This window comes from Bufo gargarizans, chromosome 6, assembly GCF_014858855.1.
Source record: "Bufo gargarizans isolate SCDJY-AF-19 chromosome 6, ASM1485885v1, whole genome shotgun sequence".
Lineage (NCBI taxonomy): Eukaryota > Metazoa > Chordata > Amphibia > Anura > Bufonidae > Bufo > Bufo gargarizans.
Genome location: NC_058085.1, coordinates 90,639,744 through 90,700,691, shown reverse-complemented (window position 1 = coordinate 90,700,691; position 60,948 = coordinate 90,639,744). Strand labels below are relative to the sequence as shown.

The window sequence follows — 60,948 nt, the reverse complement described above, 5'->3', positions numbered from 1 at the left end:
GTATGGGGTGACCAGGATTACTCTGGCTCTGTCCCTGATGATCTTTTGGAGAACCCTTGGGATTAATGGGAATGGAGGGAAGGCATATGCAAGGTCCCAGTCCCAGTGCAGGGAGAAGGCGTCGATCGCTAGGGGCCTGTCCCTTGGGTTTAGGGAGCAAAAGGTTGATACCTTTGCGTTTATCCTTGTAGCGAATAGGTCTATTACTGGAAGGCCCCATCTCTGGACAATCAGATTGAAGATCTCGATGTTTAAGGACCATTCTCCCTGGTCTATGGTAGTCCTGCTGAGGAAGTCTGCCGCACAGTTTAGGCTTCCTTTTAAATGAACTGCCGATATTGATCTTACATTTTTTTCTCCCCAGAGGAAGATTTTCCTGGATAGACCTTCCAGCTTCTGAGACCGTGTGCCCCCCTGATGCTTGAGGTAGGACACGGTCGTTACATTGTCTGAATAGACCTTTATATGTTGGTTCTTTAGTTTTGGAGCGGCTGTTCGTATTGTCTCCCAAACTGCCCTGAGCTCCCTGTAGTTGGAGGACCGAGCTGCAATCTTCGGAGGCCAGTCTCCCTGGTAAAGAGCGGAGTAAATTTTTGCACCCCATCCTTTTATGCTGGCATCGGTCTGAATATGTACTGCTGGGGTCTTGAACCAGACCATGCCCTTTTTTAAATTTTTTGTTTGAAGCCACCACCGGACTGAAGATTTTACGTGGCCCGGGATCAGGATCTTTCTGTCCAACGAGGTCAGATTTTTGTCCCATTTTCTTAAAAGCCAGGACTGAAGGGCTCTGTAATGGGCCTGGCACCACGGGACTGCTACAATGCAGGCTGTCATCTGACCTAAAAGGCTCATCGTTTCTCTGAACGAGAAGGAGCGACGTCTCAGGAAGACCCTGACTGATGACTGTAGGTTCTGGATTCTTTCTGCTGGAAGGAAGGTTGTTTGCTTTTCCGAATCCAGTAAAACCCCAGGAATTTTACCCTGGTATTCGGAACTAGGGAGGACTTCTTTAGGTTTATCTCCCAACCTAGATATGTCTGAAGGGAACAGAAGATTTCTCGATCTGCTATAGACTGAACTACCGTGTTTGAAATAAGTACAAAGTCGTCTAGATAAGGGACGACCGTCACCCCGAGGTCTCAGGGAGGCGACCATCTCTACCACCAGCTTCGTGAAAATCCTTGGGGCTGAGGCCAGCCCGAAGGGGAGAGCCACGAACTGGAAGTGGTGAACAGACCCCCTGTGATCCTTTACTGCAAAACGCAGGAACTTCTGAGACTGGGAGTGAATGGGAACATGATAGTATGCGTCCTTCAGGTCGATTGTACAGAGGGACGCGTCTTTTTGAATTAAGGGGATGGTAGAATTTAAAGATTCCATCTTGAACCTTTTGTAGATCACAAATTTGTTTAGCCTCTTTAGATTTATAATCATGCGGAAGGCGCCCCCCGGCTTTTTTACCAAGAAAAGGCTGGAGTAGAACCCCCGCCCCCGTTGAAGCTCGGAAACTGGAATTACTACTCCTAGGTCTAGAAGATTCTGGACCTCCTTCCAGATCTGGCTGTACTGAAAAGGAGAAGGGTGGTGAGAAATCAGAAATACATTCGGAGGGGGGAAGATAGTTCTATTCTGTATCCAAACCTGACAAGATTTTGCACCCAGAGGCTCGGAGAAGTCTGCTGCCACTGAGCAAAATGTTGGGATAGTCTTCCCCCTATCCTGGCATCACTGTTTCTCACCGCCCTTGTTTTGGGGATTAAGCAGGTACCCTCTACCTCTCCCCCCTTTGGGGTAACTCCAACGTTTGGTTTTACCTTTACCACGAAAGGAACTACTTTGGGTATATTGACCACGAAAGGAGGGTTTCTTTTTAGGGGTCCTATCCTCAGGGAACCCCTTCTTTTTATCAGTAGCCTTCTCGAGGATCGTGTCCAGTACAGGGCCGAACACGTATTCACCCGAGAAGGCTATGGAACACAATTTCATCTTGGAAGAGATATCTCCCGACCAAGATTTTATCCAAAGTGCCCTCCGGGCCGCATTGGACAAGGCTGCATCCTTGGCTGAAAATCTAATTGTCTCTGCAGAGGCGTCCGCAAGGAAACCTGTGGCAGATTTTAGCAAGGGAATGGAATCTAGTATTTGTTCCCTAGGCGTTTTGCTGCTTAGATGACCCTCTAACTCATTCAGCCATAGGTACATAGACCTAGCAACTGAAGTAGCGGCTATGTTTGTCTTGACACTAAACATAGCTGCCTCCCAGGACCTTTTTAATAAGCTGTCAGCCTTTCTTTCCATAGTGTCCTTTAGCTGACAGTCCTCAAATGGAAGTGAGGTTCTCTTATTGACCTTGGCCACCTGGACGTCAATTCTAGGGACCTCGTCAAAAATTTTAGAGTCTGATGGGTCAAATGCAAGGCGGCTTCTGAATTCCTTGGATATACCCAGCTTCTTTTCTGGATGGGCCCATTCATCCATCACCATCTCCTTAATGTTTTCGTTTATGGGGAATACCCTGGAGCGTTTGACCCTCAATCCCCCAAACATTTCTTCCTGAACCGTATGGGGTTGCTGAATGTCTTCTACCGCCATGGTAACCCTGACAGCTTTTAGAAGGTCACTCATTTCACAAATTTTCTGGAATCCTCAACGATCTCGCCCTCAGATAGCTGGTCGTCATTCTCTTTTTTAGAGGATGAGGCATCGTCCTCTAAATCTTCGGAGTCAGAGGGGATGTCTGCCGCCCTGGGTCTTTTAGGTGGGCGGATCTCCCTGGTATCCTTATGGAGGGAGGCCAGTGAAGACTTAACCTCCTCCTGGATCATGGATCTAAACTCTTGCATAATTGAGGGCTGTTCATCTCTCACTATTTTAGCGATACAATCCTTGCACAGTTTTTTTGTGTAATCCTCAGGAAGCCTGACGGAGCACTGGATGCATCTGGCGGTCTTCTTTACTTTTTTAAAAGTAAGTTTGGCCTAAGTGAGAGAGGCAGCCCATTAAATTTAGGTTAATGTGGTATAGGAGCAAAGACTAGATGCAGTATACCAGCAGACACCACCAGGGGGAGGGGATAGTGGATACCCTCTAAGGCGCACTCCCCCCCCCCTTTCTGCCAACTATTAAGCTGCCATCTTGCCCAGGTGGGCTACTCACGCAAAGGCGCTCGGGAGCGGTCTGCTCCTTCTGCTGTGGCTCTTTCTCCTGGTCAGACATCTTCCGGTAGGAGAGCGATGCAGAGAGCGCAGCGGGAAAGTGCTTGCTAGCATCTTTTATAAAAATCCATCCACTTCCGGGTTTCGGCCTGCGGCCCGGAAGTGACATCAGACGCGCGACAGCACAGAGCATCTTTCCGGTCGGTTACTTACAGAGAGGTAGGCGACCCGCGGCAGCTCAGGGCAGGCTTCCCACAACAGGGAGCGTGACCCTGGCGTCCCCTGTCAGCTTGAGAACGAGTCCGCCGGAGAGCAGGGGACGCATCTCTGGGTGAAAAGGACCCGCAAGGGAGGCAAGGAGCACCACCGATGCGGTCACCCAGGTATTTCAAAATAATAAAAACGAGGTCCACTTCACCTCCCTGAAAGCCAGAGAGGACTTTTACTCTGTCCTGGCCACTATAGGGGCAGGAACACACTGGTGAATGGTGGTGGGAGGGGTCCTTTTAAACCTCTCTCTGTCCCTGCCCCTACAGAGGTCAGGGGTCAATCTCTCTGGGCCATCATGGTGGTGAAGTGGAAAATAATAATCTTGATCTAGGAGGAGGAGTTCCATATGGAGTAGAAGGTTGAGGAGGCGGTGTAGGTGGAAGCAGCGGTGGAGGAAACAGCCAACACTGGTTTTTGGTTTTGTTTTATTAATTTTTTTTGTTCAAATTTGGGTAGACCCCAAAACATTGGGAAATATAAAAAATACAACAATGAGAAAGTGTGCTGGGGTATAACAATGGCTGGGTAAGGCCGGTATACATGTCTATTCTGCACAAGATATACAGTCCCTGTGAAGTGCCGCTAAAATATATTTCTAATCAAGATTTTGTTACGAAACTGACAAAAAGTATTCTAATATTCACAGCTTGGTAAAGCCAATTGAGTCAATTTTTGCCAAGACATAAGTGTTGTCGCCTTGTCATATGAGCTTCACCTGTGACTAATAATGGATCAATTAGGTCTCAGGTGTGTATAAAAAGAAACCCAGTACACTAGACCTTTACATCAACTGCAACTAGACCTCTGCAAACATGCCTAAGACTCACCCGGAGACTAAAGTGTTGATTATCAAGAGGCTGAAGACCAGATCCACTGCTGATGTGGCAGACACCTTCAATGTGTCTAAGCGTCAAGTTCAGAGGATAAAAAAAAAGATTTGAAGAGACTGGAGAAGTTTTGGACAAGGCCAGGTCAGGCCGACCCCGCAAGACAACTGCTCGAAAGGACCGTTTGTTGGCTCGAAAATCCAAGGCCAGACCATTTTCCACTGCAGCAGAGCTCCACGAGACCTGGTCACCTGAAGTCCCTGTGTCAACCAGAACAGTTTGTTGGATTCTGTCTCTAAATGGCCTCCATGGTCGAATCAGTGCCCATACGCCAGCACAAAACAACAGACAATTGAAAAACCGTGTGGCATTTGCCAAGGGCCACAGCCTGCTAAAAGGATGGACGCTGGAAAAGTGGCAGAAGGTGGATTTTTCTGATGTAATTCAACAGAAGATTCACCACAGTTGCCGACTGGAACCCGCATGGAACCGTGATTTACCCAGAAAACAGTGAAGTTTGGTGGAGGCAAAATCATGGTCTGGGGTTACATCCAGTATGGGGGTGTGCTTGGGATCTGCAGGGTGGAAGGCAACATCAATAGTCTAAAATACCAAGAAATCTTAGCTACCTTTTATATACCCAACCATAAAAAAGGCCAAATTCTGCAGCAGGATGGTGCTCCATCGCATACTTCCATCTCCACATCAAAGTTCCTTAAGGCGAAGATCAAGATGCTTCAGTATTGGCCAGCCCAGTCACCAGACATGAACATCATTGAGCATATGTGGTGTAGGATGAAAGAGAAAGCATGGAAGACAAAACCAAAGAATATTGATGAACTCATATTCTTATGACTTAATTAATAAATTGTATGAATCCTTGCCAAACCGCATGGATGGTGTCCTTCAAGCTCATGGAAGTCATACAAGATATTAAATTTGGATCTCACAGCACCACTACTTAATTTGCCGACATTTTTGGATTTGCAGTAAAGTTGTTCAATTTCTGTATAGGCGACAAAACTTTTGTCTTGCCAAAATTTGACCTTTCTGTCTTGATTAAATGATAAATCTTTTTTTCAGTGAAACTAATTTATTTCAGTGCATTAAACATCATTTGGGAGGGCTTTAGCTTTTCATGAGATATTTCTAACACTAATTGATTAATTAAAAGTCAGGTTAATAGGAGTTTCTACAAAATAGAGACACAAGACTTTTGTCAGGGACTGTAGAGAAATCCTGTGGGATCCATGCCTGGTTCATGTGGCTGTGGACACACGGCTGCGCTTGTCTGTGAGCACCCCCCTGCCGTGCTAAACACACGTTCAGACAATACACTGGCTGCAGGGCAGGCCAGCACCTTCAAGGCGTAAAAGGGCAAGCTCAGGCCATGTGCCCAATTTGGAAACCCAGAAGTTGAAGGGGGCAGATCCATCAGTCAGTACCTGTAGGCGTGTGCACACATACTGCTCCACCATGTTGCTGAAATGCTGCCTCCTGCTAAGATGTTCCATATCAGCAAGTGGTGCTGGTTGTTGTGGCGTGCTGACAAAGCTTTTCAACATTTTGGCCATGCTAACCCTGCCTTCTAAGGTGCTGGCGGCGCCCCAGCTGCGTTGGTGACCTCTTCTTCCTCCTCTGCCTTCGCCTTGTGCCCCCACTGTCAGGTGGGAATGCCATCAGCAGCACATCTACCAGCATGCGCTTGTTCTCGCTCATCTTACGATCACACTCCAGTCACAGAATAAAGGACAGTAAGTTGTCCTTGTAACGGGGATCCAGCAGCGTGGCCACACAGTAATCAGCACAAGTTAGAATGTGGCTTACTTGCCGGTCATTGCAGACACTGCAGCATGTAATCGTTTATGTGTGCCAGGCTGCCCAGAGGCAACGAGAAGCTGTCCTCTGTTAGAGGTGTATCATCTGTGTCCTCTGTATCACCCCCAGCCACGCACCAGTGATGCCCATGAGCTGGTTTGGGTGCCACTCTGCCGTGAACACGGTTACTCCTCCTCCATCTCGTCATCCTCCAGAACTGTGCCCTGGCTGGACAATTGTGTACCTGGCGTATGTTGGTGCAGGAACCCACCCTCCGAGCCACTTGTGAATGACTGGCCTGAAACCCTTATAAATAATCCCTCTTCCTCATGTGCCACATCTTCCATCATCGCCCAAAGCGTTTTTTTTAAGGAGGCATAGAAGTGGGATAGTAACGCTGAGAACAGCGTCATCGGCACAGCCCATGTTGGTGGAGTACTCGAAACAGTGCAACAAGCCACATAGGTCTCGCATGGAGGCCCACTCATTGGTGGTGAAGTGGTGCTGTGCTGCAGAGCGAATCAACTATGAGTGTTGCAGCTGAAACTCCACTATTGCCTGCTGCTCTGACATATTGGGGTAATTTTTACACCACCAAATTCAGCACATACACCAGGCAAGGGATGTGCGTCAAACCGGCTAGTCCCAGAGCTGCTACGAGATTTCGCCCATTATCGCACACCACCAGGCCAGGCTTGAGGCTCACTGGCACCAACCACTCATCGATCTGTTGTTTCATGCCCGTCCACAGCTCCTGCGTGGTTTGTCCCCCAAACAGATACGTTTTAAAACTGCCTGCTGTCATTTTCCCCTGGCTGTGGTGAAGGTGTTACGCTGACCAGATGAGGAAGTGGAGTAGGAAGCAACAGGAGGCAAAGAGAAACGCCCTGCAATCCTCAGTGGTGGAAGGACATGCACCAAACTGCTATCCGCCTCAGGCCCAGCCGCCACTGCATTTACCCGGTGTGCTGTTAAGGAGATATAACGTCCCTAACCGTGCTTACTGGTCCACGTATCCATAGCTAGATGGACCTTGCCACAGATGGCGATGCACAGTGCACACCTAATTTTGTCCCCCAGTTGGTTATGCAGGGAAAGGATGGCTCGCCTGCAGGTGCCAACTCTGATCTTTCCGCAAGGGACTGGGTGGGAGACAATGTGAAGGAACTGGAGGCACTGTCAGCCACCCAATCTACTATCACCTGTACTTGTTCTGGCCTCAACATTCGTAGAGCCGCATTCAGGCCGACCAAATAATGCTGACGGTTCTGTCGTCTACCCACACCTGAGGAATGTGTTTTAATTGTGCGTGTAGCTGGCACAGATTGACCACATTCTCTCCTACAATAGTTGCTCCACCAATACCAGCAGCACCACAACCAGGGCCACGTCCCTTATTTGACGCTCTCCTCATTCTTTGCATTCACCCACCAAACTAACAGATGGTTTATGTCATAGGACGCCAGATTTTTTTGTGTCGGATAGGTGTTCGGGGGGATGCGGATTGTCCCAGATGTGGCTTGAGCCCTGCTACCTTAATGCACATGTTCTGGGATTGTGCGGAGCTCCGGAATTTCTGGTCCTCAGTTCTGGCCTTAATAAAAGACGCATTTAATATCACGGTTCCGCCTGGTCCGAGAACATGTATAGTAGGAATATTAGACATCAAAAATCACCATCACCGTTTGGGAGTGCAGCGTCTGTTATTCCAGGCTAGGAAATTGATAGCCAGATTCTGGCTTAGACCTCAACCACCGTCTAGGGGAGAATTCCTTAGTAGGATGTCAGTGGTAATACGCCTAGAAAAAGGTGTATATGTTAAAAGGCAATGTGTAACGAAATTTACCAAAATATGGGATAAGTGGGAGGAATTTCGGATACAGTGTCCGGATTAGCCTCTCGTCTTAGTTGAAATATGAGACGGTAGAGGCACAGTCCCTGATTTCTTCTGTTCTTCAGCTTAATCAGCTATTGACGTATGAAAGTGATTAGCATTACACAGGATGGGTGTCAAGATGAATATTAAACAAATAGGAGAAGTACACCAAAGGCTATGATTAAGATACATTAATAAAATAGCTGATGTTGGAGTTCGGATCCGTTCCATCGCTCGGGTAAGGGGGGGGGGGGGGGGGGGGGGGGGGATTGGGTTACAGTTGGGCAGGGAGGGTTGATCTTTTGTTCATTAATTACAATGGATGGAAAGGTGGTTTGTACATGGTATACTGTGTAACTAGATTACTTGATCTTAGGTGCATCTCGTGTTATGCCTGTTGCCATATTACATACTAATGGAAGTGACTCTTTGGCAATCATGTAATGCTATGATACTATTATCAACTGATGCATGTATAATGTGCAGGCCAATTTCTTTCTTTGTATTTTTGTAATTTTCACAAAATTCCAAATAAAAATTATCTGATTTAAAAAAAAAAAAAAAAAAAAAAAAAAAAAAAAACAGATGGTTTATGTCAGGCGACAATGTAACCGCCAATAGTCAACAATTAAGTTCAATGACAGTAAGGCAGTGCCGGTGTCATAAAGCGGAAACATTTCTTGAGGTCACACAACAGCATGACAGGAGAATTTTATACAATTACTTCACAGTCACAAAAAATGTTAATTTGTTAACCAACAATGTAACAGCAGTATTGACTGGTTGTATTGGACTTAAGCAATCAGGTAGTGGTCAGCCGGCACTCTGTCCAAGAGGCGTGGTGCACGTGTCCGAGATCACAATCCCACATGCATTAGAAGAAAAGACCGGCACTCACTTTTTCTTCTGCAAATTAAATCCTTTTTTCGTCACATATAAGTTGCAATTTTCAGTGACGCGCGTTTCGGCTCCAATACAAGCCTTTCTCAAACAGATATGGCATACACATGATACAATATACACGATGGATGTATTGTACTGTCAGAAATGCAGCAAAGGCCCCAAATGTAGTATTTTGCATAAAATATATATATATATTTTTTCTAATACCAGAATATAACAGCAGTATTTAACGCTTGTATTGGACTGTCACACATCCAGCAAAGGCCCCAAATGTAGTATCTAAGACAAAATGGGTGTTTTTTTTTTTAAACCAGAATATAACGGCAATATTTAAAGCTTGTATTGGACTGTCACAAATGCAGTAAAGGCCGCAAAAGGTACTTTATGGAAAATTATTATATGATTTTTTTTCACTCACAGTTAAACAGATGGATTTACAGATTTTATTTCACTATAAGATTTGCAGTACAGGCCGCAAAGGTACTTAGAGGGTTTCTACCACCAGATTTTCACCTATTTAGCTGTCTGACACTAGCGATCTGCTAGTGTCTGCTGTACCTAACCATGTTCATGTATTACCCTTGTCTGGAGCGGTTAAGCTTAAAAACGTAGTTTTATTGCTATGCAAATGAGCCTCTAGGTGCTATGGGGGCGTCTTTTCAGCACCTAGAGGCTCCGTCTACTCCCTATTTCTGCCACCCAGCGCGTCCCTCCAGCCCACCCCTCTCCTCTAGATAGACAGCCTACTTCTCTCCATCTCGGCCAAATTCTCGCACCTGCGCTTCTGTATTCGGCACAGTGACTGTCGGACCACTCCCTGCGCCATAATCTGTGCAGGGAGCGGTCCGACAGTCACTGCGTTTGCGCCAAATACAGTTTGAGTTTTTTATTTTATTAAAAAAGGAGATTTTTGTATAACTTACCAGTTAAATCTCTTTCTCGCTCTTCCTTGGGGGACACAGACCTTGGGTATAGCTCAGCTCCCTAGGAGGCGTGACACTAAGTAAAACTGTTAAGCCCCTCCTCCATCAGCTATACCCTCAGCCTGGAGATAGAGGCTACCAGTTGCGTGTCCAAGTAGTGAAAGGATAACAACCAATAACGGAAACAACCAGCCAGCAACCCAACGGGGCGCCAGACCATAACCCTGTAACCAAACACAGAAGGGTGGGTGCTGTGTCCCCCAAGGAAGAGCGAGAAAGAGATTTAACTGGTAAGTTATACAAAAATCTCCTTTTCTCGCCCATTTTCCTTGGGGGACACAGACCTTGGGACGTTCAAGAGCAGTCCAAGAAGGGAGGGACCACAAACCCAAGGCGGAACACCACCAGAGCATCAGGAAACCGCTGCCTGCAAAACCAGGCGGCCCAAAGCAGCATCCGCTGATGCATGCGTATGCACCCTATAGAACTTTGTGAAAGTGTGCAGAGAGGACCAAGTGGCTGCTTTGCACAACTGTTCAGCCGAGGCCCGATGCCTCTGCGCCCAGGAAGCTCCGACTGCTCTGGTGGAATGAGCAGTGACGCCGAAAGGCGGAGGTCTGCCCTTGGCTCGATAAGCCTCAGACACCGCCAGTTTAATGAAACGGGCAATAGCCACCTTGGAGACCGCCAACCCTTTGCGCGAACCCTCCGGAACCACAAACAGGGAGTCCGTGCGCCGAAAGGACCCGGTGACCTCCAAGTAAATCCTCAACGCCCTGACCACATCCAGACGGTGCAGTTCCCGTTCTCTGGGGTGGGAAGGAGAGGGACAGAGCGACGGAAGGACGATGTCCTCATTGATGTGAAAGGCGGAGACCACCTTTGGCAGGAAAGTCGGGACAGGCCGAAGCACAACCTTATCCTGGTGGAAGATCAGGAAAGGTTCGGAGCAAGAAAGAGCCGCTAACTCCGACACCCGTCGGAGAGACGTGACGGCCACAAGAAAGATGACCTTGCAGGACAGAAGGCGAAGGGAGACCTCCCGTAAAGGCTCGAAGGGGGCTGATTGGAGCGACGAGAGCACCACATTCAGGTCCCAGGAAGGAACTGGAGGGCGGTACGGCGGAACAGAGTGAGCCACCCCTTGTAAAAAGGTCTTAATTGGCCCTAGAGGGGCCAGGGGACGCTGGAGAAGAATAGACAGCGCCGAAATCTGACCCTTCAGAGAACTGAGGCACAGCCCCAGGTCCAGACCCGACTGGAGGAAGGACAGGATTGTGGGAAGAGAAAACCGGAGAGGTGGGATGCTCCGGGACTCACAGAACCCCAGATAGGACCTCCAAACCCGATAGTAGATCCTAGAGGATACGGGCTTACGAGCCCGGATCATGGTGCGGACTACGTCCGCGGAGAAACCCCGTCGCGTTAAGACGGCGGTCTCAATAGCCACGCCGTCAAACGTAGCGAGCCTAAATGCTCGTGGAAGATCGGTCCCTGAGAGAGAAGGTCTTCCCTGGAGGGCAGTGGCCACGGTGCGTCTGCCAACAGCAACATTAGGTCGGCGTACCAAGACCGGCGGGGCCAATCCGGGGCGATTAGAATCGCGGGGACGCCCTCTGCCGCGATCCTCCGAAGAACCCGTGGCAGGAGGGGAAAAGGAGGAAAGACGTACAGAAGGGAGAATTCGCGCCACGGAAGGACGAGCGCGTCGGCGCCGTATGCCTTCGGGTCCCGTGCCCTGGCCAGGTATAGGGGGACCTTGTGGTTGAATTTGGAGGCCATGAGGTCCACGTCGGGGCGACCCCAGCGAAGACAAAGGGCTTCGAACACCTCTGGGTGCAGGGACCATTCTCCCGGGTCGATGGTGGACCGGCTGAGGAAATCCGCCGCCCAGTTGTCCACTCCCCGGGATGTAAATCGCAGATAAGGCCGGCACGTGCGTCTCCGCCCAGAGGAGAATGAGGGTCACCTCTTGCATCGCTGCAGCGCTGCGAGTGCCTCCCTGATGGTTTATGTATGCCACAGCCGTGGCATTGTCCGATTGGATCCGAACAGGGTGGCCCCTCAGCAGATGGGTCCAGTGTCTGAGGGACAGAAGAATCGCCCTCAGTTCCAGAATATTGATTGGAAGTCTGGACTCCGATAGAGACCAAACGCCCTGGACGGACCGGGGAGGGAAAACCCCCCCCCACCCCCGTAAGCTGGCATCTGTGGTAATCACCAGCCAGTTCAGTGGAAGGAAGGACTTCCCCCTTAGAGGGATATGCAACCACCAGCCGAGGGAAGCCCGAGCCAGGGGAGGCAGAAGAAAGGTCCTGTCCAGACTCCTCGGTGATTTGTCCCAGGCCGACAGAATTGCCCTCTGAAAGGTGCGGGATCGGAATTGTGCGAACGGCACCGCTTCGAAACAGGCAACCATCTTTCCCAACAACCGCATGCTGGATCTGAGGGAAGGGCGGTGATGACGGAGGAGACTGCGAACCGACCCGCGAAGGGCCAGACGCTTGTCCGACGGAAGGCGGACCTCCGCCAACTCTGTATCCAGGAGCATCCCCAGGAAGATCAGCCGTCTGGAGGGGGTAAGGGAAGATTTGGGGTGGTTGATAATCCAACCGAACCGCGTCAGGGTCTCCAGAGTGAGTTCCACACTGCGGGATGTCTGAGAGAAGGAGGGTGCCTTGACCAGGATGTCGTCCAAGTATGGGAGAAGAAAAACACTTCTTGAACGTAGAAGGGCCAAGACAGGGGCCAGGACCTTGGTGAACACTCGAGGAGCCGTCGCCAGACCAAAGGGAAGGGCGACGAATTGGAAGTGATCGTCCCCCACCGCGAAGCGCAGGAAGCGGTGATGACATGGAGCAACCGGAACGTGGAGGTATGCATCCTGAATGTCGATTGAGGCCATGAAATCCCCTCTTTCCAGGGAGGCCACTGCGGACCTGAGAGACTCCATCCGGAATCTCTGCAGTCGGAGAAAACGGTTCAGGCATTTTAGGTCCAAGATCGGACGCACTGAGCCTTCCTTCTTGGGAACCACAAAGAGGTTCGAGTAGAACCCCCTGAACCTTTCCGTCGGAGGCACGGGGGCGACGACACCCTTGTCCATTAGAGAGTGAATGGCCGCGAAGAAGGCAGCCACTCGTACGGGATCTCGCGGAGGACGGGATCGGAAGAAACGGTCTGGCGGAATGGACGCAAATTCGATTTTGTATCCGCAAGATACAATCTCGAGCGCCCATGCGTCTGAGATGTGGGCCCGCCATACGTTCCTGAATAGGAGAAGGCGGCCCCCCACCCGGGTGGGTGGGGGCGCACCTTCAGGCAGAGGGCTGCTGGCCTGTGGGAGCCCGTGCAGGCTGGGACTTGCGCCAGGTAGGTTGCGTCCGAAAAAACGGCTTCTTGCGTCTATCCTGGGCTGGGCCAGAGGAAGAAGAACTGGCCGCGGGTCTAGACCCGGTGGGCTTGCGAAAGGACCGAAAACGGGACGAACCAGCGCGACCACGGGGGGCGCCCATTGGCCTGGACTGGGGGAGGCGAGTACTCTTCCCACCCGTGGCCTCTGATATAAGTTCGTCCAGACGGGTTCCGAACAGGCGGGAACCCGTGAATGGTAGGCCGGCCAAAGAGCGTTTGGAAGCGGCGTCCGCCGCCCAAACCTTCAGCCAGAGTTCCCTCCTGACAGAAACTGCCAGGGCAGAGGAACGGGCAATGAGGGCACCCGCATCAAGGGAGGCCTCACAGACGAATTTTCCGGCCTGAACAATTAGTTGGGCTAAGGAACGGAGGTCCTGAACAGGGACGTCCGACCCTAACTCCCGTTCCAGTTGCAAACCCCATTCAGAGACCGCTTTGCCAACCCAGGCGGAGGCAAAGACCGGTCTAAGGGCCGAACCAGAGGCAGTAAATATGGCCTTGGAGAGGGATTCCGTACGACGGTCCTCAACAGACTGGAGGGAAGATCCGTCCTGTACAGGAATAGTAGTGCTTTTGGACAGGCGAGCCACGGGAGGATCAACCTTAGGCGGGGATGTCCACGTGGTCACAGAATCCGCTGGAAAGGGATAACAAATGTCCAGCTTTTTGGGTGTAATAAAGCGGACGTTAGGCCGAGTCCAAGCCTTGGATACCACAGAAGAAAAATCAGCGTGTATGGGAAAAACCTTGGAGGCCTGTTTGGGGCGGAGAAAGGACACGCCAGCCTGTTCAGAGCTGGGGGGGTCATCGTGTAGCTGAAAGGTATCACGGATGCTAGTGACAAGATGCCCCACCGCGGACGCCAATTTGGACGGAAGCTCTGAGTCCATGTCCACGTCCGAATCCGCCAGTTCTCCCTCAGAAAGCGTATCCCTTTGAGAGGATAGACTTGACTGAGCTCGCACGCATGGCGGAGAGAGCGAAGCATCTGGAGAAGATGTGCGCTCAACCCTTGAACGTTTCTGAGTATGCCGGGCCCTGGAAGATTCGCTGGGAGGCAGGGAACCAGTGGGGGCGGCAGAAACGGTAGTCCCAGCGGGTGCGACAGGGATTGTGGCAGCCTGCGGGAGAGGCGGTCTATCCACGAGACGGCCCACTACGTGTGTAAGGCTTTCCACCGCCTGAGACAGAGACCTAGCCCAGTCAGGGGGTTCAGAGGCACCGGGGGGCGCAGCGGGAAGCGGGCCCTGCACCGGGGCCTGACATGCAAGGCAATGCGGCTCAGATTGCCCACGCGGAAAAAGTTCCTTACAGGCGGTACAGGCATGGTACCAGGGTTTGGGGGCACCTGTGAGATCTGTCATGCTGAAGTGTGGTTGTACTCTAATATAGAGACCACAAAGGGTTATAGCAGCTATTACCAGGAGGGTTAGGAGAGGGTTAACTGTCCTACCAGTGCCTCAGAAGAACGTCAGGAGATGGCCCAGATCAGCAGCAGCAGAGAAGCAGTGAACAGCAGTGAGCAGCAGAGAGCGCCCACAGAAGCCGAGCGATGTACACAGGAGGTTAGAGTCCCCCACCGTGTCCCAGCTTCCTGTCAGGAGTGAGGAAGCGCGGGAAACCTCAGCAGAAAGCACGGGGAACAAGCTCCGCCCCCTCCAGCGCTTGAAATGTCTCCTGTGAAGGAGAACGTAGCTCCGCCCCCAAAATGACGCGCGCGTAAGCCCCGCCCCTTGCCGGGACCGCTAAGCCCCGCCCCCGTTCTCGGCGGGAAGGGGGAGAGAGAGAAGAGAAAAATTGAGTCAGCCCCGAATGAGGGGGGGGGGAGAAAGATAGCAGCGTGGGGGGGAACGGCGTGGGGGTGCTGAGGATGCTGCTGTGCTGCATTGTCCTGCAGATGAGCGCTCAGAATGAGCGACCACGGGTGCCCCCCTTACCCAGAGGGGTAGATGCTGCAGATAGGGACGGGGTATGGGCTGGAATAGCCATCTCACCGTCCGACGTCTTCACCCTCAGTCCTTTCCAGCAGGGTCGCCCCTTCAGCCACTGGCACCGCAGTGGCAGGAAGCTGGAAGAGGGGCTTGGCGTGCGGGCGACCCCCTAGCTGGCGGGATGTAGGGGAGCCATTGCTGCCCAGATCCTCCTATTGCTTCTGTGGGGGAGGCAGCAGTGCAGATAAGTTGGCACTGGCGCAACTCAACCCCGGGAGAGCAGAGAGGTCTAATGAGTCTCTGGTATCCCTAGGAAAAAATAAAATAACAAAATTAGAAGAAAAAGTAAAAATAACAAGGAGAAAACAGCCCTGCAGTAGCAGGGAGTGTCTTGCCTCCTTGGACACTAAGCTAAAACTGGTAGCCTCTATCTCCAGGCTGAGGGTATAGCTGATGGAGGAGGGGCTTAACAGTTTTACTTAGTGTCACGCCTCCTAGGGAGCTGAGCTATACCCAAGGTCTGTGTCCCCCAAGGAAAATGGGCGAGAAAATATGTTTCAATTATATTCATGGCCATAGTTGATGTCCAGTACCGTTTTGTGGCAATAGATGTTGGGGCTTACGGCCAAACCATTGATTCCATGATCTTTAAAAATTCTGACATGGGGCAAAGGGCATACAATAGACAATTTGATTTCCCACCAACTCAACCTCTACCAGGAAGTGATGCTGCCCCCATGCCCTTTGTGTTGGTTGGTGATAAAGGCATTCCAGATGTGTGGCAATCTCATTAAACCTTATTCCAGCCGCGGATTAAATCGGAACAAACTAGTATTTAACTACTGCCTGGTGGAATGTACATTTGGCATTCTGGTAGCTAAAGGGCAGATTTTCACCAAACAAATTCAACTGAAAATAGAAACTGTTGATTAGGTAGTAAAGGCAGCTGTCGTGTTACACAACTACCTCCTCATAAAAGAACCGCTAAATGTCCAGGAGATTCCTGAAGACAGCGAGTTGGCCAGTATTGAGCGCTTTGGCTTGCGGACCACTGTAGCAGTTTCCAGGATGAGACTCCTTTGCTGAATATTTCTGCTCCGATGCAGGAAGAGTGGACTGGCAGCACCAAATGATTTAAATTGTTCTTAATTATTATTTTTTTCATTCAATTTGAATATATTCTTGAGGCAGTTTGTTTGCATGGTTTATGTAAGTGGGTGGATACACTATTATTTATTGTTTTTCAAAACCTGTTTTGTAAAATTAGTCTGTTGCATAATTTTTTTTTTAAAACCATACATTGAGTCTAGTTGCTTATATTGATCTCACCACACTGGAGGAGCGACAAATACTTGTGTCGCTCTGCCAGTACAGGGAAATTTTAAGTGTTCCAAAAGAACCCATTTTGGATCCACTTGTTTAAAACACAAAATACACACATTTTCAAAAACTAATTATTAAGAATAGAAAAATTGTATAAAATAAATATATTTTTTTAATTGAAACTTCTTTAAAACTGCCTATATATTGGCCTGGTGGGGGGTGAAGGAGAAGGGTGGGGGGTGGAGGGCAGTGGACGGTTTGTTCTTCTGCCACTGTGAACAAATTAGTGCTAGTCAGGGGAAGTGCTTGTTGGGGAAGTATTTAAAGTGGAGGATTGGGAAGGAGAAGGAGTTTCCCGAGCAAGAGTAGAGGGAGAAAAGAGCTTGGGGGTTTGGGGAGGTTGGGAAGGGGGATGGGGATGTGTTGCACTTGCCACAAGACACAGTCCACTTGTATTCTGGCCTCAAAACAGCTGGTTGGGCGTGAACTGTTCCATCACGGGGAGCAACGATAAATAGCGATGCACCGTACTCATTTGCGGTGTCAACACCGCCCCCTCCTGAAGACACAGCAAATTATACTCCAAAGCAGCAACTCTATCTTTGGAGGAAACGAGCCTTGTGCAATCCTCGTAGTCCGCCTAAGGCCGAATGCACACGGCCGTTGTTCACGGCCGTGAGCGGTCCGTGGAACCGCGGCCTGGATTCCTCCTGAGAGCAGGAGCGCACGGCGTCATTGGTTGCTATGACGCCGTGCGCTCCCTGCTGCCGCCACAGTACAGTAACACACTGGTATAGATCATACCAGTGTATTCCTGTACTGCGGCGGCAGCAGGGAGCGCACCACGTCATAGCAACCCATGACGCCATGCGCTCCTGCTCTTAGGAGGAATCCAGGCCGTGGTGCCACGGACCGCTCACGGCCGTGTGCATTCGGCCTAATGGCTCCTACCTGCCCTCTGGTGACGCATGAGGGCCTCAAATTGTTGTGCTAAAGTGGCCATCGTTGCGTTGCCAGAGGGCACAGGTAGGGGAACATTGAGGTCCTGACCAGTTGCTTGAGCTGGACGAAAGGGACCCCTGGTGGCCGAATCTTCAGAGAACGCCTCTTGGGGAGCTTTGGGCACCCGAGTTCTGCTTGCTGTTCTGTAAAAGCAAAGCAGAAAAAAAAAAAAAAAAAAAAAAAAACACAATTAGCAATTGTATTTCGGTGGAGATCATATGGATAGAGGTGAGCAAAGCGACTTCTGAGGCTACATAGGAAGTTGCATTCCCAAACTGCATTTCATACAAATATTGTACGTAGACGGAGCACAGAGAAGTATCTATGTACAGTATGATGATTATTTTTTTTGGGGAAAGCAACTTCCGATGTATAATATGAAGCACACTTCGCTCATCTCTACTCCACAAAATACTATGTGGATGGCCATGACAGAGTGCCAAATGACAGTCTGCCTGGGCCATACATTATGGAGAACATAATTCATAATCTCTATAAACATAAAGACAAGTCTTTAAAATACATGATTTGTCGACATCAAAAATGGTTTACTATTTGAACCAGCCACAATAATAAAAAATGTTGTTAAACTATTGGTGGCAGTGACCGACATCAACTAGACGGTAAACCACTTTTTAGAAATAAAACATACATGTATGCTATCTACAAATTAAATACTGTATACTTAGAGCACGGATCCCGTTGCCTGTCTCTGAGGTCGTCCCAATTTAGCACAATGGCCTCACAAATCTCGTGCCAGAGGAGCCGGGTTGCTTGGTGGTCTGTGTGGCGGCAGTCCGTGTGGTCCCACAATGGTGGTCGTTCCTCCACCATCTGGATGAGGAGGTCATTGTCCCAATAAAAAAAAAAAAAAAAAAAAAAAAAACACGACGTCCTCATCCCTTCTTGTGGAGACTCGGGAACCCTAAAAAATAAACAAACATTATATTTTAAACTTTAAAAAGACTTTGCTTGAAAATACTCACACGACCCCGACCACCGCATGCTCCCGACTTCCTCAGAGAGGCTCGATGACTTCTAAGAGGCAATGGGACAAGGTGGCCAAAAAATTCAAAAAAAAGTAAAAAATTATAAAGATACAATAACCAGTATCTTTGAGGAAAAAAATAAAATAAAAATACTATTTAAAACACCTACCGTTTGCCGTCCTCCATCCCCGACTTCCTCCTCTGTCGTACTCTCATGGCCGGGAGGCATCTTCTCCAGAAATGACTGAGGGAAAAAAAAAAAATAATAATTAGAATTACAAAAAATTACAGTTGGGAATGCTACCCAACTTGACATACCATATATCATGTCGTGCTTATAGAAAAAAAAAAAAAATGATATATATATATATATATATATATATATATATATATATATATATATATATATATATATATATATATATATATATATCAAAAGGATGAGGCAGCACTCCAACTTCAGGTGAAAGCCGTGGATCCTTTATTCCCTTGTGCAACGTTTCAATCGCTCATTGCGATCTTTATCAAGCTTGATAAAGATCGCAATGAGCGATTGAAACGTTGCACAAGGGAATAAAGGATCCACGGTTTTCACCTGAAGTTGGAGTGCTGCCTCATCCTTTTGCTATCTATACTTATCTATAGCCGTTTGAGCCTGCGGCTTTGAGGATATTTTGCACCCACATCATTTTTTGGTCTTGTGCTGCTGGTTTTGCTTTTTTGTTATATATATATATATATATATATATATATATATATATATATATATATATATATATATATATATATATTTGAACTTTACAAAAGACGACAGACCTACGAAAATATTACTTGACATTTTTTGAATAAAATAAAATAAAAAAAGCTGTCTGGCAGGCGGCCATGTGACCGTCTGTCTAGCCGTTTTTGTTCTCCCCTAAAAAATTAATAAAAAGGAGTGGTAGTCATATTCTTCTACTTAAGACTACTCCTCCAGGCATCCAATATGTACTTATACTACCTCAAGTCCCTGTGCAAAAGACATAGGGCCAGATTTATCATTAGCTCAGGTCAGAAAAAGTCCCAAACGCTAAAACTGCGCACAAATTTGCGACTTTTTTCTGCTCTGCACTATGCTCGCCAGTTTTCTGAAAGTGGGTGTGTTTTCTTATGTAAATGAATCTCTAGACAGGATTTACTATTGGGACTATTTAAAAAGTCACAAAAAAGTCTCAATTTCACTCCAGTGAGGACCAAGCTTATCTTATGAGACTTTCATAAAAACGTGCGACTTTTTCGTAAAGATGTGCGACTTTTTCGTAAAGCTGCTTACTGACGGATAAACTGCTACCGTCAAACCACATTTATTACAGTCTTAAAGGGCCGATCATAAATCTGACTAGGCTAAAACTGACTTTAGCCATATGTTAAAGTGGAGTGAGCTGTCAGAGTAATGATAAATCTGGCCCATAGGGACTGCAGGTAGTATTAGTACATAGTGGATGCTAGGAGTAGTAGCCTTAGGTACCGAAACTCCGAGCATCCACTATGTACTTATACTACCTGCAGTCCCAGTGTACTTTTGCATAGAGACTGCAGGTGGTATAAGTACATAGTTGATGCTAGCAGTAGTCCTAGATACTATTACTTCTAGCATCCACTATGTCCTTATACCACTTGTAGTCCCTATGCAAAAGTACATAGGGACTGCAGGTAGTACAAGTACATAGGTGATGCTAGTAGTATAGGAGCTGTATGTTACAAGTACATAGGAGCTGACACTTTAAACTCACCTTCAATGGCGTGCTTCCTTCTCCCTCGCAGGCTGGAGCAAATGGACAAACAAGAAGCTGCGCCACCAGCTTCTCCTATATCCAGTCGTAGAACGAAAATCCGGATCCGGCATTGCGGTAATTTCCAGAACACTTGCTACCGAATCCGGCATTAATGCATTTCAATGGGAAATAATTCCGGATCCGGCAAGTGTTCCGGAATTTTCTCCGTCCAAAAAACGTACAATGACTGAACTGAAGACATCTTGATGCATCCTGAACGGAATGCTCTCCATTCAGAATGGATAAATCTGATCAGTTTTTTGTTACGGTATTGAGCCCCTGTGACTGAACTCAATACCAGAAAAGAAAAACGCTAGTGTGAAAGTACCCTGAGGCTACATTCACACGACTATGTGTTTTGCGGTTGACAAAACACTGATCCACAATAAAAAGGACGTCCTTTTGGCATCCATATTGCATTCGCAAAATTGACAAGAATAAGACATGCCCTATATTTTTCGTGGGGCTATGGAACAGACATACTGATGCGGACAGAACACGGTACACTGTCTGCATTTTTTAGCGGACCCATTGAAACGAATAGGTCCTCATCCAATCTGCAAAAAAACGGAACGGATACAGAAACAAAATATGTTCATGTGCATGTAGCCTAAGAATGATGAATGTGCTGACATTCACAAGGAATGTGTGAAAGATTTGAGCCTGGACCCATGTAAAATTGTGAATGCAGCTCTGGAGTACAGAAAACGCTGCAACTCAATGAAAGGTTATTCAAGTACAGTGCCTTGCAAAAGTATTCACCTCCCTTGACTTTTTTCGCATTTTGTTACTTTACAGCCTTACGTTCAATGTTTTGTTAATTAGAATTTTATGTGATGGATCAGAACACAATAGTCTAAGTTGGTGAAGTGAAATAAGAAAAAAAATATAACAAACTATTGTTTAGAAATATAAAAAACAGAAAATTGGCATGTGCGTATGCATTCACCACCCTTTGTTAGGAAGACCATAAAAAGCTCTGATGCAACCAATTACATTCAGAAGTCACAATTAGTGAAATGATGTCCACCTGTGTGCAATCTAAGTGTCACATGACCTGTTATTACACATACACACCTTTTTTGAAAGGCCTCAGAGACTGCAACACCTAACCAAGAGGCATCACTAACCAAACACTGCCATGAAGACCAAGGAACTCTCCAAACAAGTAAGGGGCAATGTTGTTGAGAAGTACAAGTCAGGGTTAGGTTATAAAAAAAAAAAAATCCAAATCTTAGATGAGTGGCCAGAAGAAAGCCATTACTTTCAGCTAAAAACAAAAAGGCACGTTGTGAGTTTGTGAAAAGGCATGTGGGAGACTCCCAAAATGTATGGAGGAAGGTGCTCTGGTCTGATGAGACTAAAATGGAACTTTTCAGCCAAAGAAAACGCTATGTCTGGCGCAAACCCAACACATCACATCACCCAAAGAACACCATCCCCACAGTGAAACATGGTGGTGGCAGCATCATGCTGTGGGGATAGGACTGGGAAACTGGTCAGAGTTGAGAGAAAGATGGATGATGATAAATAGAGGGATATTCTTGAGCAAAACCTGTACCACTCTGTGCGTGATCTGAGGCTAGGACGGATGTCCACCTTCCAGCAGTACAATGACCTCAAACACACTGCTAAAGCAACACTTGAGAGGTTTAAGGGGAAACATGTGAATGTTTTGGAATGGCCTAGTCACAGCCCGGATCTCAATCCAATAGAAATCTGTGGTCAGACTTAAAGAGGACCTTTCACTACAATAAAAAAATCTAAACTAAGTATACAGACATGGAGAGCAGCGTCCAAGGAACTCTCTGCACTTACTATTATCCCTGAGGGCGCCGCTCCGTTCTCCTGGTATAGGCTCCGGTAGCTTCAGATTTTCGGCTCAACTGGGAGGAGCCTGCCGGCGTCTTCTTCTCCCAGGCTGTAGCGCCGGCCAATCGCAGCGCTCAGCTCATACAGTTTTTTTCCCTCCCAGGCTATGAACTGAGCGCTGTGATTGGCCTGCACTACAGCCTGGGGGAAGGAGACGCCGGCAGGCTCCTCCCAGTTGAGCCGAAAATCAGAAGATACCGGAGCCTATACCAGGAGAACGGAGCCCCTGTTCACAAGCGCAAACCATCCAACTTGAAGGAGCTGAAGCAGTTTTGCAAAGAGGAATAGGCAAAAATCCCAGTGGTAAGATGTGACCAGCTCAAAGAGACTTATCCAAAGTGGCTTGGAGACGTGATTGCCACAAAAGGTGGCTCTACAAAGTATTGACTTTAGGGGGTGAATAGTTATGCACATTGACTTTTTTGTCCTATTTGTTGTTTGCTTCACAATAAATAAAAAAAACATCTTCAAAGTTGTGGGCATGTTCTGTAATTGAAATGATGCAAATCCTCAAACAATCCATGTTAATTCCAGGTTGTGAGGCACCAAAATACGAAAATACTTTTGCAAGGCACTAGATGTAGACCAGTTCTATAAATTAATTTAAAAGCCGGAGAAAAAGTAAGTTATCCATATGAGATGTGGGAACAACTTGGTTCTGCATCTAGCAATTTTCTAAACATATTCACATAAGTAAAAGGGACTTCTGGTGGGTTAACCGACTGAAAAATGGATGCCTGCCAGGTAAATACCACAGTATCACTGGTGTGGGACATGAATAAGGTACAGGTTATTAAAGAAATACCAGGTGTACAACTAAAATCAGATTTTTTTCTGGAGTAGCTCATCTTAACACCATTTCAAGTTAAATAATAATAAATTAAAAATAAGACAAAAATATGAGAACACAAAGATAAAATGGGATTTTTCTGTGAATGTTATAACTTTAATGTACTTTTGCATTTTACAGAAGTCTGGTTAAAAATGCAAATTCTTCCCCTTTATCCTCAAGACAGCTGGTAAAACATTTTCTGCAAGTGATGCGATTATCAAACCATCAGCTTCTCTGTTGAAATTTAGAAATTCCTTGCGCATAAAGAAAAAAAAAACAAAAAAAATAAAGCCAATATTTTCTTGCCCAGTCTCACATCATTCTTTACAATATAAAGGGTTATCACTCCCTGACTGTCAGGTTGTGCCCCAGGATCCATAAACAGCACTTGTAAAATCCAACCCAGTGGACAGGCCGGCTTAGTTGGCTTTGGCGCGAAGTTGTGCTCTCTTGCCCGTGACAGCCTGGAACCCAGTTTTGATGCTAGCCACAGAACAGCGAGAATGGCAGGTTTCACACTGCAGGAAATATAATCTGGTGTCCTTCTGCAGGATGGTGTCTGGCGACCGACAGGTGTGACAAGTCACATATTCCTCTGTTCAACAAAAATGGTGAAATTAAAAGTTGCAAAAGTAAATACATTCCACTTACAAAAGTTCTAATCAAACATGAATTATAAATTACTAATGCAACTAAAAAATATTGTGGGTAGCAAAATACAAAAAAGTAAACTTTTACATTTTCCCCTCCAATACGTTCAGGAACTCAAAACCTGGCATGTCTCTTTCATAGAAGAGACCCCAAGCTCATAGATGCTGTGTAATTTGACTTCAAAGGGCCTTTGTCCATTGACATTAAGGGTAGATTAACACAGCGACATTTGACGTGCGACAATAAACCACAGTAACGCCGCACAATATTTTTGACAGTCTTGTGTCGCACTGTGACATGCTGTGATAAGACAGTAGCACAAAGATCCATCCAAGAAGGATTTATGTGTGACTGTCGTGTCGCAGCAAGACACCATAGACAGTCATTATTAAAAAAAAGCTGCGCAATGTTACTGAGACTTAAAGGTGTTGTCCGGGTTCATAGCTGAACCTGGACATGCCCTTATTTTCACCCAGGCAGCCCCCCCAGAGGCCAGCATTGGAATATCTCATGCTCCGATGGTCTCTTGTTTTCAATAACACACTGCTGGGCGGAAACCTCTGCCTGACAGTGTGTTAGGTGACATCACCGACTCTGATGGGCGAGCTTTAGCGCTGCCCTAGCCGTTTTACTAGCTAGGGCAGCTCTAAATCCCGCCCATCAGTGCTGGTGACGTCACCGGTCTTCCTGGCAGCCCCATGGAGAGCCCCGGTACGTCAACGGATCTCCTAAAAATGCCTTTGTCCTGCGCAATTTAGCGCAGGGCAAAGGAGAGCATCGGAGCATGAACTGCTCCGATGCTGAAGTCAGGGGGGCTACCGGGGTGAAAGTGGAGGTATGTCCGGGTTCAGCTCTGAACTTGGACAACCCCTTTAAATGTCATTGTGTAGACATACCCTTATGGTTATAATCAGGAGAACAGTGGTCTAATGCAACTGTATCAGGCCAAATGGCCATAAGGGAGAAAGGACTGTTAATAAGAGAGCACTTGGAGCGTGCCCGCTAGAGTCTACATTAAATGGCTGCATTCTTCCAGAAACCGCGCTCTACAGGGCCAGCTCTATTGAATAGGATGGTGCTCAACTGCAATACCACACAACTGATTAACAAGGGTGGTGCATTCTTTTAAAAGAAAGCAGCCATCTGATAAAATATAAACCGCGCTCCAGTGGTCTGTGCTGGTTTATGCTTACTTGTCCTGCAATGACGAGTAAACACACATCTGAAGAGAGCACTGAAACAGTGGTGCCAGGGCAGAGGAGGATTTAAAGAGGCTCCATCACCCGGATCAACCCTATCCTACCAGGCATATAGTCTGCTACCGTTATGAAGAAGAGTTTAAAAAAAAAAAAAAAAAAAAAAAAAAAAACACTTTTACAATTATGCAAATAAACTATTCACAGCACCAGGAGGCGGCTTACATGGTTCAAGCGCCGTTTTAGCAACACCCTTCTGCCTTTAGATTGACAGCATTGGACCACACTTGTGTCCATAACGGTGCGTGGGCACAATATCTTCACTCAGAATGAAGCCAAAGATGTTGTGCGCATGTGCCGTTCTGGACACAAGTGCGGTCTAGTTCTGTCAATCTAAAAGGTAGAGTGGCATCATTATGGAGCACCAGGGGCATCACTGGAGCAGTGATCAAAGCCCACTTCGCGGTACTTGAATTGTTCATTTGCATAATTGTTAAAGTTCACTTTTCTCTGCAACGATACCACCTACAGACATAAGAAAGGTATCGTTTTAATTAGTGTCATCAACCTTACCAGGCTATATGCCTGGTAGGGTTGGGTTGATCGGGGGCACAGTGCCACTTTAAAAGTTCAGTTGTAGTCTTTTTTTTATCGTTTGCTGCAGGAACTTTTATTTTAAAGGAGTGATCCAAGATATTTTAATCTATCAACATGAAATTACTGTTAAACCAGGCACAATGCCTTGTAGGACTAGCTCAGCTAAATGTAATACTTTACACTCTGCAGATGGATTAAAAGTACCTTTTCTCCAAGCGAACAGTGAAGTGCAACAATGCCGGGCACAAGCCACTCTGTGCACCCTTGCCTTCTTAATTGAAAGGCCGGGCGACCGGACTAAGCAGGAACCTGGCCCTTTTAATCAAGTAGGAGAGAAAGGAGAAGGGGTGCACAGAGTGTCTTGGGCCCTCCCTTGGTGCACTGAACTGCTCATTTGCATAGTTAGCCCTATAAGATTATGGTGACAGATTAGCCTTAAGAAATGCATATGTTCTGCTTAGTCATAGTAAATCAATCACAACACTAGTAGCAATAAAAAGGAAAAGCACTTACTAATGTATCTTCTCAAAACATTCTCTATCTGTTTCTGCTGGAATCGACCTTTAATGACTAGCTGGTTGTTACCATCTATAGAGCCACTGCAGAACAAAAAAAAATAAAATGAGAGCAAGATGTGAGATAACCAGTTGGCCAACTATACTCAAGGTGCCAATACATATGACGATTGCTGTTAAAGGGATTTTCCAAAACTCATATCGGTGGCCTAGCAAACATCATATTGTGGGGCCAACTCCTGGCAATCAAACTGATTAGCAATGCTCACTGAAGTCCTGGAAAACTCCTTTAACCCCTTCACAATCTCGGTGGAGGTCGCATCTTTAACCCTTAGGATAACGGAGTTTTTTTTTCTTTCGTTTTTGCGTTTTCATTTTACTTCCCTACTTTCCGTGAGCCATAACTTTTTTTTAAATATTTCCAGTCACATAGCTGTATGGGGGCTTATTTTTTGCAGGACAAGTTGTACTTTCTAATGCCACCATTATTTATGGCATAAAATGTAGTGGCAAGAGGGGGGGGGGGGGGGGGGGACACACACAATCCCTCCACCGTTTTATGGGTTTTGTTCCCACAGCGTTTTGTCTATGGCAAAACTGACCCATGCCCTTCATTCTCCGGGTCAGTACAATCACAACAATACCCCATGTGTATAGATTTTTTATGTGTAAATAGTTTAAAAATAAATGTAAACTTTCAGAATTTTTTATTATTTTTTACATCACCATATTCTGACCCGCATAACTTTTTTATACTTCTGTCTACTGAGCTGTTTAAGGGCTCATTATTTGTGGGACAATTCATAGTTTTTATTGATACCATTTTTGAGTGTGCTTGACTTTTGGATAACATTTTATTTCATTTTTTTTGGGTAAGAGAAACAATGAAAAAAATGTCAAATTGGCCATCTATAATATATTTTTAAACTTTTTATTTATCATTTTAAAGTATAATAAATGACCTATGATGTTTTAGAATTTTTCATTTTGACCTATAAGGGATAAAAAAAAAAAAAAAAAAGACTTTTTTGCATTTTGCTCATTTCTTATGTTGACCTGCCATCTGGTGTTCAAAATAAGAATTGCAGCATTAATGCTCTGAATTTCTTCATAGAGACTCAGAGCATGTACTGAAGTCCTGATTGGCCGCACAGGGCTTCAGTACCAAGCCCGGAAGCGTGCGCTTCGAGGGGTTTTGCGCATTCAGGTGCTGTGATCTCACTTAATCATGGCATCTAAAGCATTTAATTACCGCGATCAGCATTATTGCCGGTTGCGGTAATTAGCCGCAGGTCTCTGCTGTTTGAAACAGCAGAGACTTGCCGGCCATGACGCCCGCTGCACGCGCGAGCGGGCGGGCGTCATGCTTGTACGGCACTGGTAGCGAACATGGTAGCCGCCGGGTTTCTGCTGTTTCAAACAGCAGATGTATACAATCAGCCATATGTGACCATGACATTGAGCAGTCTAGAAGTTGCTCGCTCCTGCTCCAATAACAGCGTTCCCAGCTGAGATTGGGGAACTAATAAGCTGCTGTAATAGCCTGAAGCCTCAAGCAGGCTTTGGCAGCTATTAGTGGAACATACTAATACACAGCTCTGTATGCATAACTACAAAAAGTTATAGGGGTCAGAATATGGTGATTGGAGGGGAAAAAAAAATAATAATTTTTAAAGCTTTTAATTTTGTGTGCGTCAGTACTAAAATGCAACAAAACTATACAAGTGTGGTATCATTGTAATTGTACTGACCTGGAGAATGAAGGTAATAGGTCAATTTTACCACATGGTGAACGCTGTTTTCTTTTTTTTAAATATATAAAAGGCTGAATTTGTCCCAATACTACCCAATTTTATTTTTTCCCCTGCTTCCCACTACACTGTATGCCAACTGTAAGGGCTGTTTCACACGAGTGGATGCCATGCGTGTCATCCACAGCGCGAGTGACAGCCAAGCCCCGCACTAGACAGCAGACACGGAGCATTAACATGATTGATAATGCTCTTTGCCTCTCTGCGATCTTTTTACCACAAAATCACGGTGACAACTTTATCTCAAGGTGATTTTGTGGAAAAAAAGATCAGAGAGGCATGGAGCATTATCAATCATTTCTCGCTGCGGATGACACGCACGGCATCGGCTCGTGTGAAACAGCCCTAAATGGTGCCATTAGAATGTACACCTTGTAATGCAAAAGAAGAAGCCCTGCAAGGCTCTGAATAGAAAAATAAGAAGGCTATGACTCTGGGAAGGCTGTGAGTGAAAAAGAAAAACCCCAAAACCAAGTTAAATAGCAGAGAAAAGGATTCTAAAAGCTGTTTCTAATTTGTTATTTCAGGAGGAATTAGAGTATTTCCTACAACAGGCAACATGTCAGGAGACAAGACAGCGCCTCCTAAAAATTGGCCGCTGCAGTCATAAGACACATAAATCGTACAGCCGTCCCTTAGCAGACTGTGGAGAAAGGACACGTGTCTCTTAGAGTATACCTTGTACCCAATTCAGCTAATAGGAAAGCCAGCAGATGTTTCGGTTGACGATGTAATCTGAAAGTAATTGAAAATGCAAAGTCATTAAATGTCGAAATGAGATTGCAAAAAAAAAAAAAAAAAGACCATTTATAAGCAACATGCTCAACTAAACACAGCACTCACAGTTTGCAAATATCTGTAAAGTTCACAAACGAAGTCTTCTTTGTGCCTACTCGGACGACTTGGGGAGGCTTCATGACAAATTTTCTTTTTTCTCCAGCTACCATGTCTGGATTTTTCTCACGCATTATGTTAAAAACTCTGTTAAGAAGCTGAAAGAAGAATTGTCAGTCAGTTCTCAACCTGTGGCCATGTCTCTGGGGGAAGGGACCTGCAGTTCTCACGCTGAGGCTTTAATATGCCACAGTGCATGCTCATATAGCTCTAAGGACACTTTGATGTCATTTATTACGTTTAGCAGTTTAGTCATGTGTAGTATCGGATCAAACCTTTCCCTTTAAGGGGAATCTGTCCCCCCGATATTGGGCTATTATCTATAGTCCAGATCACAATTTATTTTATTTTCCTACTGCCCCCGGTTCCTCCGCTGTCTCCTTCTCCCAGGCTACGAGCTGGACACTCGCTGCGTGGGCTTCTCTCCCGGCTTGCCATGGTAAGGCTAAGGCCTCATGCACACGGACGTTTTTTTTCACGGTCCGCAAAACGGGGTTCCGTTGGTCCGTGATCCGTGACCGTTTTTCCGTCCGTTGGTCTTCCTTGATTTTTGGAGGATCCACGGACATGAAAAAAAAGTCATTTTGGTGTCCGCCTGGCCGTGCGGAGCCAAACGGATCCGTCCTGAATTACAATGCAAGTCAATGGGGACGGATCCGTTTGATGTTGACACAATATGGTGCCATTTCAAACGGATCCGTCCCCATTGACTTTCAATGTAAAGTCTGGAGTTCTGTTATACCATCGGATTGGAGTTTTCTCCAATCCGATGGTATATTTTAACTTGTAGCGTCCCCATCACCATGGGAACGCCTCTATGTTAGAATATACTGTCGGATATGAGCTACATCGTGAAACTCATTTCCGACAGTATATTCTAACACAGAGGCGTTCCCATGGTGATGGAGACGCTTCAGGTTAGAATATACAAAAAAACTGTGTACATGACTGTCCCCTGCTGCCAGGCAGGTGCTGCCAGGCAGCAGGGGGCAGACCCCCCCCCCCCCCCCTGTTTTTAACTCATTGGTGGCCAGTGGGCCCCCCCTCCCCTGTTGTTAACTCGTTGGTGGCCAGTGTGCGCACCCCCCTCCCTCCCTCTATTGTAATAATAGCATTGGGGCCAGTGTGCGCGCCCCCCCAACCCCCCCCCCCTCCCTCCCTCTATTGTAATAATAGCATTGGGGCCAGTGTGCGTGCCCCCCCCCCCCCCCCCCCCCCGATCATCGGTGGCAGCGGAGTAGAAGATTCATACTTACCTGGCTGCTGGCTGCTGCGATCTCTGTGTCCGGCCGGGAGCTCCTCCTACTGGTAAGTGACAGGTCTGTGCGGCGCATTGCTGTCACTTACCAGTAGGAGGAGCTCCCGGCCGGACGCAGACATCGCAGCAGCCAGGTAAGTATGAAAATCTTCTACTCCGCTGCCACCGATGATCGGGGGGGGGGGGGGGGGGGTGTGCGCACACTGGCCCCAATGCTATTATTACAATAGAGGGAGGGAGGGGGGGGGTTGGGGGGGTGCGCACACTGGCCCCAATGTATTAAAACAATAGAGGGAGGGAGGGGGGGGTTGGGGGGGCGCGCGCACACTGGCCCCAATGTATTAAAACAATAGAGGGAGGGAGGGAGGGAGGGGGGTGCGCACACTGGCCACCAACGAGTTAACAACAGGGGAGGGGGGGGCCGCACAATGATATTCAAACTGGGGAGGGGGGGGGGGTGCCGCACCTGATGGGGTTAATTGTACTATCATATCCCCCTGTAAGAGATCGGGTGCTGCCAGGCAGCAGGGGGCAGTCTTGTACACAGTTTGTAGTGTATTCTAACTAGAAGCGTCCCATCACCATGGGAACGCCTCTGTGTTAGAATATACTGTCGGATCTGAGTTTTCACGAAGTGAAAACTCAGCTCTGAAAAAGCTTTTATGCAGACGGATCTTCGGATCCGTCTGTATGAAACTAAAACCTACAGCCACGGATCACGGACACGGATGCCAATCTTGTGTGCATCCGTGTTCTTTCACGGACCCATTGACTTGAATGGGCCCATGAACCGTTGGCCGTGAAAAAAATAGGACAGGTCATATTTTTTTCACGGCCAGGAAACACGGCTCACGGATGCGGCTGCCAAACGGTGCATTTTCCGATTTTTCCACGGACCCATTGAAAGTCAATGGGTCCGTGAAAAAAAACGGAAAACGGCACAACGGCCACGGATGCACACAACGGTCGTGTGCATGAGGCCTAAGTCTGATCAGACTTCTGCTAAAGGCAAAAGTCTGATCAGTACACCATATAGTGTACTGTATTATATAGACATCAGACCCACTGGATCTTCAAGAACTAAGTGAGTCTGGGTCAAAGTAAAAAAAAAAAAAAAAAAAAAAAAAAATTAAATATGTAAAAAAAAAAAATAAATTTTTATGCACCACACGTTTGATATCACTGCGTCCGTAATGACCTGATCTATGAAACGGTCATGTTACTTTCCCCGCACGGTGAACGCTATAAAAATAAAAACTATGATGAAATTGAAATGTTGCCCACCTTACTTCCCCAAAAAGTTAATAAAAAGTGATCAAAAATGTCGTATGTACGGCAAAAAAACCAAAAATAAAAAAATGGCTCTCAGACTATGGAGACATTAAAACATGATTTATTTTTGTTTCAAAAATGATATGTTAAATAAATCAATAAAAAAAGTATACATATTAGGTATCGCCACGTCCGTAAGAACCTGCTCTATAAAAATATCACATGACCTAATCTCTCAGGTGAACACAGCAAATAAGGGGTGTTTCTGCAAACTACAGAATCAGGACAATAAATATTGAGTTTTGTTTGGCTGTTAACCCTTGCTTTGTTACTGGATTATTTTTTTTAATTTGCCCAAAAATTGAAATTCTGAAATTTTAGCTCCATTTGCCATTAAGGCCTCATGCACACGGCCGTCGTTTTGGTGGCCCGGATGCGGACCCTTTTACTTCAATGGGGCCGCAAAAGATGAAGACAGCACTCCGTGTGCTGTCCCGCATCAGTTTCTCCGTTCCGTGGTCCGCAAAAAAAATAAAAATGTCCTATTCTTGTCCGCGCTTTGCGGACAAGAATAGGCAGTTCTATTAAAGGCTGTCCGCGCTATTCCGCAATTTGCGGAACGCGCACGGACCCCATGCGTGTTTTGCAGACCGCAAAACACATCAGTTGTGTGCATGTAGCCTAACTCTTGTGGAACACCTAAAGGGTTAACTACATTTGTAAATATCTGTTTTGAATACCTTGATACTATAGATATAAGTAAAAGCATTTTAAAGTTATTCACACATGGAGTGACACTGGTCAGATTTGCAAAAAATGGCCTGGTCCTTAAGGTGAAAATGAGCCCAGTCCTTAAGGGGTTAAAGTGGGTTTTGGAAATTTTTCGAGATTTAGTTCTAAGGTAACTTTAAGGCTGGGTTCACACCTGAGCGTTTTACAGCACGTTCCTACGCGCTGTAAAACGCGCAACAGGCAAGAACCAATGATTCCCTATGGGAATGGTTCTCACCTGAGCGTTTTACAGCGCGTACGATCGCGCTGTAAAACGCCTGACGCCCTAAGAAGTACATGAGCTTCTTTGGGGCGTCTTGTCGCGCGTTCCTGTACATAGACTTCCGGGAACGCGCGACAATGGGCGTTCGCTTGTCTCTGTATGCGCGATTGCAAACGCCCGTACAATCGCGCATACAGAGCGCTCCATCGCGAACGCTCAGGTGTGAACCCAGCGTAACACTTGCTGCAGAGTGATCCGGCAATCTGCATGCAAATGGACATCATTTTGTAGACTGATCCGGATGCGTATCCGTCTCGCAAATGTATTGCAAGAACGGATCTGTCTGTCCGCTTGTCATACAGACAAATGGACCATTTTTAATATTTTTTTTTTTTTGACCGGGCTCATTTTCACCTTAAGGACCAGACCATTTTTTGCAAATCTGACCAGTGTCACTTTTTTTCAGAAATTTTCAAAAACCCACTTTTTAAGGACCAGTTCAGGTCTGAAGTCACTTTGTGAGGCTTACATAATAGAAACCACCCAAAAATGGCCCCATTCTAAAAACTACACCGCTCAAGGTATTCAAAACAGATTTTTACAAATGTAGTTAACCCTTTAGGTGTTCCACAAGAGTTAGGCTACATGCACACAACTGATGTGTTTTGCGGTCTGCACACAACTGATGTGTTTTGCGGTCTGCAAAATACATAGTAATACCTCCAAAAATAGGTATTAAATTTACATTCCCCATGTCTACTTTATGTTCGGATCAGAATGCTATTTAATTTTTTGGGTACGTGACACAACCCCTTTAAGTCACGTCCACCAGCACCGTACCTGTACGGCACGGGTCCTCTACGGGTTAAGTTCCCTCGAATATGCAGAAATATTTTGATACATCTTACATAGTTTTATACCGACGACCTATCCCATGGATAGGTCTCCAGTATCTGATCTGTGGGGGGGGGGGGGGGGGGGTCCAACAGACGGGAACCCTACCAATCAGCTGTTTGAGAAGGCAGCAGTGCTCACAGTAGAGCCACGACCTTCTCCAGCTCTCTCTAGGCCAGGTGACATCACGTTCATCGGTCACATGGCCTAGGTGCAGCTCAGCCCGATTGAAACGAATGGGGCTGAGTTGTGATACCAAGCATAACCGCTATACAATGTACAGGGCTGTGCTTGGGTGGCTTAGAGAAGGCAGTGGTGCTAATGTGCGCACTGATGCCTTCTCAAACAACTGACCAATGGGGGTCCCCGGTGTCAGACCCCCACCGATCAGATATCCAGAGGATAGGTCTTCAGTATAAAACTCCTGGAAAACCCCTTTAAAAAGATATTAGCAGCTTTTAGAATGTTGTAGAATACTTAGTGCCCAACTAAAGCAGCATCACCCAATTAGCACTACAGTGATCCGGCACCCACCTCATCATATGTGTAGTCCCTTTCAGTGCCAGCCCATGCAGGTCCATGTTGTGAACTAAAGGAAATTCCATCATCTTTTTTGTTGTCTTCCTCTTCAAAGGCTGTAAAGTGGGACACAGCGTCACACAACATATTACAGGCATGGGCTGTGCGCCCCTACAATCATTCCATACTTATAAACTCTTTAAACTAAGGCCTCCACAAGTACCTTCGTCTTTATCAATGGTGTCATCATCCTCCGGGAACTTAACATTTTTCTTTTTCTTCTTCTTGGTCAACATGAATTCCAAGTCATCCTCTTGGGACTCCGAGGCATCCTGAACCTCAGCCTCTATCTTCAGATTCTACCATGTAAAAATTGGGCAGGTTTAATTCCAAACAGTTTTTAGACCACTCATGTAAACAGAACCAAGGGTTTCTGACCTACCACCTATAGCAGTGATGGCGAACCTTTTAAAGGCCGGGTGCCCAAACTGCAACCCAAAACCCACTTCTTTATTGCAAAGTACCAACAAAGCAATTTAACCTGAATACTACAGTCCAATATAGTATATCCTCTATGTACTTTATGAATAGCCTGCCTACATTCAGTGCGCTGCCAGTGCTGTTCATAGTGCGCCTATGCTGATGAATGGCAGGAAAAGTCTAAGGCATTTTGTACACCATAGACTTTTTCCAGAGTGCGGGTGCCCACAGAGAGGGCTCTGAGTGCCGCCTCTGGGACCCGTGCCATAGGTTCGCCATCACTGGCCTATAGTATAAAACAAATATCCAATAACGTGTTATGACGCATCAAAGGCTCTGCTCACACCTCATTTCTTGGCTAAACACGAAAGGTATGCCACTGTATATGTAACCCTCAAGAGTCTCATTGTACATGTAGTCCGAGCTGTAGTAAGCATGTTACAGAGCAGGAGGAGCTGAGCAGATTGATATATAGTTTTTGTGGGATCACTTATCACCAAGCTATAGCATTACCACAGAGTAGCATGTTTTTTCTATGTCTTTATAATTACATAGTGTGCCTATAAATAAAGCAGTAATGTTATATATAAACATATCTTTCTGAGCAGATCTCAGTGTGGTTAAGCTATAGTAAACAGTGTATACGATATGTAGATACTAGGACACAGCTCTGCCCTCACCATCCTGATGTCTAGCCCTGTCAATCAAGGGGAGGGGGAAGTGTGCAGAGCACAGGGGGCGTTACAAAGCAGTGCTCAAAGGATTCCGCCCTGCCTCCTGGTGCTTGAACTTTGTCATTTGCACATGAATAAATACGCCGATATCTCTGCAGCTATTTATTGTACAGACATAAGGCGGCATGATGAGCCCTACCAGGCAGTATGTGTGGTTTAATGGGGTTGATCTTGGTGACAGACGCTTTAAAGGTTAACACAATGATTATGACAACACATTGCCTTTAAAATTGAACACTGGCATCAGTTCTAGCTGCCGTTTCTATTTTTCACATTTCAGCAATTACCAAACTGTCGCTTCCCAAATGCTCTCTTTATAACAGACACAATGTATACTTCTATGTACCTTAACACCTTCCTCTGCTTCATCCAGGTCAAACTTTTTAGTTTTCTTTTTCTTCTTCTTCTGATTAAAGAAATTTAAGTCATCCAGATCATCGGGTGCATCTAAGACAAGAAAGTTACACTCAAGTTAATTTGCTATCTGTATGAGGGTGTCCTGACTCTCTCGATGGCAGATGTCGGGCTACAGATATGTTGAAATCTCACAGGAGGAATGTGGAAGAGATGTCAGTGAAACGCCGACCGCCTACACGGGTCTCGTCAGCTTAAGGGTCCATTCACACATCCGTTTTTTCTTTCCTGATCTGTTCCGTTTTTTGCAGAACAGATCTGGACCCATTCATTTCCAATGGGTCCTGGAAAAAATAAATAAAAAATCGGACGTTTCCGTTCCGCATGTCCGATTAAATATAAAACTTGTCCTATCCTTTTCCGCAAAAATCGGATCCTGGTACAATACAAAGTCAACGGTTCCGCAAAAAAACGGATGACATTCGTATGTCATCCGTTTTATGCGGATTCCGTTCCTGGAAATTAAATCCTGCCCACAGAAATCACTTATTCACTTTTTTCCCCCCAAAGAAATCCAAACAACTTTATTTGCTTTGTGAAATTTATACATGTTTCCGTTTTTTGCGGATCCGCAAAAAACTGATGACATACGGAAACATTTTCAGGAACAACGGATCCGCAAAAAACGGACCGAAATTCGGGATATAGAAAAATACTGACGTGTGAATGTAGCCTAGAGGTGTTTGACTGGGATTTTTTTTATTTTTTAAATCCCACCCCCCCTTAGCCAAAAGGACCTGTTAAGAGAAATACAATGACCTGCTCACCGCCAGTCAGTCCTGACTTCTGGTCTGTCAGCACGTGACCACCAGTAATATGCAGTTTGGTGACATGCTGAAGCCACTCACTGGATGCAGCTCCGCATGTGACCCACTCCATGAAGAAGTGGACAGACTGGGAGCGCAGAGAAGACAGCTTGGGAGTCTCACAACCCCCTTATAAAGTGGTCACGTAGGTCGGGTCCTCTAATGAATACTTATTTTGATCAGGAAACACAGAGAAGGACCAGCATTAAAATTGGTTGTCCCATAATAGGAAAAATGAAAATCATATAATATATACTAATCTCTTTCTAAAACTTAGAACCAGTGATCTCCTCAATCATTGCTGCAATTGCTCTGCTAGACTTATTTCAAGCTGCCTGCTTAAAGGGGTTCTGCAGTTTGTTTAAACTGATGATCTATCCTCTGGATAGATCATCAGCATCTGATCGGCGGTGGTCCGACACTGGCGATCAGCTGTTTGAGAAGGCAGTGGCGATGGCAGTAGCGCCGCGGCCTTCTCACTGTTCACCACAGGCCCAGCGACGTCATGACTAGTATCAACTGGCCTGGGCGGGGCTAAGCTCTATTCACTTAAATGGAGCTTAGCCGCGCCCAGGCCAGTGATACTAGTCGTGACATCACTGGGCCTGCGGTGAACAGCGAGAAGGCCGCGGCGCTACTGCCAGCGCCGCTGCCTTCTCAAACAGCTGATCAGTGGGGGTCCCGGGTTTCGGACCCCCTCCGATCAGATACTGATGATCTATCCAGAGGATAGATCATCAGTTTAAACAAACTGCGAACCCCTTTAAGGGGCATGCCCTTCTACTACAGCTGGTGAAAGGTGACGGATAGAACTGAGCATATGCATCCATCTCAGTAAACAGGACAAGCAAATTGGAAAAAGAGCAAACAGCAGAAGGCGCTATAGAGATGAGGTTCTGTGAATTACTTAGTGGCTACACTAAATTTTTAATTGTATGCGAAAGTATTCAGGTCCAGATGCTGGTTTGAAAAATGCATATTTCTTGTGGGACAACCCCTTTAAAAGAGGTGTGTGTCTTTGTTACATTTATTCTGGTGATCTGGAAATACCAAATTATAAATATATATATAATTTTTTTTTTTTTTTTTTTTTTATGGCATATATGGGTATGTCCATATAAGAGCATGTGCGGATACATATATGCCAATGCACCAGACGTCCATTCACCACATTTACGCTAATAGTGTTCTTCTGCTCAGTGGACTCCCCACAGTGAATATTGCGACATTGTAAAACAGTCACCAAACCGAAAGAGAAAGCTTATTATAGATAGAGGATCTTACAGGCTGGGTAAAAGATGCGTTCACCCAATGAGCAAGCAGATGCCAACAGCATAAAATATCTTGACAGTACCTTTTTTCTTAAAAGACTCTTCATCCAGGTCCCATTCCTTATCTTCCACAGGTTCTGGTTCCACCTCTTTAGTTTCAGGGACCTGTGTCTCTTCCACCTGCTGTTCACCCCCTTCTTCGTCCAACATGAAGGGCTTCTTCTTCTTCTTTTTCTTCCTGGTCATGGTGGGGTCGAAAATCATCTAAACGACAAGATTTACCCAGTTACCATTTTTAGCCATAAAAGCAAATCCTTTAGGAACTATATCCATTTTGCTTGAGATGACTGAACAAAACCATTTCTGCACGGCAGCATGAAAAACCCACACAAAATATACGCAACATGCGGTCCTGTCATAATCCATCAGTCGTAGCCTCAAATGGAATTCTAATCTTAAGGTGGTCAAACAGAACCCACCGACTTTAGTGGGACTAGTCAAACATCTAGTGTGCGTGGGGAGGAAGTTGTCAGCTATAAAAAGGTGTACCACCCAAGACCCAATACTACGGTGGTGCCCCAGCAAACAGACATAGCTTAGTGCGGTAGACACGGGTCGATACTTGTCCAATTGTTGATCTGAGCAAGAGCTGCAGTTACATGCAGCAATCATCTTCTCTGTATGTGGACACTATTGCGATCATTCCTCCCCATACAGTTCCATTGTTTATTGGAAGCAGATCCCTGTCTATACATGACAATATGCTACTGATGATAGAGGATCTTACAGGCTGGGTAAAAGATGCGTTCACCCAATGAGCAAGCGTTTGGTTGTCTGGCTTTACACCGGACAATATCTGGGAACGAGCATCTGTACAAAAGCTTGTTCCCGATAATTGCCCTGATCCTCACCGAAAAGGACCTTAAAGGGGTTATCCGACTATTTGTAAGGGCTCATTCAGACGACTGTATGCGTTTTGTGGTCCGCAAATTGCGGATATGCAAAACACAGATGCCGGCCTGTGATAGAAATGCCTATTCTTGTCTGCAATTGCGGACAAGAATAGGACATGCTCTACCCTTTTTGCGGGGACGTGGAATTATGGAAGTACAGGCTGTCCACATCTTTCAAGGCCCCGTTAAAACGAATGGGTCCGCATCCTTTCGACAAAATTGTGGAAGAGATTAGGACATAAATATATGAATAAGCCCTAACTGATGACATCCTCTGGATAGGTTATGAGCATCTGATCGGTGGGGATCCTGGGTGTCGGAGGCTCACCGATTAGATGCTGATGACCTATCCAGAGGAGAAGTCATACCTTTGAGAAGGTCTGAATGCGCCTCTTTGGTGATGTAGCATGCTTGTACATTAGATTTGGGTCGACAGGGCATTCAGACAACCTTATATTTGCCTGGACTGGCAGACTCTTGCTGCTGATGATAGGCAAGCGGTTTAGCAGGAGGATTCTTACAGAGTCAGTCATGCACTCATTCAATTTACATTTTTTGTTTATGGGCAACTTAATTCATGGAGGAGGGAGGAAATGCAAGTACTTTGGACTAAACAGATTTTTTTTTTTAACCAAAGGTGAATATTGCGACATTGTAAAACAGTCACCAAACCGAAAGAGAAAGCTTATTAGCAAATGAAGATTTCCTTCTATATCACTTCAATGTCTGGGGGTTCTCAGAACTGAAAAGATGCATGGTAAAGCATTATTTTCTATATGGGACTGTGCCCCTTCAGCTCATCTGGAGCTTTACTGTCAAATGAATGTCATCTGGAATTTGAGATGGACATCACTGGCAGCCCCTAGATGACTGCCCCCATCTCATCAGAGGCAGTAAAGCAGACCTGCCAGAAAGCTGCAGCAATTTGCTGGTAAAAGAGCCTCAACCATCACAACTCAGGAGGAGAAGGGTGCAAAGAAAAAATCCAGCGGGTAAAGAAATGCCCCGGGCCTAACCCTCCATCTTCTAATCATTACATTCACTCTCGCTGTGCACTGCCCTATAGACCAGACTGCAGTGCAGTCAGTTGGCCACCAGATGTCAGCACATGGTAAAACTGCATTGAGTCATACCTGTCACCTCTCCTGGATAGATCTTAAAATTTCTGTAAGGGGGTCACAGTTCTGTTATTCCTCCTAGAAATGTATGAATAAAATTATAACTGGGTGTTACCAGTTACAGATGTCCCTCTACACCAGAGATCAGCAACCATCAGCACCTCAGCTGCTGTGAAACTACTACTCCCAGCATGCAACATGCACGACTGTTCCTCTATCTCCCACAGAAGTGAATGGAGCATTTTGGGAGTTGTAGTTTCAGAACAGCTGGAGTGCCGGAGGTTGAAGATCCCCGCTCTACACATTCAGTCAGGGCTGATTGTGCTGAACTGTGTAGGGAGTAGTGACAGGCCCACTATAATGATGTCCAGTTAAAGGGGATTTTGCCATTACAATACACTGCACATCAGCTGTTCTGCAGTAGCTTTGGTGCTGCAATTATACAACTCCATCTACTGTGAAGCGCATGGAGCTGGCGACTGCAACACGGCTCCAAATCACTTCAATGGGAGCAGTGCTGCAGTAACCGGCTCCGTCCGCTAAAAGTCGTGTAGTCCAGCACGGGCGAACCTCTACTGATCAGATGTTAAAAGGAGTTGTCCCTTTACAACTAGTGTTGAGCGCGAATATTCGAAAAGAAAATGTTTTTCACAAATATCACCACTTCGAAAATGTGTGAATATTTAGAATATAATGCTATATATTCGTAATGACGAATATTCAATATATAATTTATTTTTTTTAAACACAGTACGCATCAGGTGATCATCTATCCCTTCTTCTAGCTTGTGGGCCAATGAGAAGTCTTTGTAAGAGCTTGGCAACATCCCTAGCAACCAATAGAAAAATTGCCTATCCTGCGGCGGCATTTCTCACGCATTACGCAAATAATACATTGCCGATTTTCACAATCAAGAATATAATCTCGAATTCACGAATATTCTATAAAATATTCACGAAATATCGCAAATTCAAATACAGCCCATCACTAATTTCTCTATCCTGTGGATTAGTTGTATAAGCATCAGACTGGCGGGGGTCCAACTGCTTGTTCTCCCACCAATCACAAGAATGGGGGCCTGTGTGCCTCGTTTGAATGGGGGGCGGCCCCATAAAGCTAAATGGAGCACCATCGCGGGTGTGTGACCAGCTCTCCAAACCAGGAAGCATGGGTTCTTGTGATCGGTGGAGGCCCCAGTGGTCAGATCCCCACCAGACACTTATCTTCTAGCTACAGAATATGGGATAAGTTGTCCCAATATGGGATAAGTTGTTCTCAATGAGAGAACCCCTTTAATGTCCTATTCTGAGGGTAGGCCATCAATATATATATATATATATAAAATAATATACAAAAAAAATAATAATATTCAAACCCAGAAATCAAGACAATTCTAAAATACATTATTACAGAGCCCTCGCAAACCTAAATGTAGGCTGTATGCGAAAATGTGATGACACAGGAGCACAAGACAGCGGATGATGACTGTGCCTATTAAAGAGGGTGTTCTACCGCGAGATGAGACAGTCCATCAGCCGGCCGGGAAACAGTGAAGCGGGGTTCTGCTTGCTCTTCTAGAAGCACCCATTGTGCAGCATGGGAGCTACTGAAACAGCGAGCGCGAGCGCACTTCTGTCTCCCGGCAGCTGGTGGTCAAGAGTCTCGAATCTTGTGGTGGAACAACCTCTAAGTTAAGCTTGACATCATGCTGCCCAACACAGTAAGGGGGCATCAGTCTCACTGGGTGAGAACTATAAGAGGGGGGCACTGAGGGCACACGGGTCATAAGGAATTCACTAATGAGCGCTGATCATCGGCCACCTCAGATATGATGTCTGTCCTCAGTCAGTAGATTTAGCCCCATCATCCCCTCTCCTGCAGCTAAACCTGCAATCTCGGTGGTGGTCATACTGACAGGTCACCATGATTGTCAGATTTTCACACACCCCCCTCCCCCCCAGTGACAATATAGGGGAAGTTGGTAGTGAGCAGCTTTACCCTAACAGAAAGCTGAGAATGGAGACCAAACAGAAGACAGAATAAAAGTGACCACTCGAAGCAGCAGTAGTGCAGCCACATGCTTTGGGCCTGTCACAAAGAGTGACATCATATGGCAAGGCATACCAGCACTTACTGATCGCTGAGGGTACAGGATTCCTCAGACTACTGGTTAAAGGGATATTCCAGTTTTTAAAAGTTTTCCCCTAACAGGACAAAGGCTCATGCACACAATCATATTTTTTTCCACGTCCATTCCACTTCAATGACGCCACAAAAAACAGAAATTACCCCTTTTGCATTCCGTTTCCATACGTCCATCCCACAAAATAAAAAAATAGAACATGTCCTATTATTGTTCACATTATGGACAAGTACAGGACTGTTCTATTAAGGGGTCGGCACTTCATTTCCGCAAAAAGCGGAATGCACGCGGTCAGTATCAGTTTGTCCTGCACCGATCACGACAACGGGAATCCTGTACAGCAAGGCAGGTGGAGCATGCATATTACTACTCCATCTCTATGAGAGCTCTGGACAAAGTCGAGTACAGCGCTTGGCTATATCCAGAACTCACAGAAGTGAAAAGAGCGGCAGTTCCCACACTCTGAGGGGGTCTCCAAGATCGGTATGGGTACCTGCCTCAGGATAGGAGATAACTTGTACTTGACCTAGACTCGTACCTGAAATGTCCTGTACAACGGGTCACCGGGAGTGCCTTAGTGACCACCTATACACCTTTTTACTGTGGTGACTAAGGGGGCTTAGGCTAGGCCGCAGCTATTTTTTTTACGATGGCTTGGTCTAAGCGCTGCACGAGTCCCCCACGCAGCAGGGGCTCGGCTCTAACATGAGAGCCGATGCAAGCTGTTTAACCCTATACATGCTGTGGGCAATGACACTCGCCACATGTAAGTGGTGACAGAGGGAGCTTACTCCCTCTGTCTCCCATCCGCTATCGCGGGGTGCTGACGTGTGTAAAGGCTGACTGGGGTCTGGTATAGGCCCCAAGCCAGCCTTTAGTATCTTCCAGTAGGCTGGCTCTCTGGCACAGCCTGCTGGTCAATGTCCATAAAGCACTAACATTAAAATACAATGTACTATAGGGATAATGCATCGTATTTTAAAAGCAATCAAAATGTTGTCTGTTATAGTGCCCTTGTGGTGCTATTAAGTGGTAAAAAAAACAACTCATCTTTTTAACTGAAATTACGCTTTTCAATGTAAAAAAGTGACAGAAAAAAAAACCTTTGGTATCGCCGTGTCCACGGCTGTGGAGTCGGTAGATAAATGGTCCGACTCCAACTCCTCAGTTTTTGGTACTTCCGACTCCTTTGTATTTAATATGCGAATGTCATTACCACAGAACTACTGGCTAGGAAGCTGCTGCCTTCTCCTTTGTGTGCTGATCTTCTGCTTGAAGATGGGGCAGTGCGAGGATCCAGGAAGGGGCATTTATTGTAAAACATGATTTCCCTAGTAGAATCCCATAGTCATGTTTACAGTTTAAGCTAACAATCTGAGTCTACAAGTTTTTATAGCCTTAGCTGAATGACAGCAGTTTTTCAAATGGTTTACAGCTTCAGTTTTGAACTATTAAAGGGACTCTGTCACCAGTTTCTAACCCCCCCCCCTTTTAAAACTATTGTTCTCTCCATGGTGCCCTTGTCATTACAAAGCTGTTGTTATAAGATAAATCCGCCGTCTAGTTTTGATAAAAATCGCTTTTATCTAACCTGTCAATCTTCTGGATAAGGTGCCCAGGGCGTTTCTGAAGGTCTGAATCTGCCGCTCTCCGCCGCTGGTGCCCAGCTCCTCCCATGATCCTTTCAGCGCCACCTGGATGTAATGAAATCCGCCTCCGGCTCTCCTCAGTGCCCCCTCCTCCTTTTCAAAGATCCCGCGCGTGCGCACAGGCCTGTGCCTTATGCGCCCGTGCGGACTTTTAGATTCTGCCTCGTTGAGCACGCTTCGCTCAACGAGGCAGAATCTAAAAGTCCGCACGGGCGCATCAGGCACAGGCCTGTGCGCACACGCGGGATCTTTGAAAAGGAGGAGGGGGCACTGAGGAGAGCCGGAGGCGGATTTCTTTTACATTCAGGCGGCGCTGAAAGGATCATGGGAGGAGCTGGGCACCAGCGGCGGAGAGCGGCAGATTCAGACCTTCAGAAACGCCCTGGGCACCTTATCCAGAAGATTGACAGGTTAGATAAAAGCGATTTTTATCAAAACTAGACGGCGGATTTAACTATACGCCCCCATAACAGTCCCACCCACAGACGCCCCCATAACAGTCCCACCCACAGACGCCCCCATAACAGTCCCACCCACAGACGCCCATTAGTTCAAAACCCACCAAAAGCACACCTTTTGGTTCAAAATATTTTTTTATAACTTTTTATGAATTGGGACATTTAAACTTGCTTTTTTTTTATTCCAATTTAAATCTAGTAGGAGTCGGTTCAGTTTTTGCCGACTCCAGGTACCCAAAATTGCCTCCGACTCCACAGCCCTGGCCATGTCCATAAAGATCTGCACTACATAAATATAATGTAAAATTATCCCCTACGGTGAATAAAAAAATAAAAAATAAAAATACAGAATTGGTAACTTAGCTCTTTGTTGCCACCGAAAAAAACGCAATAACAAGCGATTAAAAAGTGTTATTTACCCCAAAATGATACCAATGAAAACTACAAGTCGTCCCGCAAACATCAAGGCCATACACAACTCCATAGAAACAATAAAAAGGTTATGGGTCTTTACGAAGCGATGATGCAAAAAGATTTTTCTTCCTTTTAAAAAAGGGGTTTTATTGAACAAAAGTAGTAAAACGTAAAAAAAACTATGTATTTAGTAGTGCTGTAACCATACTGACCCAGAAAATAAAGAAATTTTATTTATACCTAAAAATGAAATAATGTAAAAACTCAGTGGCAGTATTGCTGTTTTTTTTTCTTCCTCCTAGAAAGTTAGGCCTCTTGCCCATGACCATATGTATTTTGCGGCCCGCAAAAAATACGGATGACATCCATGTGCATTCCGTATTTTGCGAAAAGGACCAGCTGGCCCCTAATGGAACAGTCCTATCCTTGACCATAATGCGGACAATAATAGGACACGTTCTATTTTATTTTGCGGAACAGAAATCCGGAAACAAAATGCACACGGAGTAACTTCCTTTTTTTTGCGGACCCGTTGAAATGAATAGTCCGTATACATATGCAAAAAAAAAAAAAAAAACTGAACGGACACGGAAAGAAAAAAAGTTTGTGTGCATGAGGCCTTAGTAAAAGTTCATCCGGAAGTGATGTGTACCCCAAAACGAATCCCCATTAAAACCTATCCCCAACAGGTACTCATCAATCACGAGAGCGAAGGCCCGTGTTCCCTGTTTGAAAGGAGTGGCAGACATGCATGTGTATCTGCCACTTCATTCAACTCAAAGGGACTGCCAGAAAGAGCCGAGTACACGCGCTCAGCTACCGCCAGCACTCTCAAAAGAGTTGAGTGGAGATGGCGGGGGGGTAACACGGGCCACCAATCGTGTGATCAGCAGCAGCCCTAGTGGTTGATACTCCGACCAGACGAGCGTGTGTCACACGGCAAGTCTGCAGCGCAGCTCCCGTCCTGACCTCCCAGCACTGCCGGGGTCACATAGCATTATATTGATTTATGATGCCATGTAACCCTTACAGTTCTGGAATGTATCGGATAACACTGACAGCATTATGTCAGTGTCATCTAAGGCTACTTTCACACTCGCGTTTCTGGGTCTGCTTGCGAGATCCGTTTCAGGGCTCTCACAAGCTCCCCAAAACGGATCAGTTCAGCCCCAATGCATTCTGAATGGATAAGGATCCGTTCAGAATGCATCAGTTTGGCTGCGTTTGGTCCCTGTTGCGTTTTTTAGACGGTCACTAAAACGCAGCTTGCAGCGTTTTGATGTCCGCCCGATGATGCGAAGCTAACGGATCAGTCCTGACTTACAATGTAAGTCAATGGGGACGTATCCGTTTTTCACTGACACAATATGGTGCAATTGAAAACTGATCCGTCCCCCATTGACTTTCAATGTAAGTCAGGACGGATCCGTTTTGACAGACTTTTTTTTTGAATGAATAACGCAAACGGATCCATTATGAACAGATACAAGCGTTTGTATTATTGTTGCGGATCCGTCTGTGCAGATACAAGACGGATCCGCTCCAAATTAGAGTGTGAAAGTAGCCTAATACACTCCAGACTTTCATGGGTTACTTAGCATTATAAATCAATATAATGCTATGTGACCCTGGCAGTGCTGGGAGGTCAGGGCGGGGGCTGCGCTTCAGACTCACATTGTGACAGGCCCCTTGCAGACGGAGTGTTGGTCTCCTCATTCTGAGATCAATGGGGGCGCGAGATCAGGATGAACATCCTGAGTTTCCCTGGAAATGAAGAGGAGATAGAAGTGTCTGGCAGCCGCTTATCTCCTTACCCCCACTGATCTCTAGATATAAGGATACAACACTGTGCAGGTTAATTATAGTTGCGGATTTCACACTTTTCAATGGAAGGAGAACTGCGGCAAAAGCGCATCAGTGGACGCCGTCCTCATCACAGGCGCCGATGTCATATGGATGAGATGTATATGATGGGGGGTCTGCAATCCTATGCAAGTGAAGGAGGATGTGCTGCAATACCTGAACAGGGCTGCATCAAGGGGTGGCGCTATTTTACAAAAATGACCCATTGCATGGGGCAGCAGTTAAACTACATCTAATCACCCAAGATCGGGGGCGTTAGATGAAGAACCGCCCTGTGTGAACGGGCCTCTAAGCAGTCATTTGTCGCCAGCTGCTCCTGAGCCACATAGCATACGGCAGCAGCAGGTACACCCCGAAGCCCTGAGTCATCCTCCTGCAGACAGAGGAGAGCTGATCCAGCCGGCACAGTGGACGCCATGCTGCAGGGCTCGGGCCTCCCCTCCCGGCGGAGCACATGTGTCCTGCGCTCTCGTGTTTCCGCCTTCTCTCACCTCGTCTCCAGACATAATGGCGTCACTTCCCGGCGGGGCTGCCTCCGCTGTGGGCTACCGAAAGCAGTCTATACACGGTACCGGTGTGAGCTCTGCTGCACGTTCGCTTCAACCCGGTCTCTGCTCTTACATCAGCTTCAGACACTCACACGCCTGTGCGCACGCGTACTGGGGACCGTGACGTCACGGGGACCGCGACACGTACTAGGTAATAAGGAGGAGACGCCGCGATGCAGCCTGGGAAATGTGGTTTTTCTTCCACAGTTTATATTTCCTATGCTGTAATATGGGCAAATTCATTATGTGTGAAAATGTTAACTGTGGGTAAATAGTGAGAAATTTGGCAACAGATTAAAGGGATTTTCCAAGCAAAACAGGAGGTAAAACTGCTTTGACTACTGTTGCATCCTCACCCCAGGATTCCCTGGGCCTTCTTGATACCATTAGCAGATCAGGATGGAGCAGCAGGGACCAGGCAGGGTTAGGGGATCCATGAGGTGCAGTATTCATAGCAGTTTTTATATATATATATATATATATATATATATATATATATATATATATATATATATATAATGTAGAAAAAAGAAGGCAGCACTCTTTCTTCTTTTTTCTACATTATCTACACTTGGGACCTTGGTCGCAGGTCTCTTTGGAGGATTTTTTTGCACCCACAGTTTTGTGTGCTGCTTCTCTTTTTTCTATTTATATATATATATATATATATATATATATACAGTACAGACCAAAAGTTTGGACACACCTTCTCATTCAAAGAGTTTTCTTTATTTTCATGACTATGAAAATTGTAGATTCACACTGAAGGCATCAAAACTATGAATTAACACATGTGGCATTATATACATAACAAAAAAGTGTGAAACAACTGAAAATATGTCATATTCTAGGTTCTTCAAAGTAGCCACCTTTTGCTTTGATTACTGCTTTGCACACTCTTGGCATTCTCTTGATGAGCTTCAAGAGGTAGTCACCTGAAATGGTTTTTACTTCACAGGTGTGCCCTGTCAGGTTTAATAAGTGGGATTTCTTGCCTTATAAATGGGGTTGGGACCATCAGTTGCGTTGTGGAGAAGTCAGGTGGATACACAGCTGATAGTCCTACTGAATAGACTGTTAGAATTTGTATTATGGCAAGAAAAAAGCAGCTAAGTAAAGAAAAACGAGTGGCCATCATTACTTTAAGAAATGAAGGTCAGTCAGTCCGAAAAATTGGGAAAACTTTGAAAGTGTCCCCAAGTGCAGTCACAAAAAACATCAAGCGCTACAAAGAAACTAGCTCACATGCGGACCGCCCCAGGAAAGGAAGACCAAGAGTCACCTCTGCTGCGGAGGATAAGTTCATCCGAGTCACCAGCCTCAGAAATTGCAGGTTAACAGCAGCTCAGATTAGAGACCAGGTCAATGCCACACAGAGTTCTAGCAGCAGACACATCTCTAGGACAACTGTTAAGAGGAGACTGTGTGAATCAAGCCTTCACGGTAGAATATCTGCTAGGAAACAACTGCTAAGGACAGGCAACAAGCAGAAGAGACTTGTTTGGGCTAAAGAACACAAGGAATGGACATTAGACGAGTGGAAATCTGTGCTTTGGTCTGATGAGTCCAAATTTGAGATCTTTGGTTCCAACCACCGTGTCTTTTTGCGACGCAGAAAAGGTAAACGGATGGACTCTACATGCCTGGTTCCCACCGTGAAGCATGGAGGAGGTGTGATGGTGTGGGGGTGCTTTGCTGGTGACACTGTTGGGGATTTATTCAAAATTGAAGGCATACTGAACCAGCATGGCTACCACAGCATCTTGCAGCGGCATGCTATTCCATCCGGTTTGCGTTTAGTTGGACCATCATTTATTTTTCAAAGGACAATGACCCCAAACACACCTCCAGGCTGTGTAAGGGCTATTTGACCATGAAGGAGAGTGATGGGGTGCTGGCCTCCACAGTCACCGGACCTGAACCCAATTGAGATGTTTGGTGTGAGCTGGACCGCAGAGTTAAGGCAAAAGGGCCAACAAGTGCTAAGCATCTCTGGGAACTCCTTCAAGACTGTTGGAAGACCATTTCAGATGACTACATCTTGAAGCTCATCAAGAGAATGCCAAGAGTGTGCAAAGCAGTAATCAAAGCAAAAGGTGGCTACTTTGAAGAACCTAGAATATGACATATTTTCAGTTGTTTCACACTTTTTTGTTATGTATATAATTCCACATGTGTTAATTCATAGTTTTGATGCCTTCAGTGTGAATCTACAATTTTCATAGTCATGAAAATAAAGAAAACTCTTTGAATGAGAAGGTGTGTCCAAACTTTTGGTCTGTACTGTATATTATTTATATTATGCACTTATATAGCGCTACTATATTCTGCAGCGTTTTACAGACTTTAGCATCCAACTGTCCCTCACAATCTAAGGTCCCTATCAGGATGTCTTTGGAGTGTGAGAGGAAACCCATGCAAACACAGGGAGAACATACAAACTCCATGCAGATGTTGTCCTTGGTCGGATTCGAACCTAGGATCCATATATATTAATTTTCCTGTAAACCGTCTTTAAGAGCATGAACCACTATTACAGGCAAGGGCTCCATAGGAAAGACTGTGCAGCAGGCTCGTGTCATAGACTATGACAGCGGCTGCTGCACGCAAGCCCTGACTCCTCCAATCTCCGCATGGGAGAACCAGAGCATAAGCGGAAGCGCGCACTTCTGGTTTTTAGCGCGCTCAGATGCCGTGGTCAGGTTTCACCACGGCATCTGAGTGGGGTTAAGTGTCCACGATCGGCATTACCGCCGGTCGCGGACATTAGCCGGCAGTGTCTGCTGTAGGAAGCAGCAGGCACCCAGGCGTTATTGCACTCAAATTCATAAAAGATGTTTTATATAGCTAAACCCTACCGTCAAATTATTGATGGCACTGTTGCAGAGTGCCTCCATGAATTGTGCCCGTGGATGTTATTACATACTTGCCAGCTGTCCCAACTTTGGCAGGACCATCCCTGATTTTGAGAGACAGTCCTGGCAAATTTGCGTTGTCCTGGGCCGAAAATGGGTTGGATAACAAGAGGTGTTATTTGACACCAGTGGTTTGATCATATTTTGAGTCATTCTTAATATAAAATGCAGCCAAAATTGTAATGAGTAAGCTTTTACAGAGAAGCAAATACCCACAAAGTCGTGAAAAATATATTCCCTGTACCTATTTCAGTGCTGCCCCTGAGCCGTTTGCTCTTTTTTTTCATACTGGTTTATTTTCTAAAACTAATTGAAAACGATTGTTTACAGTGACCGTTAGTGAGAGAAGATGTTCTGTTCTAACGGAAACCTTCTCCATCTGTCAGAAATCTAGGGCAAGTCGCTTTTACTGCAGCGTGCAATGGGCATCGCTGGAGAAGCGGTCTAAATGTTTTACGTAAAGTGTAAAATGGAAACTTTTTCGTGTATTTGGGGTGACTAATCTGACGCTGTGATCTGGACCCTGGTAAACATCTGGGTCATGGCATCACTAAAATGCCCAAACTAGATACAGCTGTTGGCAAGCACTCCTCTCCTCTTTCTCCTTTTCTGGAAAAAAGTCCCATGTATGTGAGAATCAGAGAGCAAGCGTGGTTTGATTGGCTTGATTAGGCTGCTCTGTTACAGATTACAGATTCCATCAAAAATAAGGGGCCAAAATAGTGCAGTTTACTATGCTTTCTTGTCCGGCAAAATGCTGAGTTTTATAATGGAAACCAGATCCCATTACAGTCACGGCGGTCCGTCAGGTGGTGTTCATTTCCGTCATTTGATGGAAATGCCACTTCCATTATTTTTTTTGTTTTGATCCTATAATGGATTATATTGCAACATTCATTTTGTACAATTTATTACAAAGATGTATTTATTGTAATTTGTTTTGTGTTATAATTTTTTTTGTAATGACTAGCTATGCTCGGCCGAATATCGCGTGTGCCCGAGCGGGATGCTCGAATCAGCGTATTTAAATCAAATTTAGCCTCTATTTCTGAGAAAGTTTCTGTCAGGATTCCAACTCACAACTTTCTACATTACAGCCACAAATGTTAACCACTACACTATAGAGCTGCATGGGCAGTTACTTAAAAAAAAAAATGTAATATAGAAGGTTGTGAGTTCAAATCCAGTTGCATATACTCCAGAATGTTATGAAGAGTGATCAGATGAATTGCATAGTCCTTCTTTGCCATGAAAGTTAACTTAATCTCAAAAAACCTTTCCACTGCATTTCATTGCTGTCATTAAAGGACCTGCTGAGATCATTTCAGTAATCGTCTTGTTAACTCAGGTGAGAATGTTGGCGAGCACAAGGCTGGAGATCATTATGTCAGGCTGATTGGGTTAAAATGGCAGACTTGACCTGTTAAAAGGAGAATGATGCTTGAAATCATTGTTTTTCCATTGTTAACCATGGTGACCCGCAAAGAAACGCGAGCAGCCAACATTGCATTGCATAAAAATGGCTTCTAAATATACAGGTCCTTCTAAAAAAAAATAGCATATTGTGATAAAGTTCATTATTTTCTGTAATGTACTGATAGACATTAGACTTTCATATATTTTAGATTCATTACACACCAACTGAAGAAGTTCAAGCCTTTTATTGTTTTAATATTGATGATTTTGGCATACAGCTCATGAAAACCCCAAATTCCTATCTAAAAAAATTAGCATATCATGAAAAGGTTCTCTAAACGAGCTATTAACCTAATCATCTGAATCAACTAATTAACTCTAAACACCTGCAAAAGATTCCTGAGGCTTTTAAAAACTCCCAGCCTGGTTCATTACTCAAAACCGCAATCATGGGTAAGACTGCCGACCTGACTGCTATCCAGAAGGCCATCATTGACACCCTCAAGCAAGAGGGTAAGCCACAGAAAGAAATTTCTGAACGAATAGGCTGTTCCCAGAGTGCTGTATCAAGGCACCTCAGTGGGAAGTCTGTGGGAAGGAAAAAGTGTGGCAGAAAACGCTGCACAACGAGAAGAGGTGACCGGACCCTGAGGAAGATTGTGGAGAAGGACCGATTCCAGACCTTGGGGGACCTGCGGAAGCAGTGGACTGAGTCTGGAGTAGAAACATCCAGAGCCACCGTGTACAGGCGTGTGCAGGAAATGGGCTACAGGTGCCGCATTCCCCAGGTCAAGCCACTTTTGAACCAGAAACAGCGGCAGAAGCGCCTGACCTGGGCTACAGAGAAGCAGCACTGGACTGTTGCATGTCATTCGGAAATCAAGGTGCCAGAGTCTGGAGGAAGACTGGGGAGAGGGAAATGCCAAAATGCCTGAAGTCCAGTGTCAAGTACCCACAGTCAGTGATCTGGGGTGCCATGTCAGCTGCTGGTGTTGGTCCACTGTGTTTTATCAAGTGCAGGGTCAATGCAGCTAGCTATCAGGATATTTTGGAGCACTTCATGCTTCCATCTGCTGAAAAGCTTTATGGAGATGAAGATTTCATTTTTCAGCACGACCTGGCACCTGCTCACAGTGCCAAAACCACTGGTAAATGGTTTACTGACCATGGTATTACTGTGCTCAATTGGCCTTCCAACTCTCCTGACCTGAACCCCATAGAGAATCTGTGGGATATTGGGAAGAGAAAGTTGAGAGACGCAAGACCCAACACTCTGGATGAGCTTAAGGCCGCTATCGAAGCATCCTGGGCCTCCATAACACCTCAGCAGTGCCACAGGCTGATTGCCTCCATGCCACGCCGCATTGAAGCAGTCATTTCTGCAAAAGGATTCCCGACCAAGTATTGAGTGCATAACTGAACATAATTATTTGAAGGTTGACTTTTTTTGTATTAAAAACACTTTTCTTTTATTGGTCGGATGAAATATGCAATTTTTTTTAGATTTTGGGTTTTCATGAGCTGTATGCCAAAATCATCAATATTAAAACAATAAAAGGATTGAACTACTTCAGTTGGTGTGTAATGAATCTATAATATATGAAAGTCTAATGTTTATCAGTACATTACAGAAAATAATGAACTTTATCACAATATGCTAATTTTTTTAGAAGGACCGGTATAATAATATATGTAAATATAATATGGCTAAAAACGTATATATATATATGTTTAAATTTTTGTTTCTGAAAAGTTTCTGGCTGGATTCGAATTCTACATTACAGTGCAGGATGTTAACCACTACACTATAGAACTGCATGGCCAGTTACTAAAGTAGTCCTCTACAGTAGAAGTCTAATTTTATTTTATTTTTTTAAAGTAACTGGCCATGCAGCTCTATAGTGTAGTGGTTAACATTCTTGGCTGTAAATTAGAAGGTTGTGAGTTCATATCCCAGCAGAAACTTTTCAGAAATAGAGGCTAAATTAGATTTAAATACACTGGGTGTTCCCAAGCACTGACTCCATGTATGGTCATAGCTATATATGGAGTCAGTGCAGGGACTCCTAAGCCGAACTAGAGCCCTGACACTAGGTGCCTGGTTTAATGTTCGGGTTCTCCCACTGACTTCCATTGTGCTCGGGTGCTCTACAGAGCACCCGAGCATCAGGAAGTGTTGCACACGAGCACTTTGGTGCTCGACCAACACTAGTATGGACTAAAAAAAATATGCTTTTGCCTTAATCATTTTAAAAAAAATGTACAATGTACTGGCATATAGAGATGTTTATGTAGATAACAGTACCTTATGCATGTGAAGAATACTGTTGAGGTTATTAAGCAGAGAAAATCCTTCCATTAACAACAGTGGAACCTGATTCTCACTGATATAGTTTCTGCCTCCCCTGCAGTTGTCCTGGGTTTGAGCCTGGCAGTGACAATTTGTCTAAATCTGCCCTTTCAAAGCCAAATTTTGCTCCTTCATTTGACTTTTGAGCCCTGCTATGTGCCCATACAGCAGTTTACATCCACATATTGGGTGTTGTATTCAGGAGGAAATGTATAACAAAATGAGCTTTTTCCTTCAGTTTATATCTCAACCACTCCTCTCTTGCTGGTGGCCATACTTGCTGTAGTGCTCACACACTCCTTAGCCACAGAGTCCCGGCGGTCAAGTCAAACTGGCATCCCTCTGTTCCTGCCCGGTCGCCAGAGTAATGATGCTTATTCCTCGCAGGCTGATGCTAGCTTAATGCCGGCAATGCCACTCCTTGCACATAGGATGCAAGTGTACTCTCTCAAGCTCTTAAAGGGCCAGCACATGCACCGTAATTGTCCACAACAAATAGTTGTCTACTCTGGCTTATTTTGTTAACTTTTCCTAGTGGGAAGGTGTCTGAGGTATAGGTTCTAGTATGCTTCTTTCCTGCAGAGGTGTGCCATTGTTTGCAGCTTTTTGCCTTTGTAGCTTGTTTGCCTTTTTTTATGTACCTACTTCTTCCTGAATTCTGGTACTGACCCTTCAACGCCTGACCTGCCCCTTGCCTGGTCTCCGTTCTGGCCCTGAGATGCTCATCCTCACCTCAGACTGAAATTGTGCCTAAAAAACATCCTTATAAAGCCAAGGATAGGGCACCATGGGGGGCTCCTTAATTTCTGTGGGATAATGCTATAAAGTTTAAACTGCAGGGTAATAAATATTGAGCTTTGTTTGAGGGGTACTAATGATTTAAGGGGTGTAATTTTTTAAAATTGGATAATTTCTGAGTGTTTTAAGTAGTACAGACCCCTCAAAGACATTACAAAACTGAACTGGTCCTTTAAAAATGGTTTTAGAAATCTTGAAAATTAGAAAAATTGCTTCTAAAGTTATAGATTTACATAACCCAAATTTACCACTAAGATGAAGTAAGATTTGGGAATAACCATGTTATTTTTAAATGCCTACTCAGAGTAAAATACCATTCATAATGCTTTCTGTTGAGACAATTTTGTGTTACATATTTATTACTAGTGAGGCCAAATAAATGCATATTTACGGTTACATAACTTAAAGGGGTTCTCCAGGAATATGGTTTTTCCTCAGGATAGGTCATCAATATCAAGGGTCCAACTCCCAGCACCCCCGCCGATCATCTGGGGGCACTTTGTGAGCTTTTAGGCCTCTTCCTAGGCCAGTGGCGTTACCGTACATCTGTCACATGGCCTACGGAAAGCTCAATCCCATGCAAGTGAATGGCCTTCAGCTGCAATACCAAGAACACTGCGCTGTGCTTGGTAAGCTGTGAGAATGCCTTAACCGGAGCTCCTATGAGTGCAGCAGGATCTTCAAAGAGTTGATTGACATGGATGCCAGAAGTTGGACCCCCACCAATCAGATATTAATGACTATCCTTGTCTGTTCTTAGTGAGTATGTATCATGTAATAAGAAAAAAAAAATAGATTTTCATTACATACCTCTCCTGTACCTCTCTGCAGGAATACCACCTCCAACTAGCACATGCTGAAAGCTATAAATATGAAGGAATACCATCTGCAGAAAATATGAGACAGATGAAGATCACAAAAGATGACCCCACTCCTATGACTTTTCTTATATTCCTAGGATTAATGTATCTCATCTCCAGAGACCTTATATTCTGTGTATGAAATGTAAGATTTGAGCAAAGTTAGGTTGCTTGCAGCATTTGAGAAACAAAGAACATTTTGAGATGTGATTGTTGGTTGCTACCTTGGTGCTTGAAAGTGATGGCTGGAGCTCCTGCCTGATGGCAGCTGGGGTGCCCTTGATGTTAGACGAAAGACATATGGGGTCATTTATCAAACTGGTGTAGTGTAGAACTGGCTTAGTTGCCCATAGCAACTAAATAGATTCCACCTTTCATTTTCCAAAGGAGCTCTCAAAAATGTTGCTATGGACAACTAAGCCAGTTCTTCTTTACACCAGTTTGAAAAATGATCCCAATGGTGTGAAGAGTACAATGACCAGCATATGGTGTAGGGGTCAGAAAACCAGACGAGAGTTAGAAAAATAAACATGTCTTTACTCTTGTGCAAAAATGGGAGTTCAATGCATCCAACTATACAAAACAAAGTTCCAACTGTTGAGAGTGCAATTCTTTTTTTGAATAGTAATGTATAGATTTAGACAAAGTTGGGAGTAGAGATGAGCGAATTTCTCACAAATTCGATTTGACCAGTTCGCCAAATTTTCAGAAAAAATTCAGTTAGATCCGAATTTATTTGTGGCGAATCGCGTTAAAAATTGCTATTTTCTGGCTGCAGAGAGCCTTTATAGTGGGGTAGAACACTGTGCCTTGCAGTAACACGCATAGGAAGTCTATTTTGGTAGTGAAATAATACTGTGACTCAGTATGACATGCAGATGACAAGCATCACTCTTAGGATCACTGCACACTTCACTTATTTGGGCAGTTACGGGGCCAAAACTGACCAAATAACTCAAGTGTGAACTTAGCCTTACAGGTCAATGTTAGCGGCAGGTATAAAGAACCATGCAGATGCCCAAGATCCTACTATATCGTGAAAGAGCCCACTCCTTTTACACCAATTCACTGATTCCATGTAGATGTCTACAGAACCTGTTCTATTAAAGGCTTATACAAGTAGAGCCCCCCTGACATTGGAGAGGGTGTCAGCAGTAAGTTTGTGTTGACGTCACTGATTATTTTGCCTTTCCTCTGATCCGTTTGAACAATAACCCCCAAAAAACGGATCCTGTCTGTGGAGCATCCCCCTTCACTCGGTCAGCATTTGGTCAGTAATCCATCATTATTTTTAAATCCCCAAAAAAACAGGAGTGGATCCAAAACAGAGATGACACGTGAATGGAATATTTGCATGTATTTTGTGTTTTGTACCCACTCCTGCTTTTGGCTACCAAATCATAAGCCAATTCTGATGCAAAATAGCGACCATGTCATGCAGGCCTTACAGCTGTTACATAGACAGGATCCGTTGTGCATCTCATTTTTCCTTCCTTCTGACAGATCAGAAGAACAGTAAAATAAATGATGATGTCAGGCAGGCCAAAAGGCAAAATAGCCGCCCAGTCATGAAGTGGGGGTGGAAACAGCATGAGAAATTCACAGAGTGGCCCTGTGACATAGTGGTGAGGTGGAAGCAGCATGAGGAGACCACAGAGTGGCCCTTTGACAGAGTCTGGAGGTGGCAGCAGCATCAGGAAGAGGCCACAGAGTTGCACAATGACAGTGTGGAGGTGGCAGCAGCATCAGGAGGCCACAGAGTGGAACAATGACAGAGTGTGGAGGAGATGGCAGCAGCAGCATCAGGAGGAGGCCACAGGGTGGCACAATGACAGTGTGTAAGCGTCAGCAGCATCAGGAGGAGGCCACAGGGTGGCACAATGACAGTGTGGAGGTGGCAGCAGCATCAGGAGGCCACAGAGTGGCACAATGACAGAGTGTGGAGTTGGCAGCAGCATCATCAGGAGGCCACAGAGTGGCACAATGACAGAGCGTGGAGGTGGCAGCAGCAGCATCAGGAGGAGGCCACAGGGTGGCACAATGACAGTGTGTAAGCGTCAGCAGCATCAGAAGGAGGCCACAGGGTGGCACAATGACAGTGTGAAGGTGGCAGCAGCATCAGGAGGCCACAGAGTGGCACAATGGCAGTATGGAGGTGGCAGCAACATCATGAGGAGGCCACAGAGTGGCACAATAACAGAGTGTGGAAGTGTCCGCAACAGCATCAGGAGGAGGCCACAGGGTGGCACAATGACATTGTGGAGGTAGCAGCAGCATCATCAGGAGGCCACAGAGCGGCACAATGACAGAGCATTGAGGTGGTGGCAGCAGCATCAGGAGAAGGCCACAGAGTGGCACAATGACAGTGTGAAGGTGGCAGCAGTATCAGGAGGCCACAGAGTTGCACAATGACAGAGTGTGGAGGTGGCGGCAGCAGAATCAGGAAGAGGCCACAGGGTGGCACAATGACAGTGTGGAGGTGGCAGCATCAGAAGGCCACAGAGCGGCACAATGACAGAGTGTGGAGGTGGCGGCGAGGAGCAGCTTCAGGAGGAGGCCACAGGGTGGCACAATGACAGAGTGGAGGTGGAAGCAGCATCAGGAGACCTGAGTGGTGTGGTGGCAGCAGCATCAGGAGACCACAGAGTGACCCGTTGACAGAGTGGAGAGGTGGGTGGCAATGCCAGTACCAGCTGAAGATGTTGGGTGAAAGAAGGAGCACTTGGCATCAGATGTGTGGCATCAGGCGGGTGGCAGCATCAGAATAGTAGCTGAGGCAGGTAGCCAGAAGAAACTGGTCTCTTTTGTCAAAGTGTTGGTGTGCACCATGGATGATCTAGTCTGATTCATCAGGCATTGGTGGGTGGAAATCCTGGCTGAGCCACGCCTGATTCAGCTTGACAAAGGTCAGTCTCTCCACATTTTGGGTGTACAGGCGAGTTCTTCTTGGGGTAACTATGGCCCCCGACGCACTAAACACCCGCTTTGATGCCACACTACTGGACAGGCAAGAGATTTTTTTTCCAGGGCAAACTCTGCCAGTTGCGGCCACAAATCAAGTTTAGCTGCCCAGTAGTCCAGCGGAATTTCAGACCTGCCAGAGGATGGACGATGGCGCAGATAGGCAGTGGCAAACTGACAACATAGGATGTCTCTTTAGTAGTTCAGTTTGTCCTCCCTCTCAGCGGGTGTTAAAAAAGGCCCCCATTTTCGACTGCTAATGAGGGTCTAACAAAATGGAGAGCCAGAAGTCATGCCTCTGCCAAATGGTGACATGGTTTGGCTGTCACTACGCAAGCAAGTGAGCATGCATCGGGCCATTTGTGCAAGTGACTCGGAGGGACTCCATGCATCCATCTCCACTGCATACTGCCACGGTGTGTCTGGGTCCTCTGCCTAGTCTTCCTCATCGCCCTGTAGCTCCTCTGGCTGCTCCTGCTCCTCCTCTTCTGTCACCTGTGTATAAAACCAACACATTTTGCAACACATTGTTTGTGATCCATTGTCCTCCTCCAGTTCAGCCCCCACAGGGCTCATGTGGCCGTGAGATCTATGCGCCACGTCTCCAGTCCCCTGACCAGCCAGATTTACCAGCATCTGTTCCAGGACATGAAGCAGTGGAATTAAATCATTCATCCTGTAGTGCTGGCGACTGACAAATAACGTGGCCTCCTCAAAGAGAGCGAGCATGCGGCAGGTGTCACGCATAAGCTGCCACTGGCTGACATCAAAGTTATACAGGGGAGTTCTTCTGTCCGCTTGGATCATCAAGAAATTGTTTATGGCCTTTCTCTATTCGTATAGTCGGTCCAACATATGGAGGGTGGAATTCCAACGGGTGGAAACATCACATATCAGCCTATGTTGGGGGATGCTGCAGCTCAAGGAGTGTGTGCTTTGTGGTGTACGAGTGTCTGAAGTGCATGCAAAGTTTCCTGCCCATTTTTAGGATGGCTTGTAGATGTGTGGAAAACTTCAGGAACCGCTTGGAAGCAGCAAATAATACCCAGACGAGGTGAGATCCACCCTTTTTTCATTTCATTTTTAATGGTATATGAATTGACATAGTGGAGGTAATTGTTGTCAATGTCGTCTCTCACCCAGCGTGATATATTATTTTAAATGACCTAGTAAAGGTTATGTTTTATTGAATCCCAGTTTACAAATATTTATCAGAAATATTTCCTTGTAATAAACCCTGTTAATGGCTGTATCACACAGGGCTTGCACCGTAAGAACAAGAATGGTTTTCTGGAATTACAGAGCTGTATAATGACAATTTTGATCCCCAGTCAGTGCAGCAAGGTGTAATAAGATTGTTCCTATTACCCAGGCTGTAAACTCCCCTACTGCTTCAATACTGTGGAATGGTTCCTCCATAGCCTTTCCCTGAACTTCTATACAGCAAAATACTTTAAAAAGTTTTAAAGTCTTTTCTACCACTGTCCCTAGCGCCTGCTGAAGTCTGTCCCTGCACTAAGTACACTGGAAAATTGCTGAATCCAAGATGGCTGAGGCTATTTATAGGGCTGTGACATCACAGGCCTGGCTGGCTGCTGATTGTCTGCATGCATGGAATTGTGGGTGATCCCTCGTTCCCAGAGTGTCACGGTCTTTGTTTTGCGCCGTGACACATCAGCCTATATGCTGGTTGCCAGGGGCAACGCATTGTCGCAGCATTTATGGGCTTTGCTCCCCTTATCCTGGTTCCTCCCCTGTCTGGTGCTGGAGGGGTTAACCTCCTGGCTGGGTGTGGCTACTTGGGTTTTATCACCTGTGGCTTCCAGGTGCTGGAGCTTTGCTGCTTCCCTGGGTGTTTTATCTGCCCGGTCCTTGAGGGCTACCTAGTGGGACATCGATGTAATCTCGTTGTCTACCTTCCCTTCACTACCCTTGCATATGTTTGGTGATGTTTATGCATGGGTGGTTGTTGTCTTGTCTAGTGGTTGTTACATGTCTGGTCTGTTAATCCAGCATGTTTGCTAGACATGTTCTATGTGTGTTCTGGAAGAGGGCCTCAGGGTTCCTCGGAGGGGGAACCACAAGTCAGTGTGCTGCTCTGTCAGGAACCGCCATGCATCCTGTCCGCATGGGGCTCTGATTGTCGTTGCCGTGGTAGGTAAGTTCATGTTGTTTCTGGGCTCTTACCTGCTGATTCTGTAGCTGTGCATTGTCTGTCCCTTTTCTTGCAGCTTGGCCGGTTAGACTCCTGTTCATCCGTGTCTGGGATGAACAGGTCATCTCAGCCCTTTCTCTATTTGAGGGTTTATCAGGGCGACTCAGGGTCCAAGGTTCCTGGGTATGAGCCGTCCTACCATCCAGGTCTGGTCATATGGTGAGGAGTCAGGGCGAGGATTAGGGAAGCAATAGGAGGTAACCTGCTATCTTATCCTACCTCCCAGGCCTAGTTGCTTTTCTGCCTGCTCCTCATTGTATAGTGGGGGTTTCCCCCACTCCCCACCGTTCCTTGCTCCATTTCCTAACATGTGCAGCAGCCATTTTAGAAAAAATGTGATTCGTTCCCACGAAGCGTGAGGAAATTCTGATTCGGTACAAATCAAATTTTTCCTGAAATTTGGATTGAATTCCACTCTGCAACTTCGATTCGCTCATCTTTAGTTGGGAGCTATAGCCCTCTTTCCATTTTTTATCTTGCTAAAATCTATTCCAACAGAACCTATGGTGGACAATAGTACTCTTGCAATAATGGCTGTAGTGTCCATTGTGGAATATAGGGTTTTAAGGCATGCCAAGCGAGGTTGTGTCAAAGTGTGAAGGGTGTCTTAGCAATGTCCCCATTGCAGCAAAGGGGATGCTAAGCACTCATTCATCTTCCTCTCTCTCTCCTTTGTCTTTCTGTAGATCTTGCAGTAAATCACACAGAGATCTGTTAGTCTTTAAAACTCGAGGCCTGAGGAGAAGGCGCATCTTCCTCTCTCCACAAACTCTCCAAAGACTGACTGACTGAGCTGGGGGCGAATCCTAGATCACCATCCAACCCTGCAAGGGTTGAACTAGGATTATTAACCCTGAGTGTGCCGTCCATACACAGCTATACTTGGTTTTTATACATAACATGGCAACACTGCCGACTGCCTTAATGAATACTTCTGTTCAGTTTTTACAAAAGAAAAAGAAGGAGAAGGACCTCCACTAGAAAGGATGACTAATAAATCGTTTGATGCATGTGTCTTTACAGAGGAA

At 45.8% G+C, this 60,948-nt stretch overlaps 1 protein-coding gene across 2 annotated transcripts; it reads right to left on the bottom strand.

Annotated features, from left to right (window-relative positions):
- Positions 1-23,044: 23,044 nt before the first annotated feature.
- EIF2S2 (eukaryotic translation initiation factor 2 subunit beta) lies at positions 23,045-46,530 on the bottom strand. 2 transcript variants are annotated; one of them, XM_044297350.1, is made up of 9 exons: positions 46,349-46,530; positions 37,342-37,522; positions 35,114-35,214; positions 33,777-33,912; positions 33,569-33,669; positions 28,566-28,714; positions 28,401-28,457; positions 25,910-25,995; positions 23,045-23,547 (listed from the first exon to the last, which is right to left on the bottom strand). In XM_044297350.1, exons 1-9 carry the CDS (start codon positions 46,361-46,363, stop codon positions 23,372-23,374), a joined length of 1,002 nt encoding a protein of 333 aa, XP_044153285.1. In that variant the 5' UTR covers positions 46,364-46,530; the 3' UTR covers positions 23,045-23,371. The 2 variants fall into 2 exon arrangements, with proteins under 2 accessions (XP_044153285.1, XP_044153286.1); XM_044297351.1 differs by lacking the exon at positions 46,349-46,530 and having other exon boundaries at positions 35,114-35,216; positions 37,343-37,514.
- Between the last annotated feature and the right edge of the window lie 14,418 nt (positions 46,531-60,948).

Bases quoted from the DNA above. Each gene is read 5' to 3' on its own strand.
- EIF2S2 (XM_044297350.1), bottom strand. The intron at 28,458-28,565 runs GTGAGTGCTGTG...AATTACTTTCAG, and splicing joins TTTACAGATATTTGCAAACT to ATTACATCGTCAACCGAAAC. The intron at 23,548-25,909 runs GTAAGTGCTTTT...TTTGTTGAACAG, and splicing joins TGTTTTGAGAAGATACATTA to AGGAATATGTGACTTGTCAC.